The 71,123-nt window shown below is 41.2% G+C and overlaps 4 protein-coding genes and 4 non-coding genes across 8 annotated transcripts; 5 read left to right on the top strand and 3 right to left on the bottom strand.

Annotated features, from left to right (window-relative positions):
* The first annotated feature begins 930 nt into the window (after positions 1–930).
* trnae-uuc (transfer RNA glutamic acid (anticodon UUC)) lies at positions 931–1,002 on the top strand. Its single transcript has one exon. It is a non-coding gene; the product is annotated as a tRNA-Glu (tRNA).
* Positions 1,003–1,371: 369 nt separating this feature from the next.
* On the bottom strand, positions 1,372–1,443 carry trnag-ucc (transfer RNA glycine (anticodon UCC)). Its single transcript has one exon. It is a non-coding gene; the product is annotated as a tRNA-Gly (tRNA).
* Positions 1,444–3,487: 2,044 nt separating this feature from the next.
* On the bottom strand, positions 3,488–3,569 carry trnal-uag (transfer RNA leucine (anticodon UAG)). The gene has a single exon. It is a non-coding gene; the product is annotated as a tRNA-Leu (tRNA).
* A 263-nt stretch (positions 3,570–3,832) lies between these two features.
* On the top strand, positions 3,833–3,914 carry trnal-aag (transfer RNA leucine (anticodon AAG)). The gene has a single exon. It is a non-coding gene; the product is annotated as a tRNA-Leu (tRNA).
* A 25,585-nt stretch (positions 3,915–29,499) lies between these two features.
* Positions 29,500–40,750, top strand: parn (poly(A)-specific ribonuclease (deadenylation nuclease)). Its single transcript, XM_033983073.2, has 26 exons — positions 29,500–29,597; positions 30,689–30,766; positions 30,931–31,010; positions 31,489–31,556; positions 31,636–31,717; positions 32,252–32,312; positions 33,028–33,193; positions 33,874–33,936; positions 34,024–34,062; positions 34,399–34,441; positions 34,520–34,600; positions 35,100–35,156; positions 35,246–35,323; positions 35,893–35,936; positions 36,005–36,047; positions 36,157–36,232; positions 36,615–36,725; positions 37,242–37,311; positions 37,381–37,436; positions 38,020–38,106; positions 38,182–38,256; positions 38,448–38,625; positions 38,991–39,115; positions 39,597–39,654; positions 39,728–39,897; positions 40,116–40,750. The coding sequence occupies exons 1-26, from the start codon at positions 29,579–29,581 to the stop codon at positions 40,160–40,162; spliced, it is 2,055 nt and encodes a 684-aa protein (XP_033838964.1). The 5' UTR covers positions 29,500–29,578; the 3' UTR covers positions 40,163–40,750.
* Positions 40,751–41,742: 992 nt separating this feature from the next.
* Positions 41,743–56,755, bottom strand: LOC117372912 (RNA exonuclease 5-like). The gene is given in 20 exon segments (XM_033968812.2): positions 41,743–41,879; positions 42,036–42,127; positions 42,603–42,787; positions 43,663–44,101; positions 45,275–45,367; positions 46,346–46,466; positions 46,865–46,906; positions 46,908–46,969; positions 47,664–47,772; positions 48,183–48,277; positions 48,565–48,667; positions 49,200–49,294; positions 49,687–49,825; positions 50,663–50,778; positions 52,429–52,517; positions 52,767–52,874; positions 53,753–53,867; positions 54,738–54,864; positions 55,180–55,466; positions 56,692–56,755. Coding segments are annotated over 19 exon segments (2,457 nt in total). The 5' UTR covers positions 55,428–55,466; positions 56,692–56,755; the 3' UTR covers positions 41,743–41,800.
* Positions 56,756–57,038: 283 nt separating this feature from the next.
* Positions 57,039–65,008, top strand: eri2 (ERI1 exoribonuclease family member 2). Its single transcript, XM_055224323.1, has 9 exons — positions 57,039–57,229; positions 57,694–57,752; positions 57,840–57,920; positions 58,991–59,118; positions 59,520–59,682; positions 60,741–60,841; positions 61,395–61,476; positions 61,550–61,638; positions 62,973–65,008. Exons 1-9 carry the CDS (start codon positions 57,207–57,209, stop codon positions 64,128–64,130), a joined length of 1,884 nt encoding a protein of 627 aa, XP_055080298.1. The 5' UTR covers positions 57,039–57,206; the 3' UTR covers positions 64,131–65,008.
* A 559-nt stretch (positions 65,009–65,567) lies between these two features.
* thumpd1 (THUMP domain containing 1) lies at positions 65,568–70,876 on the top strand. The gene is made up of 5 exons (XM_033982645.2): positions 65,568–65,988; positions 67,247–67,421; positions 68,138–68,223; positions 68,764–68,926; positions 69,848–70,876. Exons 1-5 carry the CDS (start codon positions 65,785–65,787, stop codon positions 70,156–70,158), a joined length of 939 nt encoding a protein of 312 aa, XP_033838536.1. The 5' UTR covers positions 65,568–65,784; the 3' UTR covers positions 70,159–70,876.
* Positions 70,877–71,123: the final 247 nt, after the last annotated feature.

Here is a 71,123-nt window from a genome sequence, read left to right as displayed (position 1 = left end):
CCTAGGGTTCGATCGAACCCAGGTTAAGAACCACTGTGGTAGAAGCAAAAGCTCAACGATAACAAAATGACTGCCAAGTTGTCCAAGTTTAGCAGGAGAAGCCATTGCTGGCAGGATTCAAACGTGGGGGGAGGGGAAGGCCCCAAATGGATTCCAAGACCGTCGCCTTTACCTCTCGGCCAAAACAACAAAGAAGCAAGCCAGTATCAAGTCAGTGCACTCGACACTGAAGGGATTCTGATAACCCTTTGGCATAGTGATAACACAGCCACGTCAGTGACTTCAGTGTCTTCACATATAGACCTTACACTGTCATCACACAGTGATAACACAGCCACATTTCTCCTTTCATATCTATCTGGAGGGAGGAGCTTATTACACTGGAACTGTAAACATCTATTGTCTCCAGTTTCACCTGAAACTACCCTATTCAGCCCTTAATGACCCTGCTATTGTTCTCATTGTTCTGGGTCTGAGGATGCAGTTATATATGGGGGAAAGATGATGTCTAAGGCCCCCATTCCTGTTTAAGGAAGGATTCTCTTTCCTAACAAAAATAGCTTCTTTAAGTCCCGTCTCAAGCCATTTCTTTTCTCTGGCTAAGATCAGAACTTCACTATCTTCAAAGGAGTGGTTGGTGGCTTTGAGATGGAGATGTACGGCGCACTGGGGTCCAGAGGAACTACTCTGAATGGAGTAGACCACATTATCTAAGGCATAAGGCAGTGTGCCACCCGTAATCTGACCAGAGCTGAAGAAGCGGCTTGGATGAGCAGTGAAATGTCTTCACTCTTACAACGATTTGTCCATTTGGATCAGACCTGGACAACTGAGGGTCTACACAGGCAATGCTGCAGGTGTTCCTTAACTTCTGAAAACTCACTGAGCCTTGGCTTATGATGGAAACCGTTGTCTTTATACAGCAGAGTTTCCCATATGGTCTAGCGGTTAGGATTCCTGGTTTTCACCCAGGCGGCCCGGGTTCAACTCCCGGTATGGGAAAGTAGTAGCTGAAGGTGGCAAAAAAAATAATGTCTAGAAACAATAGATGGATACAGCTTCAGTGGTAGAGTGAATTTTTGCATATATGAGGTGCTCTAATCAATCCCCAGCATCTTCAAGGGCACAGTGTTGACAGCATAATCTGAAAATATAATAATATAATTTTAATGAGAGTCATAAAAGAAAACACTTTACAGCAAAGACTGGATTTGAACCCATGCCTCCAGAGAGAATGGAGCCTAAACCCAGCACCTTACATTACTGAGGTGCAAATTTGCTATGGAGGGCTATGGTTTGGAAGGAATGCATGCCACGCACACGTACGTGAAACACACTGAAAGCACCATTAGACAAACATAAAATGTACACTGCGACGGCCGGGAATCGAACCCGGGTCAACTGCTTGGAAGGCAGCTATGCTAACCACTATACCACCATCGCTAGCTGGGATTGAAAGCACGTAGAAAAGCCAGGAATCCTGTTAGATCATAAGGAATATGATGAAGGTGTTGTTTAACCTATTGGCTGCTTTACTAATCAAGTACAGTGATGTTGTGCACTACATTGAGGGAAATTGTGGTGATCTCTGTTTGGTCTTTCATAAGAAAAGAATTGGAGAACACAATTTGGTTTTATTTTTAACCTCACACACCTCATAAATGTACAAAAAGAAGGCGCTCATTGGCCGTGTCTCAATTCGCCAAATGCACGTTTTGAAGGGACCCTTCGAGGTACTCCTCAAAGTGTGGTTTCAAGCTTCCGGATCGAGATTGTGTCCTCCTCAGTGTAGCCGCCATCTTGCTGAAGTGGGACAGGCCTAAACCAGGGACCGCACTTCCACCGCTGTCTTTGAGCGTACGATACGTACGTTATTTTTAATGATTTATTATTTAATAGAAGAAAAGTCAAGATGTCGTCGTCACAGCTGTTTCTTTTTGTTTAGATTGAATATTAATAGGCAAATATAAGTTTCAAGGTGATTTTTTTTCTGAATCGTAGCTACTTCATAACTTTAACAAAATATCCCTTGTGAAAACGTAGTAACAGAGACAGAGGTAACGATATAATTTTTACATTCATTGTCTATAAACCAGAGAACACTGATTGGTTGTACATATAGTGGGATATTGCAGTTTAACATTCGGTATTTTGGCCAGTTGCTACACCACTTTAATAACAGTAGAGGGCACTGTTTCCCTTCTATGCCGTGCCAGTTCTTTTCATATTATTATTGTAAAGTATTTTCTAGCAGTGCAGAGCTACATCAAACTAGTATCTTGATTTACTAACACGAAGGTAAATGACACAGTGCCCAAGAGGGGCGCAGACGTATGGAATGTACCGGAACACATGAAGATTTTGTGCACGTCTCAGGACTCTCTTCTGTCCTTTCTGGAGAGGTCCGTTGCTTCATTGTTCACATTACCTGTGTGGAACTCATTAAACCTTCTGACTTTATGTTTCAGTCTCTTGGTCTTTGACGCTTACAATAGAAACGAACATTCTTACATTATTCTTATTGCAATAATAATTTCTCATGATAATAATGTCTTCTGTATTGTCTAGCAATAACTGCACATTCCTTTATTCCACTGTACCTCCCCTCCTTTTTAATCATCAAACACACGGCCTGTACTTATCATTATTCAGATTTAACAGTTTCATGTCACACTGTTGTAGATGAGGTAAACCAGTACGAACATTTGAATGTGTATTGCGCAGCGGACTCCATTTTCTTCTCTTTTTTGCGTAGTTGCGGTGCATGATGGGATATAGAAGTGCGTGAAGTGTGCACGGATGCACGCTTCGGCCACGTCCGATCTCCATGGAAACGGTGGAAAGGGGAGGGCAGGTTTGTGGGTGCATTCAGTAGGGTGGGTTGAAATGGGACAGCCCTTGTCGCGCCGGAAATTACGTAACCTGCCCTTCGACGCACACTTCCAATCGTGATCCTAAGGCCAGTTTGGCGAATTGGGACACGGCCAGTGTTGGCAGGATTCCAAACTGCACAGGGAAAGCCCCAATGGATGTCTTGTCCATCGCCTTAACCACTTGGCCACAAAAATTCTCATGCATGCAGTTCAAAAAGGAAACGGATGTAACCAAAAGCTCATTGATAAAATAACTTGTGCCAAGTTCTCCAACTTGAACTGGAGAAGCTGTTGCTGGCAGGATTCAAATCCTGGGACCCAAACGGATTTCAGACCTTACAGTAAGATCACACAGAGAGGTGACTCAGTGATCTCACAGTAACGTTGCAGTCACGTGGTGGTGTGGCCGAGTGGTCTAAAGTGCTGGATTAAGGCTCCAAGACGCAAAGATGTGCTGATTTCATTCCAGACAATCTTTTTGGACGCGTTTCCAATCAGTTAACCAAGTTGTTGTTGTCATTTCTAAAATGCATAGGGGATGTAGCTCAATGGTCTTGACTTGACTTGTGGATAGGAATAGTTTCAATGAGAGTCATAAAAAGAAACCCCTTTTATGGCAGTGGTGGGATTTGAACCCACGCCTCCAGAGAGACTGGAGCCTAAATCCAGCGCCTTAGACCACTCGGCCACACTACCCGGAAAGGAAAGAAAGACCAACCTGGGCAGACAGCCATCCACCAAAATGTCTCCACGATGTCTGCTAGATGCTTTGTTTAGAGCAGAAAAAGCATTCTCAGCTGTTATATAGACATACTGTCTCTGTTTTCAAAGAAGTACTTCCATTTGTGCCAAGTTCTCCAACTTGAACTGGAGAAGCTGTTGCTGGCAGGATTCAAACCTTGCAGTGAGATCACACAGAGAGGTGACTCAGTGATCTCACAGTAAAGCTGCTGTCATGTGGTAGTGTGGCCAAGTGGTCTAAGGCGCTGGATTAAGGCTCCAGTCTCTTCGGAGGTGTGGGTTCAAATCCCACCACTGCCAAGGTGCTGTCTGGTTTCCTCTCTGCTAAGCTTAACAAGGAAGCTGGGTGTTTATACAGTTTAAACTGGAGAAGCTCAAGCATTGTCATTGAGTATCCGGCCTCCTTTTTTCTTTTAGAAAGAAGACATTGGTTTATTGTACAAAAGAAAGCCTCTCGTTGTTGGCAGGATTCCAACCTGCGCGGGGAAACCCCAATGGATTTCTAGTCCATCGCCTTAACCACAGCAACTCGCTGATGTGACATAAGGGGCAATGTCGAAGGAAACTGATAGAAGCAAAAGCTCAACGATAACAAAATGACTGCCAAGTTGTCCAAGTTTAGCAGGAGAAGCTGTTGCTGGCAGGATTCGAACGTGGGGGGAGGGGAAGGCCCCAAATGGATTCCGTCGCCTTTACCTCTCGGCCAAAACAACAAAGAAGCAAGCCAGTATCAAGTCAGTGCACTCAACACTGAAGGGATTTTGATAACCCTTTGGCATAGTGATAACACAGCCACGTCAGTGACTTCAGTGTCTTCACATATAGACCTTACACTGTCATCACACAGTGATAACACAGCCACATTTCTCCCTTCATATCTATCTGGAGGGAGGGGCTAACTACACTGGAACTGTAAACATCTATTGTCTCCAGTTTCAGCTGAAACTACCCTATTCAGCCCTTAACGACCCTGCTATTGTTCTCATTGTTCTGGGTCTGAGGATAGAGTTATAGATGTGGGAAAGATGATTTCTAAGACCATAAATCCCTCTTACACATCATTTAAAGTCAATATCTCCCACCTTCAAACTCCTGAAACATGTTAATCTTCTATCTGTGTTGCTTTAAACTTACTATTTTCTCTGTATTGTTTTGTGTGTGTGTGTGTGGGTGTGTGTGTGTGTGTGTGTTTCATGTTTTTCTTTATCACACATTTACATGCACACAACCAGGCACACAGCTACACTTACACACAGATACACACACCCCCCCTTTCTATCGAATATCCATGTCAGCTTATGTCGCTAATCTAATATGTCTTCTCTAATATTTGCAACATGGAATATTAGGGGAATTGGCTCACAAATTAAAAAGAACAAAATATTTACTCATCTTGCCAAATTACAACCAGACATCTGTGTCCTACAGGAAGCACATCTTTCAAATGTACAAAATAATAAACTACTCGCAACACAATTTAACAAGCTTTTCTCTGCCAACTATAACACCAAACCAAGAAGTGTTTCTATGCTCATAAATAAAAACATCACATTCACTCACATCATCACTATAAAAGATCCAGAGGGAAGGTTTGTCATTATTAACATGTCGATAAATAACAACCAAGTCACGATTGCAAACATCTACGGTCCTAAATCTGATAACTCATCTTTTTTTTTATTTTCTTCTCATCAATTTCTATGATTTCAAACTGGCCAATTATAATCAGAGGAAATTTTAACACTGCAATTAATCCTACAATAGACAGAAGTAATGCAACCACCACCCGACTTTCACAGTCATCTGAAATGTCCTTGTTACGGCCCAGTCCTTATGTTCTTTCCATTTTATATTATTGGTCTTATGTTTTGTGTGTGTGTTCTTTTATTTCTTCCCTTTCTCCATGTAATCCTGACCGTGTGATCCCTAACTGCGGATTGGAGGACCATTTTCCGACCTGCCCAATCCTACAGCCACCTCCTCCATTTAAGGAGATTCAGCACACCTGCTCGGGGCTGCTGGCCTCTGTGGCCATTATGCTGTTTTGTATGTCTCTTGTTTGTCATGTTACTAATGTGGAAGTGTGTTTGAGACACTCATTTGTAGTTATGTAAATGTGTCTCTCGTTTTCTGTCACTATTGTGACTCTGTGTTTCCAAGACACTGACTATGTCAGTACTGACTCTGTTTGCCAATATTTTGTGATGTCATTGTAAAATTTGTTTCTTAGTGAAACTTGACTTTGTTACTCTTTTGTTTAAACTTTGCATGTTACCTTTTGTTTGAATATTTTAGATCCCTTTGGTTTAGCTTGCCTTTTACGTTAATGTTTGTTAAATTACCTCTTTATTTTTACCATTTTTCCATCTGGTTTTTGTTACTTCCCTGACCCTAGACAAGCTGGGTCACAACAATCCTGGTTCAAATCCCTCAACTCAATTTTAACAACGTTCTAGTGGAAAAATAAAACACAAGAAGGACTTGCTGCTCCAAGTTTCCATCCCAGTCCATCAGACAGCACCTGGCAAGATATAGAAGAAACAGTAAGTCACAACATCCCAGTTTCAGCTCTACCATTTCTTAATAAATACATTAAACACCATCCTTGTTTCAAAATGTCATCAATACCTTCTGCTTTGGCAACCAGCCATAAGATTACAATCTCTCCCTTGGCACTATCCATTTGGAATAACCCTCATCTACTAAAAAACAAAAAAAACATACACTTTCACTCATGGGCAGAGAGAGGCATCACACATCTACATCATATCTTTAAAGATAATACTCTGGTTTCATTCTCTCATCTGGTCCAGGAGTTTGGCATCAGAAGAACACAGTATGTAAAATATTTGCAAATAAAATCCCTAATTCAATCTTGAACTCTGACGTTTAAACACAAGTTAAAAACAAGCAGTACATATATGGACATTTAATGGAAAATTGAAGACTGAAGTTGCACATTGAAATTCACAACAACCTCATGATTCTGTTCACCTGTTTACCAATGCTGGAGACAGGTGACAGAATCACGATCTGCCTTCTGGACTGTCACATCCCACCATCCCCCTCCCTCTGCCTTTTGGGGGATACATCATCTTTAACCTATTAGACACCAAACTTTTACTCATAGTTATTTATGTAATGATTCATTTATTTTTTTTGTCCCTTTCCATCTTCTATTTTCCAGTGAACCTGCTTATGTGGTATAACATTGGTAGATTTATTTTTTTATTTATTTATTCATTTTTTAGTATCATTTTATTAACTTTGTTCATTTATCCTCTGCCAAATACTACATTGACACTCAAAAAATGTTACACACATCTCAGCTGTTCTCTTTTCTTTTATTAATTTACTTGTTGAATATTATTTTATTTGTCTATTTATTACTCTTTCTGTCTATCTTTTATTTTTTTTAAAATGGTTCTTTGCTCTTTATTTAATTCACAGTTTGTTTTGGGGTTTTTTTGTCTTTCCTCCTATAGACAGCGTATATTCCTCCTGTGGTACAGATATGGAAGTACAACCCTGTCGTCGTGGCAACTGAGGACCTCGCAGCATGGAGTCTGTTTGGAAAAGTTTGGCTTCTTTTCGTGTAAAGTTTGGATGGAGGGGCTGTACCAGTGTGAATGGATTAAGAGAGAGAAACTGCAGCTTTTTCATTTCACAGAATAATGAACAGGTACTGTACAGGTGCCTAAAACAGACCTAAAATAGAAGCAATATCGGCGACATGAATGACTTAAAAGGTTATTTTTATATTTCAATTGAATCATTTTGTAAGAGTGTGGGGCGCAAACCACACTAACCGACTTACTTCACCCACATTGCCTGGTCTGAAGATGCTGTGTGCATGAGTGTTGGTGGTGGTTGGAGGAGCTGATGGTGCAGCCTCGTTCCCATCACTCTGCTCTAGATCAGTAGTAGCTTATCTCCATTGAGTGTAGCCTGAATGAATAATGCAAGTTTGAGTGGTAGTAGTCACACTGATGCATCTATATCTTTGAACGTGTGGATGTGTTTTACCATCGTTATTTCTCCTGCGTCTGCGTTCGGAGCAGTTTGGAGCCGTGATGTCACACTTTTCTCCACAGGCTCTGAAAATGTCATGATATCACGCAAAGTCAAACTGTGTAAAGCGTGGCCGGGGGCAACGCAGACAGCTCCGTGTGTGTGTGTGTGTGTGTCAAGGACATCTGCTGCTGTTTGTCAGTACAGCCCGCGGCCATGGTCCTGTCCAATCAGCTGTCTCCTCTGGCACCTGGTCCTGTCCAATCAGCTCGCTCCTCTGGCACCTGCCGAGGACCTACATATCAAGCAGGGGGCATACCATACTTTTATCATCTGTTCATTTCTGGCAGTACCTTTTTCATGGTTATTTGGGAGATTTTTGCACCGGATGCTCTTCTTTGCTCGATCTGTCATATATTGTGGTTAAAGAGGGGGGTTTTACACTTCTATTTGGTACTAACAGCTAACGCATGACATATTTAGATCACCATGTTGTCTTTTATTTTTATATTCACTGTTTTTGTATAGTTATGGAGAATTGTCGTGTGGGAGCATGGGTGACGTAGGCTTGTGGGTGGAGTATTGCTTTATGAGAGAACAACATTATAACATGGTGAAAAGCTAAAAAAAAAAAAAAAAAAGATTCTGTAGAATAGTTGCTCTTTAACAGACATTCAAACATACTTCAATTTTCTTAGTAAGTTTGAGGCGATTAGAGCAAATCACTCTAGATGTATAATTTTGCGTATTACTGACATACATGTAGCACATATTGTATAAGTGTATAGTGCATTTTCATTTGATTTGATATTTTTATGCTTTTACGTGGAAATAATGCAAGACAAAACGCCAAAATTTTACCCAGAATCTAAATGTGAAAATTGTGGGTGGGACAGACATTGATTTGTATTAATTTGTTGTTGATCGGACAAAGCAGGACGATGTACTGAAGAGTGAAGCAGTTCAAATAAGGCTAGAACTATCGCATTCAGTGTGGGCCCAGAGCTGTCCAGAACGAGTTTGCTTAGCTGCGTGGAGATATTATTGGTTTTGCTTGAATGTTCCTCAATATGGAACATTTAACTTCTATTATTATTTTATTCTGCCATTTTGAGATGTTTTTATTTCTAAACAATATCTTGTCACGCGCTTGTCTTTATAGAGATAGTACTGCATAATAATACTACTACTACATAATAATACTGCATATAACGCTTTAACACGTCTACGGAGACAGACAAGAAGGTGATGGACCCTTTAGCAGAAAAGTTACATATCACATCTTTAAACTACAGATGCGCACTTAATGAAATTACAAGGTGAAACTGAGCATTTTGACCAGTTGAGGGCGAGTCTAAGGTTTATCATTATATCTGCTACAGTTTAAAATAACATGTTGCACAAGAGCTCTTGTCCACGTTTGCGTGTTTACCCACTAAAAACATCGTCCCGTTTAATCTTGTTGTGGTCCTATGATCCAGCCGCACACTTACCACACCAAAGGCCCAAATGATCCCCCTGTTTGAAGAGCTGAGTGAGCGCACCAGAGCTGACAGAGCCAAATCCAAATCATTTATTTGTCGATGTTTTCCTCGCGGAGCAACATCCCTGTGAAAGCCCTGTGGCATCTGCTCGGCGAAGCTCAGCACTTCCTGGGTTCAGCTCTGGGTGCGGTGCAGGAGGATTGGGAAGCGCCCTCAGTGCTGATACGACTCTACGGCTGACCTGCTGCGGAGAGTCAGGTTTGGTGCTTTATCCCCCCTCAGATGGAACCGTCCGGACAGCTGTCGATCTCTGTAAGGGATTTGTGTGATGTGACATTTCGTGAATGAGCCAGCTCTTTTGAACAGCTTATTGTTATTGGTTTTTTATAAGAAGCAAATCTTTTTCTTTCTAATTTCTATGCATTTTTATACTGATTATGGCTGAACCAACACAAGAGTCAGCACAGATGCAGAGCAGGCAACATGAATAGGAGCTTTGTGCGCAAAAAAAACATATTTAAGTTATTAAGTTAGTCAGTTTGAACCATTAAAAAAAATCTTAGCCTTGATTTATGACTCATGACTTATAACATTGGCTTCAGTCATACAAAGAAATAGTAAAAGAGCCAGTTTTTCGAAATGAACAGATCCAAAAATTTGAATCCCACAAAGTACAAATAGTACAAATGACTCAAATCACTTTACCTGCGATTTATTTTACTTATTTATTTGATAGGAGCAAGTCTGTGCCTTAAACGTGTAACATACTGCAACATTTATAGCCAAGGCTTATTTGCATGTCCACCCCCAGAAGAGCTTTTACAGAAGGCAAAAAACATGCACAAGGTTCACTTTATGATTTAACAATACACAAAGGGAAATGATTTATCGGGTTTATCAGCAATGACATGTCTGACTGCTCTTTAATACACGTAATGTAATCGCTGCAAAACCTGGCAATGGTATGTTCTAACAGGTTTCTGGTTATTTTATTTATTTAATCTGTCCATATGCTGCACTGTAGATGCGCCATAGTCCTAGCTACTTATTGTACAAATACTATAATAACTGATATTTATTCTTGCCCATATGCTGCACTGTTTATAGTCATATTCAGAGACACTTACTGTGCAGTTTTGCAGCCTTACAGCTTTACTCTGCTGGCACAGTGTTGTGTTAGATTTTATGTCTATTGTTACATCTTTACTGTTATTCATCTTGAATTTGATTGCATGTTCTTATTCCCCTGCTATTCCTGAACTTTGAGTTGCAACATTGTAATTTCCCCACTGTGGGACAAATAAAGGTTTTTCTTATCTTGTCTACCACCATGTGATGTTGTTGCTTTTCCTGATATGTTATTAGAACTGTAGTATCTATATAGATTTCTCCACGGAAACATGCAAGTAAAACCAAGTTACAGTACAGATCTGTGGAGAGTCGTGTCAGTTTACAGTAAGAATACATGTTTTCCACCTGTAATAAAATAAATTCTTTAGATACTGTCATGATCAATGCCTCTTTTTCCACCTCCCCACTCCCTCCTATGTCCAAGCCTGAAGCTGGGCGGAGATTTTTGGCTCCTCCCGTGCACACCTGGGGCTAATCACCAAACAACCACACCAGGACCTGACACCCAGCGCCAGATTGTCCGTGTATCTTTGAGGTACTCCCTGCTCGGCTCAGTTCATATTTTTTCACTTTTTGACTTTGCGAAACTGGATACTTTTGCTCCTCACCAGATCTTGCTCCTTGGACCTACTCTGCTCTCCTGTTTCTAACCCTGCTCTTCCCCACCGGTACTGTCTGCCCTGTCTCAGACCCTGCTCCTCACGCTCTCACCTTGGTCCACGGCACTCTCCCCGATTCACCATTTGATCTACCGTTGTTCTGCACTTCTGTTGTAAATAAAAACTTAAACTATTCCCAGATTTCTGTCTTTTTGGTCCCCCTTGTCCGTCGTTACGACAGATAAGTAATGTTGTCAGAAAATTAAATTAATTTCAAACTCAAATTTAATACTAAGGAGCAGACTTGATACTTGATACCAATACGGTACCATCATTTTCAACATTAAACTGTAGTACTTTCTTTTTTATTCCATGTGGCCTTATATCTGTGTAATCCCTCAGTTGTCCAGGTAGGTTCCATAGTGGATGTGTACTAGTCTATGTGTCTTATACTTGTTCTGATACAGCTCAAAATTATTCTAAAACTATTCAGAAAAGGTTAATTTCTGTCCTGTGAATGTCACTTTTTTAGTATTGATACCTGCTCAAATGAGGATGTAGTTTCGATATTAGTTTTAGTATCAATTAGTATCTGATTTTCAATACTTCTGACAACCCTACAGATACGTTTAAAGCCATGTTATCAAATATTCCAGGCAAAGCTATTACATCTCCATGGAGACACAGACACAGAACCTCCGATCAAAAAAGTTACATATTGCACCTTCAAACCACACAAGGTTAACTCAAAATACCTCTTCAAAGTGATCGATCCGTATAAGCCAACCCTTCCCACGTATCTTTGAGCAAACTTCACTCTGTGGTCTGTTTTGTCCTATTTCTGCTGGTCCAGTGAATCCGCCGCCTCAGCATTTCTATTCTGGGCTGCTCTTAATTACAGAGGCTTATCTGGCAACGGGCATTGTTCAAGAGACCCCCCTTATTACCACGCTCTCCGCAGCCCCCCAAACACTCATATATGTGGACATTACCAAATCCATACACCATGATGCGTATCTGTGTTCTCCTCTCTGCTCGTATTGTTCCTGAGTCGGAGACGAGGCATTGTTAGAGAATAACACGTGAAAACAGTATTGATTAAAGAGTGCAGATTGATCGCACTGTACAATGCTTATTAGAACAGTCTGAAACAAGTGCTGGTTAGCTGCGGGAGTGGGCTTAAAGGAGTCATGTCCTGTGAAATAGTGTTTGAGTAATCCTGTGTTATTACGACGTCTACATCGCCAAAGATCAAAATGCTCTGCTGTGGTAGTGTTAAATTTAACGGCTATTTTTAGTCTCAGTTGAACAGATTTACTCTACAATACACTGTACATTTACTTTAAAATACACTGTACATTTACTATAAAATACATTCTACGTTTACTCTACAATACACTGTACATTTACTCTAAAATACACTGTACATTTACTCTACAATACACTGTACATTTACTCTAAAATACACTGTACATTTACTCTACAATACACTGTACATTTACTCTACAATACACTGTACATTTTTACTCTAGAATACACTAGAATAACCGTAAATTGTTGATTTAATTTTTTTATATTTTTGTTTTACCTTTTGTTCAGTTGAGATTATCAGCAGAAAACGCTTTTGTGGACACTCAAAGCACTTTACTCTGCATTATACTTTCACTTCACACTTCAGTGGCTGTAAATTAGTATTGTAGCCACAGCTGGCCTGGGGCAGACTGACGGAAGCGAGGCTGCCAATCTGCGCCATCGGTGTGGGTGAAGTGTCTTGCTTAATGACACAAAAACAGTTTTTGCCATATCTGCTGGTGCAAGATGAAGCAGTTTTAATGAGGCTACAATTAGAAATACAGGGTTTGTGTGTAAACAATGACTGAATGAAACAAAACACAACTCCAGGTATGTTTTTATGAGGTAACAACATTATAACGTGGATCGGAAAACAGTGTAATGTAGATCTTTACATTTGAGACTTGACGACTTGACAAGCACGCTGACTTTTTGATTCTTGAACAATAAAACACTTTACCATGAGACACACATTTGCTCAAATACATGGAGAGAAATTGAGTACAGGCCTTTTAATAAATGTGATGATTTATTGTAAACATTTTACAATAAAGATATATTTAAAGATGCACTCTGTAACTTCTGGTGGGGAGTCTGACAACAGATTTTCTTCGTGGTTCCACAGTATGGCATTAAAAACCTAAACTTCATCCACAACCACGTTTCAAATAGAGCTGCGGCTCCTCTCCGCTCTCCTCGCGGCTCACAGCACCTCTTTGCTCTCCTCACGGCTCACGGCTTCTCTCTGCCCTCCCCATGACTCCTCTCTGCTCTCTTTACGGCTCACAGCTCCTCTCTGCTCTCCTCACGGCTCACGGCTCCTCTCTGCTCTCCTCACAGCTCACGGCTTCTCTCTGCTCTCCCCATGACTCCTCTCTGCTCTCTTTACGGCTCACAGCTCCTCTCTGCCCTCCCCACGACTCCTCTCTGCTCTCTTTACGGCTCACAGCTCCTCTTTGCTCTCCTCACGGCTCCTCTCTGCTCTCCCCATGGCTCACGGCTCCTCTCTGCTCTCCTCACGGCTCACGGCTCCTCTCTGCCCTCCCCACGACTCCTCTCTGCTCTCCCCATGGCTCACGGCTCCTCTCTGCTCTCCTCACGGCTCATGGCTCCTCTCTGCTCTCCCCATGGCTCACGGCTGCTCTCTGTGAGTAGTAGAGTTAAAGAAGACATATGTGTATAGAATTTAACACTGAAGTGACATTTCACTGTAACTGTAACATTTTTGTGTCTTCTTGCAGAAAAATGGCTACGTGACATTTTTGAACACTACATGTATGAATTATTTGAATAATCGCCAGTAACAGAGAAGTGGGTGAGGATAGGGGATGGGTGAAAACTGCAATTTTTTGAGTGCTCAAGCGACAAGCCTCAAATGCAGGACAATACAGGATTACTCAAACATGTATGAATTAATCAAAATACAGCTCCGAGCAAAGTAATGATGATGGAACACTGTTATGATATGGTTAAAAATTCATAATAGTCTTTTTAAAATAATATGTATGCGATGAAAATTTAAGTCCAAAGATGATTTAAGTGTTTTATAATACAGCACAAAAACATGTCCACTTGCTCATATCCTTTTTGTCTTTCTGAAAAGCCCAGAGTGATCATCACACAGAGCATATGTCCCAGGAGCATTGTTCTCATACAAACACTCCAGATACTCTTTTTCTCTGTGTATCTGTGTAGTAGATACGTGTGCAGGTGACGTTGGCTGTGTTGGTGACAGTGGTTCGCTCTGATGGTGGTAGCTCTCATTAAAATTCATATCTCAGTCTCCCTTTGGGGCATATCAGGAACAGCAGATGTCTGAGCTCCGCTGCCAACAGGCTACATCCTTCATATAGGCCCATACTATTCACTGTATTTTTTTGTTTTTCTTGCTACCCCTTGAATTATATACATTTTGGTTTAGCTGCTCAGCCTGCTGATTAAGTTAAAGGACCTGTGTCTGATTATTTGAGCAAAATGTGTCTCGTCCCAGTGCAGATATATTACATAAAATCTTCTTGAGGTCAAAATAAGTTCACTGTGTACTGTCTGTATTTATTGTAAATTGTTTTACTGTCTGAGAATTAGGATGTGTGTGTTAGCATGTGGGTCATTATTAGCTTTACCATAACATAAATCTCTGTGAGTTGTGAAAAGAGCAGTATACCACACTCCCTATAATATAATATCAGTCGTAACTGTCCAGGCTGCTACATTTCTGTCACATTCTCCTCCACGATGCAGCACCTCAGGGACCCTGTCCCTATGCATCTGTCATTTGTACCACATATGTGTGACCTGATGTACAGAACTATTTTATTTATTAATTTATTTCCTGGGCCCCAGAGGGAAGCATGCTGGGGAGCGTAGACCAGGGGGAGCAGTGTACATGTTTTTAGTTGTAGGGAAAACTGGAGCACAGGAAGAATATGCAAACGTCACACAGAAAGGCCCCATGCCACCTCAGAATCTAACCCGGGAACTTTTTGCTGTGAGGCGAGAGCACTAACAGCTGTGCCACTGTGCCTCCCTACAGCTACTGTCCCTGTAGGGAGACGGATCCTCTGCATTTGGACAGAGGCAGATGAAGTACTGAGTTTCTGTCATGATGTCAGTTTCCCTGTCCTCCCGTGCTCTCTCCCCCTCCCCTACCTGTGTGTCTGGAGCTGGGTGGAGTGCCTGACTCCTCCCGTGCACACCTGGGGTGCATCAGCCTAATCACCACCACCTGCTGCTGAGTACAAGAGGGCTTGGCAGTCTACACTCGGTGCCAGACCGTCCGCGTGTAAAACATTCCTGCCTCTACTCGCCCAGCTCCTGCCGCCACGTTCCAGTCCCGGTATCGCTTCCAGCTCGTCTTGTCTCCTGCTCGTCTCGTCTCCTGCTCGTCTCGTCTCCTGCTCGTCTCGTCTCCTGCTCGTCTCGTCTCCTGTCCGGTCCTGGTCTCTGGTTTGTCACCCGCTCCCCGCTCTGGTCTTCGTCTGATCCGCCTGCCCTGGTACCGCACCTGCTTCTATCCCCGTCCTGGTCCTGTCCTGCCCGCCTCTACCTGCACCGCACCCGCCTGACCCGTCTCCCGCTCCCCGGTTCCTGTACCTGCTCTTGTGACCTGTTTAAAGACTGCATTTTCACCGCTGTAAATAAACACTGTTAAAACTGCTCTGGTCTGCATCCTTTGGTCCTATCCGCACCGTTACGACAGAACGGTCTGGCCAGTATGGACCAAGCAGGCTCAGATCCGGACCAGATGCGCCGCCTCACGCACTCTCACCCCGAGGCGGTGCTGGGTCAGCACGAACAATCCATTCGAACTCTATTGGAGCTAAATCAGACATTGTCCCAGCAGGTGGCACAGCTTAACCACCAGGTGGCCGCGCTCCTCGTCACCCCGCCTGCTGCAGCTGGAGCGCCACCATGCCTCCCGGAGCCGAGAGGCACGGATCCGGAGCCGTATGCTGGACAACCTCACCTCTGTCGCGGATTCCTGTTCCAGTGCGAGTTCATGTTCCAGCAATGCCCTTCTCGTTTCAGCTCGGGGGCCACCAAGATCCGATATATATGTGGATTACTCCGGGGCAGAGCTCTCCAGTGGGCAGAGGCGCGCCTAATGAAGACGTCTGTGGATAGCCTGGATTTTAATGAATTTGTGTCCACGTTTAAGCTGGTGTTTGACCACCCGCACTACCAGGACAATGCTGCCTCCCGGTTATTGACTCTCAGCCAGGGCTCCAGGACGGTAGCGGATTATTCCATTGAATTCTGGACACATGCGGCGGAGCTGGACTGGACGGACAGCGCGCTGCGGGCTGTGTTTGTGCGGGGCCTGAACGAGACTTTGAAAGATGAATTGGTTTCCCGGGACGAACCCCCCGACCTGCGGACCCTCATCTCCCTCACTCACCGTATAGACAACCGCCTACGGGCTCGTCGCCGAGAGAGACGCCGGTCACCGGTCCCGCCGGAGCCACGCGCTGCCCCGCCCCCGCCGGATGAGCCCATGCAACTCGACAGGACCCTTGTGTCGACCGAGGAGCGTCAACGGAGGCGTCGTCTGGCCGGGGCTTGCCTCTACCGCGGTGAGCGCGGACATTATGTGGTCACTTGCCCAGTTCGGCCAAAAGGGGGGGCCCACCAGTAGCACTGGGAGTACTGGTGGGCGAGCAACACATCCTGGACTCTTCTAATAGACTGCGGCTCAGCGCCACCCTGTGCGTTCGCACAGAGACCTTATGCGTTTCCGCCCTTATCGACTCCGGGGCTGAGAGGGACTTTATTGATGCCCAAGTCGCGGAGCAGCTCGGGGTCTACCTGGAGCCCCTCGAACGCCCCTTAAATGCCCAGGGGCTCAATGGACGTTTTCTGGGGCACATCACTCACATCACAGAACCTGTCACCGTGATTCTGTCCGGCAACCACCAAGAGAACCGTCAGTTTCATGTCCTGTCCTCCTCCGCTTCTCCTCTGGTCCTTGGTTACCCCTGGCTACGCGCCCACAACCCTGTTTTCGATTGGGCCAGGGGCGGAGTTTCGGGCTGGAGTCCCGATTGCCACGCCAAGTGCCTTCGGTCCGCCCTCCCTCCGGCCGGGAGGTCCGTTCCTGTCGCTGATCCGTCCCCAGACACCCCCAATCTGTCCTCGGTGCCTGCTGAATATCACGACCTGGGGGAGGTTTTTAGCAAGAGCAAGGCCCTCTCTTTACCGCCCCACCGTCCATATGACTGCGCCATTGACCTCCTGCCGGGTGCCCCACTACCATCTAGCAGGCTATATAACCTGTCTAAACCTGAACGCGAGTCAATGGAGGACTATATCCGTGGGTCCCTGGCTGCCGGAATCATCCGCCCGTCCACTTCACCCGTGGGAGCGGGGTTCTTCTTTGTGGCTAAGAAGGACAAATCCCTGCGGCCTTGCATTGATTACCGGGGTCTGAACAATATAACCGTAAAGAATAAATACCCGCTTCCCTTACTGGACTCGGCATTTACGCCCCTCCACGGTGCGACCATCTTCTCAAAGTTGGATTTGCGGAATGCGTACCACCTGGTGCGCATCAGGGAGGGAGACGAATGGAAGACGGCCTTCAAGACACCCCTGGGACATTTCGAATACTTGGTTATGCCCTTCGGTCTCACCAACGCCCCTGCCGTATTCCAAGCCCTCATCAACGATGTGCTCCGTGATTTCCTTAACCGATTCGTCTTTGTTTACTTGGATGACATCTTGATTTTCTCGCGGTCCCCCCAGGAGCATCATCAGCACGTTCGCCAGGTTCTCCAGCGCCTCCTCGAGAATAAACTGTTCGTGAAAGCTGAGAAATGCGAGTTTCACGCAGAGGAGGTCAGCTTTTTGGGCTTCATTGTGGGGCGGGGCCAAGTAAGAGCTGACCCTGAAAAGATCCAGGCTGTCACTGAGTGGCCCGTTCCTACCAGCCGGAGACAGCTCCAGAGATTTATCGGCTTTGCCAATTTTTATAGACGTTTCATCCGGGATTTTAGTAGGGTTATCTCGCCCTTAACTAAACTCACCTCTCCTGCTTTGCCGTTTGCCTGGTCTCCTGAGGCGCAGACAGCCTTCGAGAAGCTTAAGAGACTATTTACCTCCGCTCCCATCCTGCACCAGCCCGACCCTTCACGGCAATTCATCGTGGAGGTCGACGCCTCCGACTCGGGAGTGGGGGCCGTGCTTTCGCAGAGGTTCGACCCCCACAACCGCCTCTGTCCCTGCGCCTTCTTTTCCCGGCGATTGTCCTCGGCCGAGGTCAATTATGATGTGGGGGATCGGGAGCTCCTTGCCGTAAAGCTGGCCTTGGAGGAGTGGCGCCACTGGCTCGAAGGGGCGGAGCAACCATTCATCGTCTGGACCGACCATAAAAACTTGGAGTACATCCAGTCCGCCAGGCGCCTCAATCCCCGTCAAGCTCGTTGGTCCCTCTTCTTCAGCCGCTTCAACTTTCTCCTCACCTACCGCCCCGGATCTCGGAACGTCAAACCAGATGCCCTCTCCCGCCAGTTCGCCCTGGAGGATAGCCCGGTCACCGCAGAAACAATTATCCCCTCCTCGTGTGTGGTGGCCGCGGTCCATTGGGATATCGAGGACACCGTCCGAGAGGCCCAGACCAACGACCCCGACCCAGGTAACGGCCCTCCAGATAAACTGTTTGTTCCCGATTCTGTCCGGTCTCAGGTGCTCCAGTGGATCCATGCCTCCCGTTTCGCCTGCCATCCTGGTGCCGGTCGCTCTCTCTCCCTCCTCAGGAGACGCTTCTGGTGGCCCACGATGGACACAGACACCCGGGCTTATGTCGCCGCCTGCCAGGTATGTGCTCGGGCCAAGGCCTCCCACTCACCCCCTTCTGGTCTCTTGCATCCTCTCCCAGTTCCTCGTCGCCCTTGGTCCCACATCGCCTTGGACTTCGTGACGGGCCTTCCCCCTTCCCAGGGGAACACGGTGGTTCTCACCATTGTGGACCGCTTCTCCAAGGCCGCCCATTTCGTTGCCCTGCCTAAGCTCCCCACAGCCAAAGAAACTGCCGACCAGCTGACCAGTCATGTCTTCCGACTCCACGGCATCCCGGTGGACATCGTGTCCGACAGAGGGACCCAATTCACCTCTCAGGTATGGCGGTCTTTCTGCGACAGTTTGGGGGCCACGGTTAGCCTCACGTCCGGGTTCCATCCACAATCTAATGGGCAGACGGAGCGGGCCAACCAAGACCTGGAGTCGGCCCTACGGTGCACAGCCTCCGCCAACCCCGCGACCTGGAGTACTCACCTACCCTGGATAGAGTACGCTCACAACTCCCTCGTGAGTTCCGCCACTGGTATGTCCCCCTTCGAGGCATCGCTGGGATATCAACCCCCTCTCTTTCCCACGGAGGAGAGGGACCTCGCCGTCCCGTCTGTTCAGCGCCATCTCCAGCGCTGTCGCCGGATCTGGAAGAAGGCCAGGGCGGCCCTTCTTCGGGCTGGAGCGCGCACTAAGGCGACGGCCGATCGCCACCGTGTCCCGGCGCCCGTATACCAACCTGGCCAGATGGTTTGGCTCTCCGCCAAGACGGTCCCGCTGAAGACGGACTCCCGTAAGCTGTCCCCCCGATTCCTGGGACCGTTTAAGATCATGAGGATCATAAATCCATCGGCGGTGCGCCTCCAGTTACCCCCGTCTCTCCGGATTCATCCGACCTTTCACGTCTCCCAGGTTAAACCAGTCCGGACCAGCGACCTGTGCCCTCCGGCCGATCCCCCACCGCCCGCCCGAGTCATTGACGGCCACCCGGCGTTCACCGTCCGCCGCCTGATTGACGTTCGTCGCCGTGGTAGGGGCCTCCAGTACCTCGTCGATTGGGAGGGTTACGGTCCGGAGGAGCGATCCTGGGTGCCCAGGGCACGCATTCTGGACCCCGACATGGTGAGAGACTTCCACCGCGCTCATCCTGACAAGCCTGGGGGTCCACCAGGAGGTGGACCTTAGGGGGGGGGTACTGTCATGATGTCAGTTTCCCTGTCCTCCCGTGCTCTCTCCCCCTCCCCTACCTGTGTGTCTGGAGCTGGGTGGAGTGCCTGACTCCTCCCGTGCACACCTGGGGTGCATCAGCCTAATCACCACCACCTGCTGCTGAGTACAAGAGGGCTTGGCAGTCTACACTCGGTGCCAGACCGTCCGCGTGTAAAACATTCCTGCCTCTACTCGCCCAGCTCCTGCCGCCACGTTCCAGTCCCGGTATCGCTTCCAGCTCGTCTTGTCTCCTGCTCGTCTCGTCTCCTGCTCGTCTCGTCTCCTGCTCGTCTCGTCTCCTGCTCGTCTCGTCTCCTGTCCGGTCCTGGTCTCTGGTTTGTCACCCGCTCCCCGCTCTGGTCTTCGTCTGATCCGCCTGCCCTGGTACCGCACCTGCTTCTATCCCCGTCCTGGTCCTGTCCTGCCCGCCTCTACCTGCACCGCACCCGCCTGACCCGTCTCCCGCTCCCCGGTTCCTGTACCTGCTCTTGTGACCTGTTTAAAGACTGCATTTTCACCGCTGTAAATAAACACTGTTAAAACTGCTCTGGTCTGCATCCTTTGGTCCTATCCGCACCGTTACGACAGTTTCACATGAAATCTCTACTTAAGTAAAAGTACCTGCTTAAAAGTGTAATTTGGAGTAAAAAAGCAAAAAGATTTTTGGTCAACAGAAGCAATTAAATTACATTAATTCCAACAATGAAAGTGCTAAACATAACACTCCTGAAGACTCCAGGTCAAAGCTTGAACCTCATTACAAACTTCCCCTGGGACAATCCGATACATCAACATCATATCATGTATTTACTTGTCTTAAAAATACTTTTTCTTTTCTTATTTCCGTTTTCTGGGCTACAGTCAGTTGCTACAGTACATGCACTTTCTATTTGTTTCCTAATGAAAATTAATTAAGTATTAATTAAGTAATAATTAATTAATTAAGTATTTTTCTAATAGTCTGAGACCTGCTGAAAAGGCTGAGGGTTTTATTATATTTAGCACATTCATAGTTGAGCAAACAGAAATACAAACAGCTACAAACATCACTTTAATACATCTCAAATGAAAAGTACAATAATGAAACCTGTTATCTCCATTTTGAAACTTGACACTTGAAAAAGTGTTTTTTTTTTCTTTTTGTTCCCCTTTTCGACAAATATTAGCAATGACAATAATGTACAGTGGATTTTAAAGGAGGAGACCCCAGGGAAGACCCAGGACAAGCTGGAGGGACTATGTCTCTCGCCTGGCCTGGGAACGCCTTGGGATCCACCTGGAAGAGCTGAAGAGCTGGAGGAACTGTGTGGACAGGGAAGTCTGGGCCTCCTGGTGAAACTGCTGCCTCCACGACCCAACCCTGGATAAAGTGGAGGAAAATGAATGGATGGGAAAGGATTATATTTTGACAACAGTAAACTGCATTTGGCTTTTTGAACTATTACTGTACTAAGAGTAAAACTACAAGCCTCCAATGACTTTTTCAAATGGCACTTATCTGTTGTTGCAAATTAACTCTTTGAAATACTTAAATTTTTTACTACATATTAGTGTTTTTGTTACTGTATCTGTACTTTTACTTAACCTTCCATCACTGTTTAAAACTATCACGATGGTCAACGGGACTGTAGAGATTTTGCTCGTTCCCAAAGTCAGCTTGTTAAGCGCTCGTGTAGCAGAGAGCCGCTGGGAGTCATCACTTAAAGGAGACGTATTATGCAGATTCCACTTTGAGGCTTTTAACCTTGGTGTAATGGCCTGGCTCATCATTAGCTTACTCACAGTTATATTTGAGTGATTCTAGTCCATGTCTGTACTTCTCAAATGTTGTTCTGCTTAACACAGGGTCCAGAGGCATGAGGCTACAACCACCTCTACGACTTCATGTGGATATAGTATAAATATAGATCCTTTAGTGATTAAAAGAGACACATTAGTGATTCTTTTACCCTCTGAAGTTCTGTTTAGAGCCACTGAGCAGGGGTAAAGTACTTGAGTAAAGTACTTGTTTAAAAATATACTTAAAGATTAAAAAGCTAAAGTACTTTGTGCAGGTTTTGAGATCTAATGAAGCTTCAAATATTGTGATTTTTATAAAGATTTGTGCTGAATTTTGTTCAACAGAAGCAATTGAATCATTTGGAGTTTTATTCTATGTATTTTTATTTGTATATTTTGTTTGCTCAAATTATGAATGTGTTAAAAATAAACCCTCAGTCTTTTCAACAGCTGTCACACAACAATAAGAAAGATTTACTTTTCAGTCCAGTGCAAAAATGTAGTGGAGGAGAAAGTAGAGATACCTGCTCTAAGATGTAGTCAAGTAAAAGAAAAAAGTATCCACAATCCAGTATCCAAATGTACTTAATTGAAGTACAGATACCTAAAATGTTTACTACAGTACTTTGCTACTTTTACTTCATAATCTTTGTTCCTCTGTATTCAAGACATCATTGCTCTAATCTCCCCCATGTTCACCTCCGCTGGTACACGCCCGCTGTGATAAACGCACTTCCTTCTCCACTTTTATTTTCTTAATCAGTAAAACTCGTAGGATTCAGCAGCATCAATTTAACAAATTTTTTTTTAATCTACTACTGTCAAGTGTGACGTGCAGCTGTCCATCAGCGGCGCTGACAGCTGCACGACTCTTTGTTGTGATGATGTTTACAGTGATGTACTGAAATGGCAGGTGGGAAATGACTCATTGGACACCGAAATGTCTCAACTCAGAATTCAACTGACTTCTATGAATATTGCGATTTAAAATGTGCAAATTATAACATAATGATGCATGAGTGTCATAGATTATAACTATAGAGCAGACACAAGCACAATCGGTCTGCTTTATGTGCGTGTGTGTACGTGTGTGTGTGGGGGGGGGGGGGTGTGGGGGTGTGTGGGTGTGTGTGGGGGGGGGGGGGGGGGTGGGTGGGTGTGTGTGTGTGGGGGGGGGGGGGGGGGTGTGTGTGTGTGTGTGTACTTTCTATATTATTGTTTAGAATAGCTGGCAGCCTTAGATATGGTGTATTTAAAGCTAATTTCATAACTGTTATCCAGCAACAATAATGTTAACAAGAGCCAAAATATGTCTAAATTACATAATAGTTATGATTAGAATAATATAAACTAATGAGAATATTTCAATTTTGTGTTTAAACTGCCAGAAAAATGCCTTCTTTGTGCGTAAATTGGCCCTGCATTTTGGAAGGAATTGACGACATAGTAGTGTAATAGCCTTGATATTTTTGATGTCATTGTCAATACCATGAGTATCTAGTTTCGATACTAGTTTTATTATCAATTAGTATCTGATTTTCGATACTTGAGACAACCCTATAACATAAGTAATAATCTGTCATATACACTTCACTCTCCATTTCTGTGTATTCTAACATGCCTCCTGCTCAGATTTACTTAAAAACATGAAATGTGATTGAGTAATAGTTGTTGTTTTTTTTAAGTAAACCCTATTGATTAGCACTACATATAAACAAACTACTTTCATCTGATAAGAAGTAACACAGCATTTACTCAGTGTTGTTCTGTGTGCGATCACTTAATGCAATACTTTAAAGTATCTCTGAAGTAAACAAGCTTAGTTTTCCCAAAGCAAAAAACACTGCATCAAAAATCTGTTTACAGCATTTATTAAAGAGGGGGTGTTATGCATAAATACTTTGTGGAGCTTTTTACCATAGTTTAACATTGTTCCCTCATCAAAAGCCTGCCTGAAGTGTTTTTAGATGTCATCCATGCCTGTTTTAGTATTTCAGAGATGTCTCCTGGGCCCTGTTTAAACCCTCCTTATGGTTAACGGTAAAATTTTGTGCAACCGAGCCGACGTCACCCGTGCTCCAAAGCGACAATTCTCCATAAATATACAAAACATGATACAAAACTTTACACGGCAACTTGACAAACCTGATGAGATGTGCAGTAGTTTCATTATCAGGATGCACGCTGATTGTGTTGTGATAGCGCTCTGAAGGGGGAGTATCTTAGTGTGGGGAGCAAAGAGAGGAGAGACCCAGAGTATTAAAAACGAAAGTGAAACTTATAAAACAATAAAAGGTAACATGGTGATCTAAAAATGTTACGTGTTAGCAGTTAATACCCCATAGAAGAAAAATATCCCCACTTTAAGGATTTTTAAAGGCCTACAATCCAAGATGACATAATATTTACATCCATTTGTACGTTCTGTTCACAGTATTTAATCCAAGGGGGAAAATTATCAAAAACGTCAGGTGATTTTTTTATGCACAAACTGCTTTAGTGCCTCCTGATGCCCAGCCCCTTCATACAGGTTAACCCCACGCAGAGAGAGGTCCATGAGCTCATGTGTCCACAGGAGGATACTCTAAACCTGGGACGAGGGGGAGGTGCCCACAGACACATGCCCAGGACAGAGCCACTCATATGGGACATATCTCAGAGGACCAGGGCCCCCCTCCGCTCACTGTTTCCAACAACATACAAACTCAGGAAACAGGCTACTGACAAACTCATCTATGCTCTAATGTTATTTACTCATAAATAACATCTGCAATACTTAAAGCCACAGTATGCAACTTTTTTGACAACTATTTAAAGGGCCCATATTATGCCATTTTGTAGCTTTTGTAAAGGAGACTGCCTCAGAATAGCCTACATAATAGAGTCAGGTTTGTGGAGATGCAAGCCCGATCTGAATAAAGTGTGAGTGAAATGTTTTTCAGTGCAATAAACACTTTAAGCTCCTCTGTTAAACAAAATTGACTCTTGTGAGCTCTAATGTTCTAATGTTGGTTCATTCTAATGTTGGTTCCTCATCACAAATGTACCTGGATTTGTTTTTTGTTTCATTCACACATTTAACACACAGACACTGCATATTTAGCCTGAGTTTTTCTCTCAAACAGAAAACACTCTGTTCCACCTTGTGATGTCATGTGGTGATACAGGAAGTGCTCCACTGTGTTTTTAAACTCTATACACCTTCACTAGAATCATTTGGATAATTTCACCCAAGGTTGAGTGACCCTGCAGTAGTTGTCAAGTTAACAGCTACTTTTACCTTTAGTGCAGTAGAGATTGGAAATCCCAGGGCTGAGATTGTCCAAATGATTCTAGTAAAGATGTATGGAATTTAAAAACATAATGGAGCACCTGCTGTATTACCTCATGACATCACAAGGTGGAACTGAGTGTTTTCAGTTTGAGAGAAGAAATCATCTTAAATATGCAGGTTTGTGTGTTAAACATGTGTGAATGAAACAAAACACAACTCCAGGTTTGTTTGTGATGAGGAAACAAAATAACATAGATCAGAAGCTGAAGTACTTCCTTCTATCCTTCTATCTTTACATTTGATCTTTCTCCATAGAGTGTATTGTAACAGCAGCACTTACTGACAAAACCAGACCACTGTGCGCTGTCTGTAGCTAATGACAAATATGTTATTGATCACAAACTCTGTAAAGGCTCTGGTCAAAAGCACCACTCACAATAACCAAAGGGTTTTTGACGGAGACTCGTTAAAGCTGAAGGTAACAGTTTGTACTTAAACAAAATGCAGAGACAAGTGAGGCATTTTGCTGCAGTTTAAACCCTCTTTGACTAACTTGTACAGGGTTAAAATTATGTAACCCTGATTTCATAGCCTAGACAATATAAGTGAGAGTTTACATCTTGCATTTGTTTGGCCCTGTTTTGCAACCATAGTTTAATTCTGGGGTAGGCTAAGTTTGGTCCTGTTCTAGTCCCGGTTTTGCCCTATTCTAGTCCAGGTTTAGTCCCAGGTTAATGTGGTGTAAATGTAGATGTCAACATGCACATGCTGCTATCCAAATGACAAAGAAGGATGTGTTTTTGTTTCTAAGGCAACACTGATGAAAAAAGACAGCCCCCTGGAGACACGATAAAACCCATTTTTAACATTCAAGCTCATGCGGAAACAACAAAACTGTCCAATTTGCATGAAAATGTTTTATTATTTAATCTAATCAACTTGTATCTATAGATTTATATGGAACATTGCTTTGTCAAAATGCATTTTCACTCATAGGGACATAAGGATCACGCTTTTAAAGTGGCGCCAACAGACACCCAACTTTACAATCTTGTATTTGAAGGATAGTACAGAAGGATTAGTTTATCTGATTCTATGACTGATTTATTCAAATTTCAACTTCAAGAAGATAAGTTAAATTTGAATTTTAGATCAATTTTTAATAAGATCTATTTTACTGAAATACTAAAATAAATCCAGAATCCCCCTTTTTGTATCAGTCAACAAAATGAAACTAGAACTTTAAACCTGGCTGTCCATTTTTCAGATTCGTATGTCCAAAATATGGTCATTTTTAGTCCATTTTTATGCCACTACAGGAAAAGGTTTAAACTAATATCTTTGTTTTTAAGACGAGACACTGCAGGTGAAAAGGACAAACTGCCCACAGGACGCAGAACGGTGCAGTGGATTTGATGATAGCTCTTTGCACATCATTGACTACAAACTGTCCTGAGTGTTGTCCCAATGGTGCCGCCTCTCTCTACTGAAGGACATACCCAGACTCGGGCAGTAACTGAATATGTGTACCAAAAATATGTATTCAGAATCTCAATTTTGAGTAACTGTATTCTGGTACAGTTACTTTTTCATTTGGCGGTATTCAGATTACAGTTGCAGAAGTCCATTGTTGTACCTGATGATGCAATTCTGGCTTCAAACTGCACTGTTTAGTAAAAAAAAAAAAAAAAAAAACAGACCGTACAGCTCTTGTGATGAGTCAGGTGTGATTTTTCTTTCTCTAATCAGTGATAAATAAATGCAGAACAAACTGAAACCAACTTGTTTTTTTTATTTTCTATTCTGTGTTTAATGTTTTTACATTATAATATACTGTAACTTGTGTAAAAGTAATTCAAGTATTCGGAGTACAGTACTGATTGGTTCATGTAACAGAATACATTACAGAAATACATTTTAATGCAGATATTCTGGAACTAAATACATTTCAGAGTATTCTTCCCATCGCTGGACATTATTGCCGTTGGCTTGGCAAAAGAAGCCAGTGTTTGGAAGTAACTTAATACCTGTACAGAAAATATATATTAGCAATACCAATTCTGAGTACCTGTGTTTCAGTAGTTACTTTCATTTGGTGGTATCACACACGGGCGCCTAAACTCTCTAGTGCTACACCATGTCTACATGCTCTGCTTAGCAAAAATGTTCAACAAAACTGATTAAAAAAAGGCTCCACTTTACATTTTGAAACATTTGTGTATGACCAGAGATTATATCTTTCAGATTACTTTAATGAATGTATGATGTGTGCACTGTAAACAACCAGCATATTCTATTGTTTTGACTGTAGTAGTGGGTCTGTAGTGAAGATAAAGGGAAAAGTACCACTGAAGTACATAAAGCCTGCCTGCAAATTGTAGCCCTTTTACTTTTGTACTTTATACCAGAGAGTAGGCCCAAATGTAACTGAGAACCTTTCCCAACTTTGTCAAAAAAAAAAAAAAAAAAAAAAAAAAAGTATGTATTCTGTAGTTTAGAGAATTAGCCTGTCGTGCAAATGGTACAATAGTTAAGTGAGGAAGAGGACTCACAGAGACTCCAATAGACATAGGAAGAGGAAACCCACACAGAGGAAGAGGAGACATACAGAGACTCAGGAAGAGACTACCCTCATAGAGGAAGAGGAGATCCACAGACGCAGAGGAAGAGGAAATCCACTGAGATCCAAATGGGAGACCCTCAGTGAAAATAAGTGATTATAGATATAGATAAGCTATAGATTGCTCAAACATGTGTGGCATCACCGAGGGTAATTTTGAGGTTTTAAGACCCAGGGGGATCACAGTCAAATGTACAAATTAAAGACACAGGTAAGGTTCTCAATTAAAATAAAGTGAAAAACAATTAAAACGATTTTATTTAAAAAGTTCTAAAACCAAAATGAAGATTCTTGGATGAAGCTGAAATAAAGTGAAGTTGGAGAAAAAACATTGAAAATTACATTTATAACAAAATTGAAGTAAAAAAAAAAAAAAAAAAAAAAAAAAAAAAATTGGAATATTACAGAAAAATCTCAAAGTTTAATAACTATCGCAAATAGGCCTAAGAATTAAAAATTAGCACAGTTTAAAATGATCAACAATACAAAATAAGCTAGCTGGGGCCGCCTGTGGTGAGCAGATCATGGAGGGTGTGTCCAGGGGTGTTCCCACATACTGACCTCAGTGGACACAGCAGACGGCACAGCAAATGAAAAGTGCAAAAAACGAACTTGTGATCCCAGTGCACTAAATCACATGCAGAGGTGGGAGAACCTCATCAATGTGCCTCACCCAACCACCAGGAGGCACCCAGCGTCACTGAAACAAACACAAAAATGTTCATTGTATGACCCAGTTTGGTTAAAACCTGCTTCCAAATAAACAATGGCCCAACAAAACAGGGAAACAAAACAAAAGCAAAACAAAAGCAAAACAGAAGCAAAACAGCAGGTTTAGTCTGCAAGGACAGAATCGAAGTGTTCAGAAGGCTCACCTTTATTTCTTACATTTTTAGGCCAACCAAACTTACCATCCTTTAATGACAACCAGGAACATCCAGCCCCGTTTAAAGAAATTTATTTTACTTTACAATTTGCTAAAATATTTTGTTATCATTTTGACCTGTGCCCACATCTGTGGCAGATCTACCTGGGGTTTGACTCCCACAGACCAAAAGCAGCACAGAACAGGACCAGTAATGGAAATATGCCATTTAAATTACCTGACAGCCCCACTACACATGCACGCGATCACTCCAAATACAACTTCAAGTGAGTAAATAGTGAGGGAAGACAAGTAGTACAGTAGTACAGCAGTATTTTTACTTGTAATTGAGTTGATCTATAGCTAAGTTACTGCACTTTAACATTGAAGGAAAGAAAAGAAAGGCTCATAACTGAACAGGTGAAAAGAACAGTGTTTCTGCTCCAGGCTCTATCCAAACTATGGACTGTGGCGTCCTCTGGTGGTTATATACAAATATTAAAAAGGTAAACTTGTCAAAAATGCCTGATTTATATCATTTGAAGAGGAGACGACTATTTTCAGTAATATATATATATATATATATATATATATATATATATATATATATATATATATATGTGTGTGTGTGTGTGTGTGTGTGTGTGTGTGTTTGTGTGTGTGTGTGTGTGGGGGGGGGGGGGGGGGGGGGGGGTGAACATGGTATTTACCTAATAAAATTGATAGATTGAGCATACATTTGAATTCTTTGTTACTGCAGTTAAAATGAATAATAAGATTTTTTTTCAGTTAAATATTGTTCTAATCGTTTCCAAAACTCCTTAAAGGGTGCACATTCATAAAAGGTAGAATTATAGTATTATTTCATTATAATTTTTGAGATGAGTAAGTTAGTATTATAAATATGTCAGATTTTCCATTGCATTTGTCAATAATACAATAATTAAAGGTAATAACCCAGATTGCGCCCCAGAATAAAAGACCTTCAGTCCTGTGTCCCACGTGAACCTGACGCAGCACGTGACAGATCCACCCCGGAAGTGTTCTTAAAGGTAACGGGGCTAGTGCTAGTTAGCATCAGCAACATCATCAGGACGTGAGGAGGCAGCGCACCGGCTGATCTTTGTGCTGCTGCGGGATGGAGCTGACACGCAGGAGTGAGTATGACAGTGCACACTCTGTCCTCTGCAGCTCCAAGCACCGGACACATTGTTGTTTGTGTAAACGTGTGCAATAGTGTGTTTTTCAGGCTAAAGAGTGGGGTTAGCTGTTAGCTTTAGCACATAGAACACGCCGACGCGGTCTGGACAGGTTTAATGTTTCCCAATGCTTCACAACACAATTTAAAATTCTTTCTCACGCTGTTCGTTAGCAATCAAATATTATATTCATTAATGCATATGGGGAAAGAAAATGCCTCGTACACAAGAATGTATTATTGAAATGGGTGTACATTTACTGTAGCTAACGAAATCGACAATTAAAAAAATAAATAAAAATTCTCCTAATAAATCATCTTTGACATTATGTATGAGATCTATAGAAGTTCAGATTGTTAGAATTGTTTTTTAGTTGATTTACTGCACTTAAGTGTCTTTTCTTGTTGTTCATTTGTAATTGAGTTAATATTTAAAAATTTAAGAAAAAAAAAAGAGTCCAACTAAAATGGTAATTTAAATTCCTTTGCAACATAATGGCTCCAAAATATCTGAATTTGACTTTTCTGTAAATATGCTTTAAATGAGTTTGGCTGGTTTGTCTTTTTTTGTTTAAGTGGCTGTGGTTACACGCACACTCAAAACCTGCTTAAAGATCCTATATTATTCTAAATTAACTCTTGACAACTTTAAGCCTGTTACTGCTTCAAAAACATACCTGGAATTGTGTTTTATTTCATTCACACATGTTTGAGTATTAGTCTACAGCTGTCTACATCTCCCAATGCTCAAAATGCTGTGTTTCACCTTGTGATGTTGTAGCTTTCAAGTTAACGGCTTCCTTTTAGCTTTAGTTCTGTAGAGATTGAACTCAGCCTTAATATGCAGGTTTGCATATTTAAGCATGTGTGAATGAAACAAAACACAAGTCCAGGTATGTTTGTGATGATGAAATGACATTATTACATAGATCAGTAAACGGCATACTATGGGCCATTTTAATATGAACATTTTGGAGATTATAATCAGATTGGCCTTCAGATACACACCACAATGTCTAGGCTGATGTTTGATGAACTGTGTGTTTTCAGATTTTAAGGAGAGCTTGGACACGGTGTATGAGGCCATAGAAGAGGCAGATTTCCTGGCCATCGATGGGGAATTTTCAGGTCCTTACAGATTTTTATTTGAAAATGTCCTTTACTAGTTGCTGAGTTGCTGATAGGATAAGTAGTTTAGTCTATTAATCATTAATAATAAAAAAACTGATCTGAAGGTTTGAATCCTGCTCTCTTGGTAGCGTAGTCATTGACCACTCCTCTTCTGTGTGTAGGCATCAGTGATGGTCCAAATGTGAGTGCGCTGACCAATGGACTGGACACGCCTGAGGAGCGTTACGCTAAGCTCAAAAAGGTATGAGCACCCCACCCCATCAGTGGTGTTGTCACGATATTAAAACTGCAACTGCATTTTGATACTAAGGAATAGACCCGATACTCTGTCTAAAGAGTGTTTGTACTCATTTTGATACCACAATGATACAATGTATTATTTTCAACTTATTTTTATTTTTCCATGTGGCCTTATATCTTTAAGTCGTTCAGGTAGGTTCTATAGTGGCCCATGGGCGTATAGTAGTTTATGTGGTCTTATACTTGTTCTGACACAGCTCATGATCATTCTTAAGCGATTTAGGAAAAGGTTCATTCCTGCCCTGTGAATGTGGCTTTATAGTATCAATACTTGCTTAAATGAGCATCTAGTTGCGATACTAGTTTTGGTATTAATAAGTATCAGTTTTTTGATCTTTTTAATTTTTCTATAATTTTTGACAACCCTACATACCAGACTACTGTGGTTTGTTGCAAAACATGTGCTTTCTCTTTTCCAGCATTCTATGGACTTCCTGCTGTTTCAGTTTGGGCTATGTACTTTCAAATATGATCAGTCACAATCTAAGTGAGTTAATAAATGCAATGCAAAACACATGCTTCAAAAATATGTTACTACATCCAATACTGTTCTATGTCTTCTCCAGGTACATCACAAAGCCATTTAATTTTTATATATTCCCCAAGCCCTTCAACAGATCCTCTCCAGACATAAAGTTCATCTGTCAGGTGAGCTCATCTTTGTTCACACATGTATGGAGTTGAGTGTGGTGTTACTTCTGCGTCCATCAGCTGAATGAAAACCATGAATATGTTTACAATTTCCTCTTTTTTAGTAACTACACATCTCACATTAAAGACCTTTTTTAAATGACTGCAATATAACAAGGTTATAAACTTGGATCTATGTTTAGAACTGTGGCAGCCTAACTTAGAATGTGTACAAGGGAGGTTGAGGTAAAAATCTAAGCTAGTGTTAGTGTTGACTGGCATTTACTGAGATATACACATAATGCGATATTTTGAAGTGTGAAATAGTGGCATGAATCCGTTTCAGTTTTATTGTTCATCATCTATATTTACTTCAGCAATGACACAAAAACCTTAAAGTATATTTAAACCACAAAAACTATTCAACATCCACAATATTGTTAAAAAATCATGAGCTGCAATAAACAGCAGAGTTGGACCCGGAAGTGACAACATCACTTAACTGCTCTCTGCATGCATATAAATAACTGACCCATCTGTTTCTCACTACAGAGTTCCAGTATAGACTTCTTGGCCAGTCAGGGTTTTGACTTTAATAAAGTCTTCTGCCATGGTGCGTATGGGCTCATTCTTTTCTATTGATAATCAGTGTTTGGTTACCACTAGGGATGTAACGATATCTAAATCTCTGTGCGATATTTTCACATTTGAGCAATCCTTAATTGCTGCTCTGTATTTACTTAGTTCTCCAATTTTATTTTCTTAATTGGTGATACACGTGGGATTCGACAGCCTCGCATAGTCATTGTGGTACAAATGAAGAAAAATTCACTCCTTGCTAGTGTGAAGTGCAGCTTTCCATAGGAGTGGCCAACTTTGTTGTGACGTTTACCATGTCATCGGCTCCCAGTGGAAACCGTGAAAGTCAGCGTACTCGTTTAAGTCGTTTTGGTTGAATAATATGCTTTAAAATGTAAATTATGCAATGCAAATTATAACATAATTATCCACAGTGTCATAGATTAGAACTATAGAGCAGACACAACCACAATATGTCCTCTTTAAGATTTAAAAGTGCTTAATAAGTTATTTATTCATGTAGTCTGCACTGAAACAGAGCAAAGAAACATGGTCTACGTAGTTCCCCTTGTTTTGCCGTTGCTGCACCAAAATAATGAATATCAGCAAAGAGGCTTGTAATTCGATTATATATTGTGATGGCCCATAGGATAATGAAATATTTTGGTTATTGTTGCATCCCTAGTAAGTTACCAGCTCATGCAAATGCTGATAAATGTTTGGTTTCTAAGTCTGATTTTGTCTTGCAGGAATCCCCTACCTGAACCAGGAGGAGGAGGTGCAACTGAGGGAGCAGACAGAGGAGAGGAGGAACCAGCACGCCAACGGTGTGGGGACACCATCTTTCATCTCCCCCTCCTCCAAGAGCTCCGCCCATGTGCCCGACGAGCACAAGGACTTTATTAACAGAGTGGTGTAAGTGACTCTGACTTTAACTACAGCTCTAGCAGCTGTGAGGTCATGTAAGATCCTCTGTGTAATGTCAGTCACTACAGTTGTATGCACGCCTGGAAAACCATACAACTGGCCTAGTGGTGGTGAGGTGTTGTGTTATTGGGATCTTTGACATTCAGGTCACACACTGAAGGTCTGCATGTACTCTGGACTAGGCTGTTGCATGCAGCAGGTATCAATTTAGATTGGCAGACTAGGAGAGACATTCAACTGCATGAGGTAAGCAAGAGCCAGGCAAATATTAGACATGTGTTTGGATGTCCCACTCATTTTGGATCAGTAGTTATGCAACCACATTATGTTATGTGAAAGTGAAATTTTGAATGTATGGTCTATTTGTACTGCAGACTCATAGCGATTAACTTGTGACGCAGTTCTTCTTTTCTGAAAATCAAATGCTCAATTTGAATGACATGTCACTTCACTGTATCCAGCAAAAGTATAGCTATAATTCCTAATAAACACAACTATCATACACATAACCACAAAGTTTTAGTGCTAATGGTAAATTACTAAAAGTACCTGAACTTCTTGCAGCCCAGGTTCAGGTCAGACAACTCTTGTCTCAGTTTAGTCCACTCTGATTTCTCTACCTGCAGTTTCTGTCCTGCTGTAGACTGAGTTTAACCTGTGTTTTTCAGACAAAAGGTGGAGGCCCTCCTCAGTAACTCAGACAAGTCTCTGGACCTGGACCCGTGCACAGGGTAAGTCCTATGTCCCCCTTTACTAGTTTTAGTTGAATCTTATTTTTTCTTTAAGAATTTGAGATGTACTGTTTTACTCTTCCCCAGGTTCCAGCGAAAGCTCGTATACCAGACCCTGAACTGGAAGTGAGTGCTGCACAGGAATTTAGAGCTGTCAATGGATAATTTTATTTTTTTTAATTGAGATGAATCACATTTAACTTTTTTAAAGGAACATTTTAATAACATATATAGGTTTTTAGAGCAGTGGTGGAGAGCACCACAACCTGCAGAATGGGAGCCAGCAGAGCCCAGAGCTATGGCTTTTAAAGCACATCAGTATTGCACACCGCTTTTTTACAAATTTTACAAAATTGTAGCTGTTAACACAATAATGGTGTGATAAAATTGACAGCCCTAATAGAATTATTATAGAATTATTGACATTGTTGAAAATGGCCACTAACCTGCTGCTGTGTGTAGATTTCCTAAAGGGATTCATATAGAGACCGTGGAAACCGAAAAGGTAAGTCCTGTCCAAACACTTTACCAAGCCCATCATCACAACTGGTATTTTATAGAGGAGCTCACTGCTGTTTTACAGAAGGAGCGCTTCATCCAAGTGAGTAAAGTGGACGAGGAGGAGCGGAAGAGACGAGAGCAGCAGAAGGTGGAGAAGGAGCAGGTGAGACTCTGCTCCAAACACACTGGAGGTCACTGAGTGTCATTAGGGCTGGGAGCACGCACCCAAGTTTATGTTGGATAGACTCCCACCTGGGATCTCGAATGAACAAAAGATGAAGGGTAACAGTTACCGCTTCATGACATAAGAAATGAACAGAGACTAATGATGCAGGGTTTCTCAATCTACATCTCCAAAGCTCAAAATGCTAAGTGTGAATGAAACAAAATACAACTCTGGGCATGTTTTTGAGGAGCGAAGAACCTTATAACATGGCTTAAAGCTCACAAGGGTAAATTTTGTGTAATATACATAGCACATTTTAAGAGCCTCCTATGACAGACTGGACAGTTTTAGTTTAAAACCCATGCACAGTGCAGTAATGGCATATGCGAACTCCCCGGTCCTGACCTAAAAGCAGCTGGTTTCGTTACTCTTTCACTTGTGCACAGAGCCTTTGTATCACACTTGCATGAATTCAATACATCTCATCTGTTGTTAGGAGGAGTTGAATGATGCAGTGGGCTTCTCCAGAGTGATCCATGCCATCTCTAAATCTGTGAGTGACCAACTATTCCTCCAGCTCTATAATAAAAATGATAATATAGTAATGTGTTTCCTGTTCTAATGTGGCGTGTACTGTGTCAGGGCAAATTGGTGGTGGGACACAACATGCTGCTGGACGTCATGCACACTATTCACCAGTTCTACTGCCCCCTGCCTGAGGTATGGCCTCTTATTATACTATGAAGTATTTGTACCTTAAGATCATAGACTGTATATATAAATGGACATGGCAAACCTGCTGGCTGCCTCGTTCCAAATAGGAAGTGATCATGGGCGCTCTTCAGGCTCATTGACTCTTAACGTTTGTTAAGAGTCACCCGCTCAACGTGATCCTGGAGTTTTTATTTTGTAACTTTGTCCATATCTTGATGTACGGGCAGACGAATCAGGTGCCGCCTTTCTCCGAGGTCGCTACTGCTAGGGTTTGTCGAACATGTTGGTGTGTTGCTTGGCGCCCACTCCCTGTGAAACCAGCAGTGCAGGTGCGAAGTGCAAGGCTGTTGACGTTACCCTCAACAGCCTCGCTCTAGATTGGTTCTTTGGTTGCTATGATACTCGCAGTCAGGAGCAGATTTGGAGCAGAGTTCAATATCTGGAATTCTAAATGCTAGCCTCAATGAGCTTCATTTGACTGGAGCTGAACGCTGTGGGTGACATCACACTCACTCAGTCCACTTCTTTATACAGTCTAATATACTATTGTAACACATGTCCCACTGTGTGTTCAGGATCTGCAGGAGTTTAAGGAGGTCACCATGTGTGTGTTTCCCAGGTAACTGAAGAAATTTGAGACATCACAGTTTCACAGTGATGTTTTGTTTAATGCATTCTCTCTGTTAGACTTTTAGACACAAAGCTGATGTCTTCAACTCAGCCTTTTAAGGTAAGGGAACAAGGTTTGTTTGTTTGTTTGTTTGTTTGTTTTGTTTTTTTCAGAATCTGTTTTGTGGCATTTGCACATTCAGTCCTCTTACCAGTCCTGTGTGTTTTAGGAGCTGATCACAAACACATCACTGGCAGAGCTGGAGAAACAGCTGAAGGAGAGCCCCTTCAAATGTCCACAAGTTGGTCAGTCCACACCATCTGTCCTCATGGCTTTAAAATGAACTAGTTCTGTTTTGAGGTAGAGCGCCTTTAAACAGTTTCTAAGTCCCTAAGGCATTCTTGGCGTTGTTCTTGTTGCTTTTATTAGCAAGCCATAAGCTTTACTGTGATGGCAATTTTCTGCTCTGGCCTCTGAAAGTTTAGAAAAGTGCTAAAGGCCCACTTCATGGCTCACGGAAGAAAAAAACACTTTATAATTAGATGCAGACAATTCTTATTTTGACCCGGAGAGCTGCTTATACAGTGTATCTGTACTGGGGCAAGACACATTACCAGATTTTATTCAAGTAATAAAGTTTATAGTCCCTCAAAGACTCCTCTGACCCTCTGTCCTGTCCTCCATCAGTAACAGCAGATGGCTTCCCCAGCTACGACACAGCCCAGGAGCAGCTGCACGAAGCAGGCTACGACGCCTACATCACTGGTCTCTGCTTCATCTCCATGGCCAACTACCTGGGTACCACACATGATATTTTATGTATTTTACATCTTGATATACGCAATCTTTGTGTAGTAGGCCACAATCACAATGGAGATGTGCAAATATCAGTGTTGTTCTGATACCATTTGTTTGGGATTCAATACCTTTACTTGACTTTGGTGTATTTCCCAATACCACTCCGATACCACATAGTCTGAAGAAGTGTGTGTGAACAAGATCCAAAAGTGAATTAAATGGAACTAAGTCTAGTGCGCACTGGGGTTGGTCACCAACATGTGAAAACAACCTCAGACTCTTAGTCTTTTAGTCAACTCCATTGGTTGATTATTAAATTTGTATAAATTCTTGATAATTTGTTTTTGTCACGATCTCCAACCCCTACTTACAGTGTTGTTTTTAAAAAAAAAAATCAAAGTTTGGCAGGTCTTTTTGCAGTCATATTTACTAATTGAATGTAGCTAATATTCAGAGTGAAGGATGGTGGTCACTCAGATCTTTCCATTATAACTGTGTGGTGTGTGTTGATTTTAGGCTCATTCCTGACGCCCCCTAAAGGCCACATTTCTGCTCGCTCCAAACTCATAGAGCCCTTCTACAATAAGTAAGACATGATCCAAGTGTTCTCTGTGAAGGTGAACAATTTTCCAGCATTGGCTTTGTTTGTGTGCAGACTGTTCCTCATGAGGATCATTGACATTCCCTACCTCAACATGACTGGACCAGACTGTAAGTGGCATATACACACATTACACACATGTCTGAGCACAGGAGAGACGCTTTAGTCACAAAAAGCACTTCGTAAAAAGGTGGTGTCATGTTGGTCTGCTTACCTGAAGGGATGATGTACAACTGTCCAAAATGTTTCAGCCATTTTAAGTTCTAAAGAGAAGTAACCAAGATTAAAACCAGTTTAAATATACTTGGATTGATGTATTAGTTCGCTAATACCTTAACTTAAAGGAACAGTATGTAACTTTCTGGAAAGTTAAAACTGTACTTCGGAACATGTCCATGGAAACAAGCAGGAGTCCGGTTAGTGAGATACAAACCCACTCAAAAGTAAGGAAGTGTGTTTTTCAGTGCAATATTTTATTGGGCAAAATGTTAGATACTGTGGCTTTAAGCCAAGTTGTCAGCTGATGTGAGGGCGGCGCTCTGTACTGAACAGTGGAAACTGACCTAAAGTGGAGAGAATTATAAATTTAACTACATTTTGGCCAATAAGCGCCTTGTTTTCAAACATGGTATGCACAGCCAGATTAATGAAAACTGTATAAAATGTGTTTAACAGTGTAGTGTTTTTGTGCAGTACAACCCAAGAGAGACCACGTCCTGTACGTGACCTTCCCAAAGGAGTGGAAGACCAGCGACCTCTACCAGCTCTTCAGTGCCTTCGGTAAGTCCACATGTTTGCCTCATGTACTTCCTGTGTGTACTTGTATGTATGATGGTGTGTAACCTGTGCTCTTAGGGAACATCCAGGTGTCATGGATCGACGACACCTCTGCCTTTGTGTCTCTGAGCCAGACAGACCAGGTGCAGATAGGTGAGTCATGTCTAATGTTCTATCCTCTACCCCTCGATCTGTAAAGTGCACAAAGTTGATCTAATAAAGGGTTTCCTTTATTCTACATTTTAGTCCCAACTTCACACATGAACCATGTGTTATATAATTTCAAACTGCTCTGAACATAAGCTGGTTCTTTGTACTGTCTGAAACTCTTTGGTTTGGTGCAGCGATGAACACGAGCCGCTACGCTGAGAGCTACAGGATCCAGACGTATGCAGAGTACGTCCAGGCCAAACAGCAGGAGAAGGACAAACAGAAGCAGAGTCAGGGCCACGGCTCCTGGGGAGACGGCTGGACCAAGAGCCACTACCCCTCCAGCACCACCTCTACCTTTTCATATGCACGGTGGGTTTGTATGGTCTCTGATGACCAGAATTGTGTTCATGGAGACAGATGCTTTAATGGTTTTCTCACAATGTGGAATGCAAATCTTGAATCATTTTAATTTAAAATATTTGATCTTGGTCAGTCTTTAGTTCATTTAGGCACATGTTTTTGTAGGTGGAGCATTTCCATCTGGTCTTTACACTTCTTTTAGAATTGCACCATGAGGAGTGCATCTGTCCAGTGCAGCTTTATTACAGCAAAAACCATCCAAGTGTGACGTTTTAAAAGCTTGTGTTTGACACATAAACGTACAACAAAGGGTTGTAGTACAGACCCTAGGACACAGAACACTTTAGAACAGCTTTGCTCTATGGTCTTGACAGGGCTCTGAGGAAGCGCAGTATGAGCCCGGTGCAGCCTGAGCAGGCTGGAGCCCAGGGAGCATCAGACGGCTGGGCTCACTATTCCTATGCTGAGGTGGCTGGGGGAAAGAAGCTGAAGACTGATGGTGAGTGTAAACTGCACTGTTTAGGGGCAAAGGGGGCCAGAGGGGCTTTGCCTCACTGCAGTCACTTGGGTGGAGTGAAGCACAAGTCTCATAAAGGGACCCATCAAGCGCCTGTGTATGTAACACATAAAGGGAAAGCTGTATCCCTCTTATTCTCTGCTTTTGGGAGGTGTGGTCTGATAAGACAGAGCTTTATTCCTCTTTATATTTGCCAAATACAATCCAGGCGGGATTTGAACTTTGTGCAGAGCTTGTTCCCACTTCTAATGAGTGTAGATCAGACAGAGGATCATCAGAGGCCACAACTACACGGCTTTGCTCTTTGTGAAGCTGAGGCCATTTGTCTGTGCTCCAAAGGGTTCAGATAGATTCAGTTTGAAATGGGGAAAGTCTGACTGATGAAGTTGGAGTCATTAGACCCATGCAGACCGACTGTCTGTGGCTTTGCTGCATCTGTTTCTACACTGTTCTGTCATTTCAGGAGAGTCCAACTCTGAGGCTGTTGAAAGCACCACCACAGAAGGCTGGTTAAAGACAGGGTAAGTCTCTGCTCATGTGTCCTCCATATGTGGAACTCAGGTGGAGCTCAGTCTGACAACATCTGTGCTGTAGAGACATGTCTGAGTCCTCCGGCTCCAGCCCGGACCAGAGTCAGGGTCCAGACCAGGATCCGAGCCAAGAGCAGAGCAGTCCAGAGACCGTGGACACGGAGGGCACAGGCGGCTGGCAACAAGCCTCCGGAGCACACAAGAAGGGACACAAGCACAAGAAGAAGAATGCAGGTGAGGGTTTTTGGGAGGTACAATGCTATATTTGGTATATTTCCGTTCCCTTTGAAAATTAGATGCTACATTTAAAGGCCTATTCATCATGAATGAATGATCATGGATTAATTGCACACAATACATGGTCCATCTCCGATATTCACTCAATGACTTTTTAGCCTGTGTTTCCAACTGACCCTGTTTGACCTCTCCTGACTCTGTGTTGTGCCCCCCAGGAGCAGCGTCCTCGTCTGCGCTCTTCGAGGTGCCTGAGGTGTGGTAGCAGCAGCAACAACAGCAGCACACGGAGTGACCTGAGCCCCTACATCAGCTCAATCAGCCCGGACCTCCTCCCTCAGAGCTCACAGTCCCAGGACCCTGTGTGAGGCCGGACACTCTGAAGCCATAGCAGCCCCACAGCAGCCGCCATAGTGAGGTGAAGAGCAGGCCTCCTCTTCTGCCCCGGGGTGACTGCGGCTCGTACTGTAGTGAGAGTGAGTTTGTGCATGTGAGAGCAGTCTGTTTAGTGAATGTGACATAGTGCAGCTGGTAGCTCCTAGTTTACAAAGTCAGGGTCATTCAGTCTTTTTAACCTCATCCCTTTTAAATGCCCCTGCCCTCTGTTCCACTTTTATCAGACTAATGTGAGCGCAGCAGTGAAATGAATATTTATTGGTGGTATTACGAAATGTCTTTGAAATGTTGTTTTTGTACAAATTTGTTTTGTTTAAATGTTTTGTAATGTCCTTCTGCAGCACTGTCTAATGTTCTAATGTATGCTGTGTGTAAAGACACACTTTTTGTATCAAATGTTTAAAAATTCTTAAATATATCCTTGTAAAGGGACAGAATTAAAGAATGTTTCTTAGTACTTGTGCTGGTGTAGTCTTTACATGCGCCATATCTCAAAATGCTTTTACTCTTACAATCTTTATATGGGGTCAATGTTAAAGAGGGTATTTTACATCTATGGGGGTATTAACAACTACCACATAACATATTCATATCATTAGATCACCATGTTAGTTTGTTTTGAAAATGCTGTGTTTGAAAACATGTTGAGTTTCACTTTATCATGATTTTTGCATTTATGGAGAATTGTGTGGAGGTACAGATGATGCAAAAGTACTTCAGTACTAGTAACCTAGATCAAAGGAGAATAAAAATCCACTTTGACGGCCCTCTGAATCTCCTGCAGAGTGAGGAGCAGTGTCACACAAAAACACCCTAAATGAACCTAAACTTTTAGCTTGTCATCAGTCTGGTCACTGCTCTCTTCTGTAGAACTGTGGACAGCTTTTGACAGACTGTACGAGATTTGGACTAAAATAGCAACAGAACAAAAGAATTACAGACACACCGAGTTAAGCAAAAATGTTTTCAGTAAATAAATATATTCAGGATTAAAAAGCATTTCATAGTATTTTCAATATCCCTGACAGTGGGGCTCTATATAGTTCTTTAGTGGCTCATATCACCTCACAGTACTCTGGGTCATTTTGTCTTATAAAATGGATTCTTGACAAAGGGCCCATATTACACTATTTTCTGATCTGTTATGTCTGTGTAATCCCTCAGTCGTCCAGGTCTGATCCATAGTAAAAGCCAAAAGTATAGATATAAGGCAGTGTCCACCAGTAATCTGACCAGAACCATCCTGCTTGAAAGCGTCCTCTGCATTTGCCCCATCCCACAGTGTCTCTGGGTTAAACCTGTTCGGATTAGCCAGCGGCCACAGTCCAGCACCCTGGCACTCATTCACTCAGGAACTGCCCCTGGGATCATCTTGTTTACTCTTTAGCTAGTGTGTGCTTAAGGTTGATGGGCAGAGCATTCAAAACATGCAAACATCAGACAGAAAAGTCCCACATGGTCCAGTAATCGAACCCAGGACCTTCTGGCTATGAGGTGAAATGATCCACTACTTTGTCACTATTTGGTCTTCCCAGGAGGCGTTCTTGATCTCCACAAAGCACAGTCCTGGTGCATCCTGGTTTCCCCTGAGAGAGAAGATACAGTGCATAAGTACAAGTACACAAGTAGAAGTAGAAAAATACAAGTACAAACGTAGAAGTAGAAAAGTGGATGTACACAAGTAGAACTGCATAAATAGAAGTAGCTCTCACAGTTTCCCAGAGTGTGGTCAAGCAACTCACCTCAGGACCACCACAGACAGTGTCCCCTCTGGTAGACACCGGAACAGTTTACCGAGACGCCGGTCCAGTTTCCTCAACCTCTGAGCCATCGTCTGAGATCAAACACAAGAGGGCGCTGTGTCAGGTACATAATACAGTCAGGGACCATAGAATGAAGCAGGAGTAGGGAGGGGGTGAGATATTGTTAGTTACATTTAATCCAGTGCTTTTTTTTAAAATTGTACTTTTCAGACCCTCATACTGTAACTCATACTGTGACTTTTGCAACAGTACTCTTACTTGAGTAAAAGATATGGTTCCTCTTCCCAGTATGAGTTAGTTTACAAGTGACAAAAGCTTTATGCTGACAATATGAAATGATTTGAACATTTGTTTCTTGCAGCGCGCCTTCAGATAGTTTTAGCTTGCCTCATTTTTGATGTTGCGTCCTGATAGTTACTCTTTAACTTTTACTCTTACTTGAGTCATTTCATGGACCACTCTTTTGTATTTTAATGGTACTCTTACTATAGTGCAATTTTTAGCTACTCAAATACTCAAAATTTATTGCACTAAATGAGAACATACTAGACATATGAGTGCGCCATTGGTCCTCTCCTGGTCCACAGTGTCCCCCTGTGCGTCCACAGTGTCCCTGCTGACAGGTGCAGACAGGTGCAGGGGTGTGAGGGCAGGGCACAGCAGGAGGTTGAGTTGGAGGAGGTCTTGGGAAGCACTGAGGGCTGCCCGTCTGCTGTCTGCACTCACAAACTCTGCACAAACATGTACATCTCATTTAGAACAAATAAATACAGTTAAGGTTTTGGTCTGGCGCTTTTACTTTGTAAAAGCTTTTTATCTTAATTCAAACTACTTCACTTTTCAGTGTCTGCAAATATCATTCTAGTGCCCTCTGCTGGTATTTTGTTCACAGTGCAGGATGTCTTTCGGCCTTTTCTTATAATGTAAACTGTGGATTACCCACTGAGATATCTGAAATGTACACCTCTTGTGTTAAGTCTCTGCTGAAGTGAAAACTAACTCAAAATGTAATATACTAATAGATTGTGTCCTAGAATTTCTATTGATGTAAAGAGAGGTGACAGTTACATTATATTGCAAAATATGAATATATAATAGGAATAACAAAGGAGTTCACTGTACAGGAGTTGTTTGTCAGAAGAACTTGTGTTTAAAAAGGGGGTATTTTACTTCTATGAGGTATTAACTGCTAACACAGAACATGTTTAGATCAATATTACCTTTTATTGTTTTGAAAATTAAATATATTTGACATATTAACATGTTCTGTGTTTGTTTTTAATGCTCTGAGTCTCATTGCATCAGGTTTGTGAAGTTGTAGTGTATTGTTTTATATTCTGCTTCTTTATATTTATGAAAAATAGCTCTGTGGGTGCATGTGTGACATAGGCTTTGGGGCTGAGTATTGCACAGAATCTTACAGCTAGGACTAGACAGCAAGGAGGGCCGAGGAGAGTCCGCTAGATTACTCAAGCATGCATGGTAAAAAGCTCAAAACACTTGATTTTGCATAATACCACCCTTTAATAAAAGTGTACATTTGTGATACTATTGTGGAATCAAAATTTGTACATTGAGTATTTCATGAAAACGTATGAAGACTCACCAATATAAGCATGTGTGGCTCCTTCTGTGTGTGCTGGTGTGATTATCCTGACCACTGGACCAAAGCAGCTGAATGTGTCCAGGAGTGTGTCTTCCCCGAGTGTCCTTCGCCCGTTCACTTGCACTGGGACGCCTCTGCCTCCTCCATGGGCATCTCTGTGGTTGTTTTCCTCTGTGTACCCGCTCTTGTGTGTGGAAGCCTGGAGGAGCAGCCTGGGTACATGTGTAGGTTTCTGGGCGTCTCCATGGGCGTGTCTGTGGTCGTCTCCGTGGGTGTCCTCCCCTGCGTGCCCCCTCATGTGCGTGGCAGCCTGCAGTAGCAGTGTGAGTGCTGGGCAGATACTGGACATGTAGAGCAGGCGTCGGGTCATGGGGTCAGACTGAAGAGCCTCCAGGGTAACGTCCACGTCTAGACTGGACTCACTCAATGGTCTCTGCACCTGCCATGGGACACAACCAAGGAGAGAGTTTTAAACATAAACAGATCGACTCTTCGTACAACAAAAAAATGGACTGATAAAGTATAAGTGCATATGTAGGAGTACATAAGTAGAACTACACTGGTAAGAGTACAAACGCAGAATTATACAAGTAGAAGTATACAAGTATGAGCGCACAAGTAGAAGTACAAAAGTAGAAGTTCAAAAGTAGAAGTACAAAAACTTCAAAATAGAAGTACAAAAGTAGACGTACAAAAGTAGAAGTACATTAGTAGAAGTACACAAGTAGAAGGACAAAAGTAGAAGTACAAAAGTAGACGTACAAAAGTAGAAGTACACAAGTAGAAGTACACAAGTAGAAGTACAAAATTAGAAGTTCAAAAGTAGAAGTACAAAAGTAGTACACAAGTAGAAGTACAAAAGTAGAAGTACAAAAGTAGTACACAAGTAGAAGTACACAAACAGAAGTATATTAGTAGAAGCACATCAGTAGAAGTACAAAAGCAGAAGTAGATTAGTAGAAGTACACAAGTAGACGTCGCAGTGGCTTATTTACACTAACAGCAAAAATGACTAAGACTAGACTATGATATTGCCACAATATTCATTTGACAGTACCGGTACCAGTATTCATTATTGTGATTTTGAGGAGATGCTGAACAGAGCTAAACTACTTTTTCCACCAAAGCCTTGACAAGCCTTTGGTGCTATATTACTCTCGTATTCTAAATAATTAAGATAGAAAAGGTCTAACAGGTATCTCTTCATACTGTCTGCATTGAAATGGAACAAAAGAAAATGGTCTATGTAGTTCCCTCTGTTGTTTTAGCTGCTCCTACAACAACACAATGCATTTAAGCAGAGAAACTTGTAATTCCATATATTGTGACAGCCCACGATATTATTGTGAGACCTTTGGTGATATGATATCACAATATTTCGGTTACTGTTACATCCCTAGTCTGCAGCGCATAAACCATGTCCCCAGCAAGCAACCACAAAGCCACTACTGCATGATGTCATCTGATGTTCTACTCTAACACAAGTGCTCCTCTGTGCAGCTCCATATATATTCACCAGGCTCATTCAGCAGTGGCACACATCATGACAGAATGTGATGTCATGTCTGGCCCTTTGCAGATTAGTGTGGTGTGCAGAGCCTACATTCAGTACCTTGACACAGTGTCCGTGCAGTGAGAGGCCGTTCAGAGTGGACAGAGCCAGAAGAGCCCCCTCAGGCAGAGCAAACTGGACCTCTGCATGTACCTGGAACAGAGACAATGATGAAGGCTCTGAGCTCACAAAAGTCAGAGTACATCCTACCAGGCCAATATTAAAGGTGCTATATTACCCAAAACTGACTCTTGTGAGCTTTACGCCATGTTAGAATGTTGTTACCTCATCAAAAACTTACAAGGCGTTGTTTTTGATTTCATTCACACATGTTAAATAATTATGTATGTCTGTCAACATCTCCTTTACCTTCAGTTCAGTAGAGATGGACAATCATCCAAATGATTCTAGTGAAGGTGTATGGAGTTTAAAAGCACACTGTAGCACTTCCTGTATTACCAAATGACATCACAAGGTAGAACAGAGTGTTTTCTGGTCGAGAGAAGAACTCAGGCTAAATATGCAGAGTTTGTGCGTTAAAAATGTGTGAATGAAACAACTCAGGGTCTGTTTGTGATGAGGAAACAACAGTATAACATAGATCAGAAAACAGTGTAATATGGGCCCTTTAAACAAAAAAATGAGGCATTTTAATATTCCAATATTTTGGGATGATTCTGATAACAATTATCTGTAGATGTTTTTTGCAATCCCTCACACAGGTGCTAAAATGTGCACTTCTTGGTTAAGGCACAAATTATTCCATAAAAAGTGAATGGAGTGTAAAATGAAGCACAACTGCAAAAGGGCTTTTTTGTTTTTAGTTTTGTCCTTTTTCAGTTTTATAAAGCAGATTTTTAGCTTTTAAAAATTATTGACAATATACTTATATCTATTAATTTTGCATTTCTTCACAATTATTAAAGCTGAGGTACACACACATTTTGGGTTTTCCTCCAAAGACTACATTGTCTGCAGCTAATAAGCATTTTAATTCTTATACACGTAAGAGGTACGAAGTAAGAGCACTCTGACTGGCTGTGCTTGGGCGATCCACCTCAGTATCACTTTATAGAGATTTTAGGGAATGTGAAAGTGACATAATAAAGTGTCAATACATTTTAAGCATACCCTGACCGCAGTGTGTATGATCCTGACAGAGCGCAGGGACCCGCAACAGGAAAACACGCGCCTCACATCTTCTTCTGATGAGTGAGGAGGGAGGGGCCCTGCGAAGACCACGCACATGTCCCTAAGAGGAGAACAGGCCTGGGGACAGAGGACAAGCTGTCAGCCGATGTTACCATGATTATGATGGGAAAGTATCATTACTTTTTCAACATCTATTTTATGTCCACTGACAGATTACCATAGCATTTTATTGTGTAGAAGTTTGACCTTTGTAGTTATAGTAAAAACATCAAATTTAGCTTGGCTTTGCTTTAAATGTTCCAGACTATGACATTAAACTTAAACTATGACATTAAACTTAAACTATATACATTTTAATGCTCATCTTGTTTGCTTTTATGTTTCTGATTTTGGAGTAGCCAAATAATTACATTTAATATATATTTTGTTACTGTTTTGTAATGATTATACTGTGACATATGCACGTGATGATTTGTGAAATGTCCTGCCAGTCCTGACCTTAGATGTGAGTACAGTAGCCTGAGCGCCCCCTGTCTGTCCAGAGGAGAATTGAATCACAGAGAAGGAGGGACACTTGGGCTGGTCTCTGAAAGCCTGCAGCACCTGGACACAGGAGGTTACACAAATGGGAGCTTCTCAAACTGAGTTGTTAATACTGTGGGTATGTGGACGTCTTCTGGAGTATTTAATCTGATTTATATATATATATGGTAATAATTAACAAAGAACTGACAAAGATCTGTAATGTTTTATAGCAACCTTTCTGTGATATCTTAAAATTAATAGCATTATGGAAGCCATCAAATGTCAGTAGATATTATATTATAAGGGAACATCCAAAAAGCTAAAAATGGGCTGTGATCTTGAAGCAGAATATTGATCCATAACACTTGAAAAATATCTCCTCAAAGATGGACACAAAATAAAGGTTTTGATTGCTCCCAGACTCCAGAATCCCATTACAGATGAGTTTGTGTGCACATCAAAAGAAATTACTGATGTTTTTTTTTCTCATTTAACTTAAGGGCAATGTAGAAAACAATGCAAAAAAATACCCAAATCTGTATTTTCTCATAAAAGTGATAAATAAAAACACTAATTTCTTCTTGTTGGCTGCACTAGGACAAAATAATCACATATCGGGTTGTTTTTCACACCTTTTCACACATTTTAAACCCAACCCATTTTAAACTCTTATCATTTGCAACTCAACAAATCTCTAGTCATTTTGTGCAACCTCTGACCCCCACCATATCATCATAACATATCCATATTCCGTACATAGGCTTACTCTCACCTGTCTGTCAGAGCTGAGCCATATCTGCTTGGACAGGTGCAGGCAGACGTCCGAGCGCCTCCCAAAGAAGGCCACTGAACGCCCACAGGTGTGCAACACATCTGCAAACCTGAAACACAGGGGGCAAGACTTTAGTAAACATCAGGGATATAACCATACTGTTTTATAGACGTAATGGTAAGCTCTCAGGTCAAAATACATCGTTTTGTTCACTTTGTTTTCTAGTTTTATGTTCTTAATTGTGATCCATAGGAGGGGCTGAGAGCAGGTGGCACTTTGTTGTGATGACATTTACGGCGACGTCAGCACCACAGTTTTATAAAGTCATTTTAGCTGAATATTGTGATTTAAAATGTCCACATTATACCACAGTGACCCACAGGTGTCACAGATCATAACTATAGAGCAGACACAAGCATAGTAGCTCTTCTTTAACAGTTTACTTAGATATATCAGTTGATAATGGGATAACAAAACCTTCACGCCATCTTGCCTAAGTGTACACTGTCTGTGCGTTACCGTGAGCTGGTGTGTTCAGCAGCTGTAGGGGGAGTGCTCTCTGGTTCTTCTGTCAGTGTGATTCCCCATAACTCCTCCTGGTGCTCCTCCACGATCTGACACAGACACAGACACACAAGAATCTAAGCACGTTTTGCATTATCCACCTTTACAATCATGGTCAATTCATATATTAAGCTTCAGTTGGTATATATGTATGTAAATTCATTCATTAGATTTAGTGTTTTGTTCTGGCTCTAGTGGGGAATTAAGTCTGGAGTCGACAAAAAAAATTTGACTCTAACAGATGCTTAGTACAGGATTTTAAGCTTTAAAAAGGACTAAACACATCTGCTTAATGTTCCTGGCTGAAGTTAATGTGATTGGTGAGAGCAGGCGTTACCTTGAGGGGTCCATTGGAGATAAAGTACTGTGCCAGCTCCAGTGCAGCGGCAGCGTCCTCACAGGGGTCATGACCTCTCATGTCCTCAGTCTGGATCTGCTTCCTGTGCAGTACCACACACACCTGAGCTCAGACACTACTGTTTCATATGGGCTTGTAAGGACAAATGAGGATTCAAACTGCACACGATAAACATTAGCATCTGCTTGGGACATAAAAAATACACTACAGTAGGTATGGATGCACCAAGCTATCTTTTTCTTCAAATATCAAATCGATACTTTGGCTTTTGGTGTCTGTCATTAGCCAATATCAAGCAACTGAAAAGGGCATTTTATTTCCACCAAAACACAGTTAACTTACTATAAAATATATCCAATTGTGTTATTCATCCAGCAATTAACTACTGAGCATCTTTGCATAAAAAGTTCAAACATTATGAAACACTCTAGTCTTAGTGTCTAGAAGAAATATCATGGAACACTCAATACAGCAAATTTTCTAGGATCGGCGCCAATATTCAATACCAGTATCTATATTGGCGCATCCCTGATAGTAAGGTTTGATGAAGCAGATAAAAGTCTAAATTACACAGAGTAGAGCTAAATCTAAGCGTAAACAGAGACAGTACTCACTGCAGCAGAGTCTGGGCCAGCACCTTGAGCTTAAACCTCTGTCCAAACTCTCTCCTGTAGAGCAGTGACGTGTCGATCACGTGAGGGTGGACCATCTGACACAACAGTCACATATTTAAGCAATACTTATTACACTACGCAGGTTGCATAGGGAACTGTTTTTAAGTCCATAAATCAGTTCTGCTGTCAGCTGTCTCCATTCTTAATAACTGCACTCTTTTATTAGCATGTCAGAAAAAGTTTTTTTTCTAATGTAACTCCCTCCACTACCGGTAGATGACATCCTAACCCCAGTTCCAAGTATTGTAGAAACACTGTAGTTTACTGTGTCTATTATTTTAAGTTCTAAAACTCAAGAAAAGGTACATGGTTAAAGGCCAATAGCAATACAAGTAATGCATAATGTGTTCTTTAAAGGAGATGTACTGAGCTTTTGTGGCTCTTTAAACAGGTATATTCTACTTTGTGTCTGACACTATGGTCTGACCTTGAGAGCCCGGAGGTCGTTCTCCAGTGAGTGTCCCACCAGCACCGCGTCTCTGGGCAGGAGGGACTTGAGTCTGGCCTGGACCTGACTCAGGGTGGTCTGCACTGGCTTCAACATCTGGCGTGTCACCCCGGAGAACCTGGACAAACCACAGTAGACTGAGGACAACTGCACAAACTACAAACATACATACTGTATGTATGTGTATATGTGTATATGTGTGTGAGTATGAGTGCGTGTGTGTGCGTGCGTGTCTGTAGGGCTGCAAAAATCATCACAGCTGAATCAAAATTTAAATGGATGCAATTAGATAATTGCAAACACGTTTTTTTAAAAGTCTCTTTAAACCTGTTATGTTAGACTGTTATCTCTTTAAAAATATATCTGGTGTTGTGTTTCATTCACACATTTGTTTGAGTAATCCTTTATTATTAGCCTTTCTAGAAGTTTTTCAACTCTCAAAACTCAATAACTTTTTGTATTGAAAAAAAATTACAAAAAGCTTCCCACTTTTGCAAAGTAGCTATACACATGATAACCAGCTTTCATTTATTGAATGTTGATATTGTGATTATCATGACAGGCCTAGTCACATTCATACACTTGTGTACACAAACACTTGGGGTGAGGTGGGTTAAGTGTCTTGCCCAAGGAGACAACAACAGCATTCATCTGTGGGAGCTGGAATCACAGCGCCACCCTGTAGATCAGTGGACAAACACTCAAACAAACACTGAGCTGCTGTCACTCCTGATCTGTACAAACATGTTCTGAAATGTGATTCTTGTATTAGTTTGTCAGTTCAGATTTCAGTCTTTTTGTCAATTCTTCTGGGCGTGTTTAAATGTGAACTTTGAAGCGCATTATTAAAACATAAATCACTAATCTAATCACAATGCTTGTCAGAAACACCTCAATTTGATGTTTTTCTCCAAATCATTCAGTGTTGCATGTATGTCAATGTGTGAGTATTTACTGTGTGAGGTAGCTGCGGATCTTGTTTTGGGGTTTGACCAGCTCGTCCAGGACACAGGCTCCAGAGCTGTCCACCAGGGAGACACGGGTCAGCTCGCTCCCCTTGTCTGTGAGACACTGTCAGGACATCAGCACAAGTATTAGCGTTTACCAGTCACAGGGGAGACGATGGTGGGTCCTAGAGTTATCAAAAGTATCGAAAATCAGATACTAATTGATAATAAAACTAGTATCAAAAGTAGATACACTTTTATATCAAGTATCAATACTAAAATAATCAAATTCACAGGACAGAAGTGAACTTTTCGTGAATAGCTTTACAAAGATCTTGAGCTGTATCAGAACAAGTATAAGACACATAGACTAGTTTACACCCATGGACCACTATGGAACCTACCTGGACGACTGAGGGATTACACAGATATAAGGCCACATGGTAACATAAAAGTAAATACTATGACTTAATGTTGTAAAATAAACACATTAAATCATAGTACTTTTTTAAAATTATCATCGTGGTATCAGAATCGGTATTAAGTATCAAGTCTATTCCTTAGTTTGTAGTAGTGTCCTAAACATACAGCAGAAGTGATAAGTGGCATTTGAATTCCATATGGATCACTTGTGCCGCCATAGTCTCAAAATAAACCAGTTTTCTCTTTCTCAACATCCAGAGGGAATCATGTGTTGTTTTTCTAATATTTAAGAATAATTTTAATACACACTTACTTACACACTAGGGCTGTAGGCGCCTAAACATATGTCCTGCTGATCGATTAGACGACTAAAAAGGGGGATTGGCAAAAGCTCTCAAAACTATTACATATCTGTGTATCTGATCCAAACTGCACTCACAAGACTACACCTGCAGGGGGAGTTCATGCAAAAACAACTATTTATACAGAGAAGTACTAAAACTGTATTTATATGGAAAAAAATGCTGATTAAGCTACTGAATCACTACATACCTTCGTGTTGCTGCTGATGCCCCATATTTTTATCTAAATAAAGTCATTACTTGACTATTAAAGATTTTGGTAAACTAAGACTCCATCAATCGATTAATCGAATACACTAATAAAGACTACAGCCCTAACACACAAAGATCAGTATTTTACATTTTGGTATCGATCTAAAATGACTATTAGTAGAAGTGGCTCCATTAACTTCCTGTTCAAAACCATAGAATTGATTTTCATTGGCCTCTTTTGCCAGAGTATCATTTGTGAAGCTCATAAAAGAAGTTAGCAAACAGAATCAGGGTTCCCACACGCAGCTTGAAATCAGGACTTTTCCAGGACATTTTTTATTAGGTAATCGCATCGTCTACAACTACGTAACCCTATTTTTTTTTTTTTTATAGTTTTTAAATAAAGATGTAGTGTAAGGCTATACCCAGACACAATTCATATGAATTAAATTCACATATGAACATATATTATATTGTCTTTGCCTTGTGGTGTCACCATATTGTTGATGTAGACATACGCCTAGATCACCACATATATTTTCTTGTGGTCAAATTCAAATTAGATAGAAGTAGTAGTAAACAAAAAATACTTCATGGACAGAAAATATATTTTCCAGGACACTCAGGCTTTTTTCTCATTTTCCATGTATTTTCCATGTCTAGAAAACAAACCAATCATTTTCAAGGTTTTCCAGGATGCATGGGAAACCTGAGAATATACAGGGTACCTCCAAATATTGGGTTGATGCCTAAATTCTGGCATGAACTGTGTTTTAGTATAAAGAACCAGACGGTACCATCTCACAGTCGAGGCCGAAGAGCGGGCTGCTGTCAGTCACCTCAGGGTCAGAGTCTGTGCTCACAAAATCTTCACAGCCCGGACTTCCTGCAAAATACACATACTGTTCATACACTGGAACCTGCAAATAACAGAGGAGGTGGACTAGCTAAAAATGTAGCTAATCGTCTAATCGTCCCCTCTACTCTCCTTGGCCTCTCCACTACCACTTCCAGTGTCCAGATCATGGGGGAAGACATCTAAACATCATCTAACTGCCCACAGCCTTCATCGCAATGCTGGTGTGTGTGTGTGCATGTGTGTGCATGTGTGTGCATGTATGTGTGTGTGTGATACCTATGAGGGGGAAGTTCCTCTTGCTCATCTCTGCTGAACTCAGGAGGTACGCTGTCAGCCCCCTCCTCTCTGTGCCAAACTCACGGATGACTGGGTGACAACTCAGACCTTCACAAACATGTGGAAGTGGGACGTCAGAGGGCCATTCACATACATATTATACACGAAAGCACAAAAGTTTGTCCTTATTATCAGTAAACCTGAAATGTGTAAGAATGAAATACACAAGAAGTTCAGTTCAAGTTGTTAACTTCTCAGTTTTACCTTTTTTTTATTTATTTACTTTATAAATATAATAATTTACTTTATTTACTTTTTTTATTTGAAACGAACTGAGGTCACTGTTATAGAACAAACATTGCAATGATAACGTTATAGCCTTAGGGGCAGCCCTTACATTTACTATTTTGAGCGGGAAATTACACATTAGAATATTCTCACTAGGGTTGTTAACAAATCCATCAAATGCTAATACATACTTAAAGCCACAGTATGTCACTTTTTAGCCAAATAAAAGCATGTTTCTCCATTTTGGTTGTTTTTATGGGACTGAAAAACTGAGAAAAACATGTATCATTCAACTCCTTAGTCAGAGGGCTTATATGTCCACAAAGGAGAATGGCTTCCTCCTGCTTGTTTCCATGGAAATGTTCTTACTTTGACTATAATGTTCCATGGTATGGCACAAAACATAACTATCTCTGTGAAGAATTTTCCAGAGTATGGTTTTAACTTATATTTCAATGGAATCATGCAGGTGATGGGCTAGTGCTAGGAAGTTACATACTGTACCTTTAAAGTAACTGGCATCAGTTCTTTTGTCTAAAATGGTATCTAAACCATTTATTTAGTATCAAAATAGAGATTGAACTTTCTGTATTGTGAACATGTATTTTCAGAGCTGCAATCACAAAAGTAAAAGGTCAAATATTATACTTATATGACTTATTTATGGGTATATAAACATGCATGATCCATATGATTACTTGTATGTAAGTGAGGGCTCTTCTGTTTCTTCAGTGGAGGATGGTAGACTGCTGGCACTTCTGAGCTGAAGATCTCAGACACCAGGTTTGTGGAGGAGCAGTTTAAAGTCACCCTCTAAAACAGGAAGACACAGCAGACAAAAAAACTGAACAGTGATGACATATACTAAACATTGTGTGGGAGAGAGCTGGTGGAGAATGGCTGCAACCGTGGGGCTCTGTTCAAGTTGAAAATGACCTGTATATATAACACTATAACAATAACTGCACCATATCTACTAGAGAATGTCATCTTTCCTTGTACAATGTAAAGTAAGGTACACTTTATTGTATGGTTTTATATTTCTTATTTCCATGGAATCATGCAGGTAATGTGTTACCGCCAGGGAGTTACATACTGTACCTTTAAAGTAACTGGTATCAAAACTGAAAAACATCACATCAAGGGACAACATTTCTGAATAGTTTTAGAATGACACTGAACACAGCTAGTATCTGATCACAATGTAATATAAGAAAGTACTATTATTTTGTGATTAACTTATATTCTGTCTAAAATGAGTGTTTAATATCCTCATTGTGGCACTAATACTGGTATGAGTGTCCAAGCCTTTTCTTTAGTATCATAATAGAGATTGAACTTTTTGTATTGTGAAAAAGTATTCTCAGAGATATACAATTACAAGTATAAAAGGACAAATATTATACTTATACTTATTTATGGGTATATAAAATCTGTCCTCTATATGTGGGACCCATCTCCAGATCTTGACCTAGTCTTGGTCATGACTACCGTAGCTGGAGGATTTAACCTATTATACATTTTTTACATTCATAGACCAATTACCTCTAAAGCTATTCACATAATCCCAGTTTCCTTCTTCCTCAGCCTCTCCATCTCCTCCTCCTCACCAGTCCGGGGGTCAAAGTTCTCGCATAAGCCCATGTTTTAAGTCCTTCAGGGTTAAGAGCAGTCAGTACTTACAGTGTTGTACTTGGTGCGCAGGTTGGGCAGTGACAGGTAATGTTCATAGAAGTTCCTCTGACTCACATGGTCCACAACAACCACACAGACCGCCTTCAGCCTCTTCTGTCTGCGCAGGCCATACCAGCTGAGGGAGGTATACACAAATGCATCACATTGTACATTCAGCTACGTCAACCTTATCCTATGCTCCACTGACCCTCTCCTCTACATCCACTGCTCCATCTGACCATCCCCTCTGAGCCATCTGACCCTTGCTTCCTGTAGAATGTATTTGAGCAGTTAATATTTCAGTTTTCTTCAAGTGATAATGCTCCTGGACTTTCACAAAAAGTACATTTGTATATCTAGTTGTAGCATTTTGATAGAATAATTGAAATAAGATACTTTTTATCCACATAACCCTAACAGATTAAATATATAAAATAGTCACATAAGTTACCTGGGCCTCCTGAGCTGCCCTGGTGCCTTGCCCAGAGCAGAGTAGTGCAGTAGCTCCAGCAGCTGCTCCTCACTGATGGGCATCTGAAGGTGCTCTGCGTTCACAGTGAACCGAGCAGGACGCGGCGTGTGGCCATTTTGTCTGACCTCTACGCTGTCTGGATCAGGCTTCCGTCTTTTGGGCCCATTGTCCTCAGCTATGTCTTCAGCATTTCTTTTACTGCAGTGTGGGGTTTGAACAGTATCCATGTCCAAATAAGTAATTATTGTGAATTATCAAAGGGCTACCTGAAAAAAAAATCCATAAATTTATATTAGACTACATCAGACTTTTTTAGGATTACAAGTATACTTTGTCTCCATGGAGATGTTTTGCTTGACTTGGAAACTTGATACTGTGGATGTCTATCTCCATGGAGACAAGCAGGAGGCAGTTTACAAGTCAGATCTATGGAGAGGCAACTTTTCCAATCGTAATTATGCATGTTTTCATGGTATTTTAGCAATACAACAAAGATATTTGAATAAATGCAAGACAGATAGGTCTAAAGACATACTCTGGAACATTCTAGGCATAGCAATAACATCTACAGGGAATTGACATTAGCGTCCCCTCTACCAATAATTATTATTATATTATATTACACATATAATTGTGTTTTACAGTTAACTGCTTAAGCACTAGTTAACGCATTGATTGATTAAAGGGCCCATGTTACGCTGTTCTCTCATCTATGTTAATGTTTCCTCATCACAATCATACCTGGAGTTGTGTTTTTTCACTCACACAAGTTCTTAGTTACTTCTTTCAAACAGATAACACTCTGTTCCATCTTGTGATGTCATGTACATCCAGGAAGTGCTCCACTGTGTTTTTAAACTCCACACACCTTCACTAGAATCAGTTGGATAATTTTAGCCCTGGAATTGCCAGTCTCTATTGACCTAAAGGTAAAAGGAGCTGTTAACTTGAAAACGACTGCTTCATGACATCACAAGGTGGAACAGAGCATTTAAAAAGCCTAATAATGCATCCACACTCAAACATGTGAATGAAACAAAACACAACAACATTCCAACACGACTAAAATCTCACATAAGTCAAGTTTGCATAATAAAGCACCTTTACACGAAGTCTAAACTGGGATTACAACAGTATTGAACCTGTTCTAAACCAGGACTGAACCAGGTCTGAAGCAGAAGAACTATATTTGGTCTAACAGATCTAAATCAGTTCAAAATCAAGACTAAACCTTGTCTACAGCAGGACAGAATATTAAAGTTCAAAATTAATCCCCAGATACAAACAGTAGTGTTTGTACCACAATCTGAGACCCACGATTGTAGAATATGACATTTATAAAGTTGTAGTAAAGACAGATAACCCATTCATAATCATCTATCCACAAGCTCTTTCAGGAAGTTCTGTGACTACAACCTCCTAACATTACATCTAACTTAGACCATCTGTAACATATTTACACACTCTAAATAGTTTAAACATAAAAAATACCACAAATCCAGCGAGTATTTCTGCTTCTTTCCCAAGTTACCGGCTCGTGTAGCTGAACACATGGCTCTGCTAAACATCTGAAGCCTGTACATGAAACTCCCGTCAGTTATCAACGTACTTCCGGTTAACAAATATTTTTTGTTTGTTTGTTTTTTCAGTTTTAGACAACTGCAGTTCATATATTAAGTAATTTTAATACATATTTTCATCGATCACATTTTTTCCGTAAATAAGCTTTATATTTCTTTTCAATTTATTTTAACAAACTTGTATCTAACTGCTTTTATTTTGAAAACCCTAACGGCGTTTTCACTTTGTTTACGTTACCTACAGATCCATTTCCGTTTATCACTGATCGATGAAACCACACGGTGTTCGTTTTGTTCAGACTGGCAGACAGAATGCATAGATCGTAGCAAACTATTTTAAAATCCAGCGCGGGTTTGCTCGTGAAGGATGAATGAACCGCTTCTAATGGTGTTGTTTTTGTCCGTTGCTTATAACGTGGGTCAGATATGGCTACAAAGCGATTAGCTAAGTATGTCCCGTTTTGCTCATCCGTGCTTTTGCTACATTTTTAGCTAGCATACAAACAACAACATGGATCTATTACAATATCAAAACAAACTACAAACCTCTACACCATGGAACTATATAATAAGATTTTATTATACTTAAATACTCATGTTCATGAAATGGTCAATTGATACTTTGCAACTGATGTAATGCCATCATGGGGGTGTGATGCTAACTGTAGGAACTGCTCTGTCTGAAGCTCTGTTACTCACATTACACTTTAATCTGTCATATATGCTGACCGTGTGCAACCAGGAAGTAAAATGATAAACTAAAATTACAAAATTAGAAAAGACTAGGCAATTTTTGTAAAATCTTAAATTTTATTATGTTCACTATGTCTTAGAGAAATGAGTAGTCTAACCTGACATGTGCACTTTTACCTTCCTCTTATCTGTGTTGCTTTCTGCTTTGTTTTCATCTCAGAGAACTGGGTTTACTGAGGCAACGCAGCAACTCCTCTGGCTCCAAGAAACTGGTGTCAAGTGAGTGAACTATTTTATTTTACTACATAAATAATGCTGAAGTTCATAAACACTGTTGGTTTTTTTATTATTATTATTACATTGCAGATCAGGTTTTTGCCTACATCATCGTCATAGATTTTGAGTCCACGTGTTGGAAGGAGAAGAACAACTATGGCCAAGAAATCAGTAGGTGTAGACAGGGCTTTCTACTAAAGCCAAGTGAACATCAGGCCAGTGGCGTCCAAACATTATTAAGATGTGTAGGCACACATCACTGTTGCTAGGCTACTGCAGTGAACACAGAAAACGAGACAAAGCCTGCACACTTTCTCTCAAACTGCACTGAATAGATGCAGTTTGGGAGTAGGTGTGCACGCTTTGTCTTGTTTTCTATGTCCAAACTTTATTCACACACAAAGCCAGGAGAAAGCTGGCAGTCATTCGGTCACATTGGTGCATTTTACGTGATTGACTGTGGGATCACACATGTATTCAGATCAATGTAATGGCAAGTCTAGGATAGGATGCTAACCAAAGCAGGTGTGTCCAAATGCAGCCCTCAGACCAGTTTTTGTTGGTCCTCATGCCTCCTGCTGTATTGGCCCAAATGATCATAGGTTGTACTTTATACTCCGAATTGAAATATTTAAAATATGGAGCTCAACAGTGACCACCCACTCCGGTTTCAGAAGTACATTTTCTATTCATTTTCCCATAGATTTACTGAAAAATTCAGATATTAAGAGTTCACAGAGGCTAAGCAGCTACGTGCTAACTAATACCCATAACGCAGTTGTTTTAAATCCAAAGAGCACATTCAACACATTAGTTACCACATAGCTGATTAGCCCTGAGCTATCAGACCTATTTATGTAGTTATTTTCTGAAAGACTATGGGAAAAATGAATGGGGAATTTACACAGTTGAACCCCATAAGCTCAATAACACAGATCACATTGTAATACAGATTAATGTCACAAGCTTTGTTAAAGGTAAGGCAGCTCTGTAAAGGTGTGTAAAATGCACCAATCTGAATGACCAACTGTAGTGACCCTCCACTACAAATATCTTTCAATATGTCTCCTTCAATGAAAAAGATTTGAACACCCCTGAAATAAGGCATTCCTTGACACTGTTTGGCTTGTTTGATTGTTTGCATGGTTCTCTGATATATATATTTATTCACATTGGTGCATGTATTTAGTGAATAAACCTCATCATACTTGTCCATTTCTTTCTTCTTGTCCTGTATCCAGTTGAGTTCCCTGCGGTGCTGCTGAACACCTCCACAGGGGAGGTGGAGTCTGAGTTCCACTCTTATGTCCAGCCTCAGGAACATCCCGTTCTGTCAGAGTTCTGCACTGAGCTCACGGGCATCACACAGGTATGTCTATGGTGAAGTCTCTCCAAAGACCAGTGGTGTGATCTACAAACTGACTTGGATTTAAGAGCAATCTAAGCTCATTATGAACTGTGGTATCAGGTGATTTCAGGATTTCACTACTAGACAAATATATATATAGATATAAGGCCACATGGTAATATAAAAGACGTAATAAGATTTAATGTTGAAAATCACATTCTGTTGTTTAAATGAAAAGTGTTATTATTATCATCATGGTACCAAAATCTGTATTGAGCATCAAATCTATTCCTTGGTATCAAAATCAAGTTTGAAATTTTTTCATTCTGACAGCACTAGTATGGGGTGGTGATAAAATGTATTAGGCCTAACCTCGGCACTCAGCTTGTGTATACCATGTTCTTTCTGGTCTTGTCCTCCAGAATCAGGTGGAGGCTGGGGTTCCTCTTCAGATCTGCCTGTCCCGCTTCAATCGCTGGCTCCAGAGGCTGCAGCATCAGAAGGGCCTTGTGTTTTCACAGAGACAGCACAGCACTGCTCAGCCCATAGAGGCTCCTAAACTCTGCACTTTCCTCACATGGTCAGGTAAGAAGTGGTCTTTTTGTGATTAGAGAAAAAATAAATACTTAATCCTCAAAGTAGCCACCCTTTGCTTTGCCGTCATGGCTGCAAACACTTGACCTTCTTTCAATGAGCTTTATGATGAAATCTCCTGAGATGATTTCCACTTCACAGCTATGAAGGGTCAAGAAATACCAAAAGTGCAAACCAGGATTCGAAGTAAAGGGTGGCTATTTTTAAGTTTGTTTTTTTTTATTTTGAGTTATTTTGAGTACATTTTTTGTGTACTACATTCCATATGTGTCCATTCATAGTTTTGATGCTTCAATGAGAATCTACAATGTGAATGTACGATAGAATTAAAAGAGTTATATGAGTTATATGGAATATTAGCTTAACAGGGACTAACTAACTTAGATGCTTTGTATTTAAGCTTTTTGATAGTTAGAAGCAGTTAACTTGTTGCTGTGACAATAGTCAGGTTGCTATTGTTATTTCATTGGAGATGGATATATTCATTAGCACTACAGCTAACCACTATTTTAGTAGTTGCCTAGTCGTGCATTTATTGTACATTGAGATTTGTTAAACACATTTTACAATACATTTTTTTTAAACTGTGACTGAAGGCTAAAAGGAAAATATTTATAGATAGTGTTTGTCGACTGATCTGAAGTTTGGGGGTTCAAATCCCGCTCCCTCAGATGAACGCTGTCGTTCACCACTAGTTCATGTGTGTGTACACTGGTGTATGAATGTGTGTGTGAATGGATGAGTGGTTCTTTGATGTAAAGTGCTTTGAGTGCCTTGAAGGTGGAAAAATGCTAAAAAATATATAACCATTTACCAACGTCTATTATTTATTTATTTTTTATTTTTTTTGACATTTAGATTATATAATTCTGTTCTCTTAAAACATATCTTGGCCTGTGTTTTACAGTCTGTATAGTCCAGGTAACAATTCCAACTAACAAAATACAACTATAATTATTTTAAGTACTAATCATTATTTTGATTCATCATTGGAGCCCTAACATTTATGGACATGGCCGACAGTATCTGAAGTGCAGAGTGTGTTTCAGACTGGGACCTGGGTGTGTGTCTGCTCTATGAATGTAAACGCAAACAGATCAACAAGCCCTCGGTGCTCAACAGCTGGATCGACCTGAGGAGCACCTACAGGGTGAGCCCACAATTTGTTTAAGATTGTACTAAAAGTCTGGCCCAGTTGTTCCTATTTTTTCTGGTTGAGTTATAGTTTTACTTCCTGGTTGGACACAGCCAGAAAATGACATGTAGAGGTAATGTCATAATTGTTACCAAGCAAGGGCCAAACTACACAATATTTATGATTAGACTAGCACAAATACTGCCAGAAAAAAATTGTTCCTTGCATGAAAATTGGATTCGGTGGAATTTTTTATGCTGATGAGTAGTACGCGGGAGTAGAGGGACCCACCCATAGAGATGGAGAACAGATCAGAAATTCTATGGTGGAATTCTACTGTTGGTGTAAAATTTTAGATTTCGTGGTTTATGGTTAATATCTCTGTAATTACTGGGCCTATCTGCATGCAACAAAAACTAGCAAAAAGTTCAACATCCTCCCAAAGACAGTGAGCCTCCCATAGAGTTACCTAGACCCTTCCCTCCATCTGAAACCATGACATTATCATATTCTAGATCATGAATGCAGCCTGTTAATTCTCACTCATCCTGGTGTTTGTGTCCCTCAGCTCTTTTACAACAGAAAACCCAAAGGTCTGAACGGAGCGCTGCAGGATTTGGGAATACAGTTTGAAGGCCGGGAACACTCAGGTTTGGAAATCCTTCTTCCCCTGAATATTGTATTTGACATGAGCAGATACTGAGTTAAAGTGTCCCTCCTCAGGGCTGGATGATGCTCGGAACACTGCACAGTTAGCTGCACGTATGATGAGGGAGGGCTGTGTGCTGAGGGTCACCCGCAGTCTAGACCGGGTGAGTGCTCTGGGAATAAAGACCACATAATGCTGCAGAGGGATCCACCAGAGGGAACCCTACCTATCCACATGTGCTCCAAATGCTGTCTCTGATTTTACTGTGTTTTAATAAATATTTATTCTTTTATCTTTTAATGCTATCGTACATTCTTAGTTCTCCACGTACAAATCAAATTGTGTTGGGGCAAAACAGGGTAGAGAGAGGAAAGCCTTTGACAGATTTTCATAAGATTGCTCTCTTGCTCTTGATCTTTTTAAGTAATTATCTAATAACTAAAAACCTATGCCTTCAGCAAATGAAATCATAATGAAAGACTGCTAATATCAGCAGGATTATTATGGGATACCTCAACATACTATTTCACTTTTTTAATCTTTTCTTGCAAATATATAAACTGCTAAATCAATTTTATATTTTAGTTATCTTAAAGGTGCACTATGTATTTCTATGTAACTTTTCTGTCAAAAGGTCTGCTACATGCTTATCCCCATGGAGATTTTATAGTTTTGCCAAAAATTTTCCTCAGTATGGCATTACACTACTAACTATGCTAACTATTGATATAGGTCAGTGATGGCACCAGGCCAAGTCACAGGTCAGTTCTGTGAAGAGATAACCCATGTTTTATTTAGGAAAAAAACACCTGTAATAGAATAAATGTAGATTTAAGTTTAATGCCATATGGTGGAATATTCCAGGCAATGCATAACATCTTGAATATAAGGAGGGGGCGGGCCCTTCACTAGAAAAGTTACAAAGTGCACCTTTAATGTTTTAACATATATTTTTCTAAAATCCTGCTTTTTGAACGATCAGTCATTGGAGGAGATGTATTGATGAATTTTAGATGTTAAGTAAAACTGAAATTGTGTTGTTGTACCAGACAACCAAAGTCAAATATTGAATCAAACTAGCTTTGAATGTGAAAATGTGAAATATTTCATTTTAAACAGTTTGGTGTGGTCTAAAGTTATTCCACTTTCCTTATGTATTCTGATCATCCTAATTATCCACAGTGATGGGTTTATAAGCACTTTTCACAACTTTCAGAGACCAAAGCAGAGTTATGCCATCACATGAAGCTAACAATAACTAACATGCTAACACATACGTCCTGATTCTGTATAATTAGATGCAGACAGTACACAACAGACTTATTTTGACCTCAAGAGCTGCTTATACAATGCATCTTTTCAGGGGCAAGACAAATTTAGTTCAAATACTTGGGAGTACAGAGCCTTTAACAGATGATCACAAGATGTAGGCATGATTATCAATTAATTCAATTTGTCTTCTAGCAACACTGATTGAATTTAATCTCCTCTCTTCAGATGCCAATGACTAACCTCAAAGCACCATCTGAACCCAAGACACCAGCTAAACAGAATGAAGTAAAGGACCAAGGAACAGCCACCACCAAACTCTCTTCCACCAGCTTTCTCAAACCAGGCTTAGACCATCCAAACTCCACTGTGAACCCAAGCTCAGTTCAAAGTCTAGTCTCACCGAAGACGCTCCTCAATGGAACAACTGTATTAAGAGAACCATGTCAGTCAACCAGAACCTCACCAAACCTGTCTGCAATCACTGTTAATATGCCTTCACACAGTTTAACCCCCAATACAGCAGGCTGCGTCCAATTTCTACCCCATTCACAACCTTTTATCACGGAGGGTTCTTTTGAGGAGCTAGTGGTGGAGAGTGAGGAGAGATGCGGTTCCTATGACGATGTGGTTTTGGACTCGGACGTTTCAGAATTTGAAAGGTCAAGCTATTCTTCAGATGAATCGGTCTATGTGTCAAAACCAATTATTAATACAACTGCAAGCATTAGCAAAAATAAACAAAATGCTAATCAGGAAGGTGGTTTGAAGCCAGAACTTGAGACATGTTTTGCTGTGCCGAAACCTGTAAGCAAACCCAAACTTAGCCATTGTCCATCAGAGAAAGGTCAGATGCCCTACAGCCTCCTAAACAAATCTGACACCAGTTTTAGATTAGCTAATTTGTCCAAGGCACAAGTTTTGGTCTCGAATACTCCAACTGTTCTTAAGCCTAAAACTACACAATCTTTCTCCATCTACACAGACTCAGATGATCCCGACTCCTCAACATCACGTCCTTCTTTCTCCAAAAGTGTCCTATCAAACTTGTCCGTCAACAGCTCCTTGAACAGAACCTGGGTTGGGGGGATGAGAAAAGGAGAGAGTCGGATCACCTCTCCACTGTGTGCATGTGGGCGCAGGGCTAAGAGGCAGACAGTGTCAAACGGAGGGCCTAACCAAGGGAGGGCCTTCTTCTGTTGCCCCAGGAGACGATCTAGCGGCAGGGACAGAGCGCCGAGCGGGTGTGGCTTTTTTAAATGGGAGTCGGCAGTGCTTAAAAACAGTAGTGTGGGGACAGCAGCTGTACAAAAATCGGTCTCTGTGTGTTACATGAACACTACAGTGAGCGGTCGGCAGCACAACAGTTTGAGGAAGAGCTTTTGAATAATGATATGGTGCTGGTGTAAGGGTAAAGAGCATAAAGAAATAAGCAGTGTCAAAGGTGTGATTGCTGGTTCAAAAGCACAGATCACGTGTGTCTTTGGGCAAAACAATTTCCACATTTCTCATTTGCAACATGAAGAGCACAGGGTGTATTTGTCAGTTTTACCTTTAGTAACATATTTATCAAGTCAAATTATTAAATCAAAATGGACAGAAAAAGTTACAGTTTAGTTTTTACATATTTTTTCCCCTTTGTTCACCCAACTTGATGATCCTATCAGGCTCGGGTCTACAGGGGTGCAAAAGGGTGCATTGCAACCTCAGTTAAAAATGTTTGCACCTTCAAAATAATGCTGCTTAATGGAAGTGTATTATGTTTTCCCCCCATTTGAATCTCAAATGCACCCTCGGTCAGTTCGGGCTGTAGTTGGGTCTACATACCTGGTCATGTCATATATACATAGGTTTACATAGGTATTCAATGAGAGGGGACCATTTCATATTAAAAAAGTCACTCAATGATAATCATAACTTTTTGTAATGGCTTCTTACTTTGGTCAATATTTTAGGCACGGTTTATAAGGATCCCTAATTATGTGAGTAAGATATCAAGCTTGACTTCAAATTGTAATATAAAGGAAACGTCATATGGAATGTGTCTTATTGTGTATAGTGTAAACTATTATTTAATAATGGTATTAATCTGTTTTGTCCATGTCTTTTGCTTCTGTGTGTATATTTTGAGTAGTAATAATTGCGACATGTGAGTATTCTATTTTAAAACATCTTTGGCCGTGGTTACATGTGCACTCAAAAGCTGATTACAGTAATATCAGGTTTTTGGACTATTAAGATTATTAAAATGACATGTGCACAGCTAAACCATGTGATGTCTTTCTCATCATGGTCCCTCTGATCACTCACATCAGATTTTGCAATTTACGTTTAAGTAATCTTAAAGGTCCAGAAAACACATGATAATCAGATTTTGGTGTGCACATGAACAAGGCCAATTTCAGGATAAGTAGGTTAAGCAGCCTAAAAGATCTGCTTCTTCATAATGGGTTCTCTGACTTAAACTAAAGTCCTTGTAAATTAAGTAAGTATTGTACTACACTCTGATAGTAAGTGTATCACATTGTAATGTCCTACACTATATATATTCGTTATTCTTTATACAGTCTATGGGCAATATACAGAAAAAAATAAATGTAAAAAATTGAGTCATAACCAATATACAAATTTGATACAGATTTTATCATTTCTGTCACCCCTGACTGAAAATGACTAAACTGTTTTTTATGTCGCACTCTCACGTGGCAGATGTCCAAAAATATATGTATGTGGCTAAATTAACCCTTAAATATAACTAATTCTGTGGCTGTGACTAAAACGCGCACATGACAGATTGAGGTAGTTTGACCCTCAGCCGCTGCCGTACTCAGAGCCAATGTTGTTGTAAAACTCGTTCATCTCCAAACCTCCAGAGCGCACGTGGAGCTGCTTAGAGCGCACACTTTTACGCATTTCCACAACATCCACGACTATCTATAACCAAACCTCCGTGCTCGCTGTAAGTACGAAGAAGAACCGCGCAGGGAAAAGCTTCAGTAGCCCGCGGTGGTGCTAGCTCTTTCGGCGGCTTCTTCGCGGCATGTCAGGCGGGCAGAGCGAGTCCAGGAAGCGGGGCAAGAAGCGCTATGGGGGCGGCCAGGGCAAGCGCTGGAGGGGATCCCGGGAGCTGGAGGTGGGCATGCAGGGCGTCCTCATCACCTGCAACATGAACGAGAGGAAGTGCACGAGCGAGGCCTTCAACCTGCTCAGCGAGTACGCGGACGTGCTCTACGGCCCCGAGAAGGTCAGCGCGAGCCCCACGGACATCAGGCTGCTCACCCTGTCTGTCCATGCAGTGTTTCAGTAGACTAGTCTCCATACAAGGTTATAAGCAAAAGGGATTTTCTATTTAAAGATGCACTGTGTAACTTTTTCGCCTCCATGGAGATGTATTGCTTTGCCTAGACAGGGCTCCACCGTATGGCATTAAAATCAGTCTACCATTTATTCAAATACTGGTGTTATTCTTGCTGGGAAGTGTCTTAAAAATGTGCGTTCTTACTGTGGATGTGGGGTAGCCTTTTAACAGATCTAGCCTGTAACTTTGCCCGGTGGACTCAGTTGATGTATCCATGGAGATGCCTGGCAAACCAATAACATATGTCTAAATGTCTGTGTCTGATCTACAGTCTTCCAGGTTTGATCCAAAAGCCAAAGTTAAATCTGCAAACAACTTAAGATAGAAACTGGTTCACCCAAAGGACAAAACCCTGAGTCATAAATAAAGTAATGTGGTCTACTCCATTCAGTGTAGTAAAGAGTGCAGTGAGCGTTACATTGGAGAAACTAAACAGCTGCTCTATAAGAGAATGTACCAAGACCATTGCGAGAGCTCCTCTGGACCCCAGTCTGCCGTACATTGCCATCTCAAAGACACTAATTAATCCTTTGAAGATAGTGAAGTTCAGATCTTAACCAGAGAAAAGAAATGGTTTGAGAGAAGAGTTAAAGAAGGATTTTTTGTTAGGAAAGACAATCCTTCCTTGAACAGGAATGGGGGCCTTAGACACCACCCATCTTCCATCTATAACTCCATCCTCAGACCCAAAGCAAACGAAGGAAACAAAAAGAGAACAATAGAACTACCCAGTAGAGTCCATTAAGCCTGAAATAGCTGTTTACAGTTTCAATGTAGTTAGCTCCTCCCTTCAGACAGATATAAGGCCATGTCCACCAGCAACTGACCAGAACTGAAGAAGCAGCTTGGATGGGCAGCGAAACGTCTTCACTCTAACAACATTTTGTCCAGTTGACTTTGGCTTTTATGATACATCTACATGGAGACAAGCAGGGAGCAGACTCCCCCCTGAAAAGTTACACAGTTCACCTTTAAAGAGGGGGTATTAGTTTTCTACCATGTTATGATGTCATTTAAAACATGCCTGAAGAGATTTTAGATGTTATAATGCATTTTTGAGAATGTTTTTTTCTCTCCTGAGCCCTAAATCTCACAATTTCTTTCTAAAACCCTTAACCTCTGATGTCCTTTCTCTTTGTGTTAGCTCCAGTCCACAGAGGGCAGCAGTGAGGAGGAAGAGGAAGAAGATGAGGATGTTGAAGCGGCGCTGAAGAGGGAGGTGGAGCAGCTCAAAGGTGCCCAGGTCAAACAGCAGAGACGTTTTCAGGCCCTGGAGAGTGGAGCCAACAACGTCATCTTCATCAAGACTCACAACCTAGGTCAGACTCACAAGCAGGATCAGGGCTGTGTTATAAGATAAGATAAGATATGCCTTTATTAGTCCCACAGTGGGGAAATTCCAGTAGCTTATTCTATTTTAATGAATATTTTGTTAAAGGGCCCATATTGTACTTTTTTTTAATACACATACCTGGAGTTGTGTTTTGTTTCATTCACACGTTTAACACACAAATCCTGCATATTTAGGCTGCAGTCTTCTCTCAGACAGAAAACACTCTGTTCCTCCTTGTGATGTCACCATGTGGTAATACAGGAAGTGCTCCACTGTGTTTTTAAGCTCCATACACCTTTACTAGAAAATCTGGATAATTTCAGACTGAACTAAAGGTAAAAGGTAATTGTTAACTTGAGAACTATCACAGCATGACATCACAAGGTGGAACAGAGCATTTTGAGCTTTGGAGATGTAGACAGGCTAATAATAAAGGGTTACTCAAACGTGTGAATCAAACAAGACACAACTTTGGGTGTGTTTTTGATGAGATAATAACATTCTAACATAGCTTGAAGCTCACAAATTTGCTTAATATAGGACATGACATGTTTTAACGGTAACTTGCGTCTTCTGGTGCGATATGTCTTATCAACTGTTATTCCTAGTTCTTGTGATATACAGATTGTAGCATTTATTGTGCAGCTAAAAATTAACCACTGTAGTTTGATCCATTTGCTGAAAAATAATTGTCTCTTGTAGAATCTGACAAATTGGTCCACCACATCCTCTCTGACCTCCACACCACCAAAAAGAAGAAGTCTCGTGTGATCCTCCGAATGCTGCCAGTAAGTCAGAACTTTTTTTTTGTCAATACATTATTGACTTAAAGCAGACCTATTTGGCAAAATTGCCTTTAATCGAGCTTTTAACCCTGTTATAGTTATTTCCCATTTATCCTCTCGATGCTGTATTTGGAGTGATTTGTGCAGGCTTGAACAATCTTTTGATTACCTATTTTCAAGATGTCATATTGCTGATCATCTCCCATTTTCATCGTTCTCGGTACACGCCCACTTCTCTGTAGGATTTAGCAGTGTTGTATCGTCACTTTGGTACAAATGGAAAAAAATCCTCTCTAGCATGATCTGGAGGTATCCATTGAAGGGACCGACTCTTTGGTGTGATGACGTTTACAGTGATATCAGCTCCCATTGTGCACTGCAGTTTTTTAACACAGATGTCAGCAGACCTGTTTCTATTTTAAAAGTCGTTTTGATATTGCAATTTAAAATGTCCAAATTATAACATAATGATCCACGGGTGTCATAGATTACTATATGACACCTGAGCAGACCCAGTACAATAAGTCCTCTTTAACTGTGCAGGTGACCGGAACGTGCAAGGCATTCCAAGAGGACATGTTAAAGTTCCTGAGCACGTTCCTGGAGCCCTGGTTCAAAACACCCAACGCTGCGTCCTACCAGATTGTCTTCAAAGCTCGAAACAGCAGCCACAACAAGAGGGAGGACATCATCAAGGCCATTGCAGGTAAATCAAATTCACATTTTAACATAATAAAAACTTGTATTAGTTTAGTTCATTTTTGAATGGTTATTTGGCCTGTATAGGGAAGGACCTGCAACCTGCTTGTCGCCATGGAGATGTTAGTGCTTTGCTTAAATTGTTCCACAGTATGGCATTAAAGTATCCATCTTGCATTTATTATTCTTTATTATCTATTATTCTTGCATTTATTCAATTACCATTTTTTTTTATTGCCAAAGAGAGACCTTGAAAAGCAGATATTCTGAGTGTGATCGTAGTCGCCTCTGTACAGACTTGACCTGTGATTTGGTGATGGCGCTCTGAAGGGGGGGTGATTTAACAATGCGAGTAAAGGCAGGGGAGACTCAAAAGCGTCAAAAACGAAACTAAAACTTATAAAACATGTTAATACATTGTTTTTGGCGAATATAGCATTTTCAAAACCATAAAAGTTAATACATTGATCTAAATATGTTATGTCTTATTAGATGTTTTAGCAGGAAATGCCCCCTTTTTTAAAAATGTGGAAAAACTGAACTAGGTCAGTTTAAAAGGTTTTAAGTGGTCCAAAGTTATTCCTCATTTACCTTATGCATTCGGAGTATCCTAATTATTCACCGCAATGAGTTTATAAGCACTTTTCACAACTTTCAGAGACCAGTGCAGCGTTTTGCCTGACGTTAAAGCTAACAACAACTAGCATGCTAACACGCACTCATCAGACAATAACAATAATAAACTTTTTTACTGGGGCAAGACAAGGTTTTGCTCAAATCTATGGAGGAAAAATCTTTGGTACAGGCCTTTTAATGCAATAGGAATCTTATTATTACACTATTCCCACACTGTTACATTAATGCGGAAAAAACAAACCATAGTATATGCAAATGACACTTACAAATGGTCTGTCGTTGTCTCTCACAGGTCTGGTGGGGAAGCTCAACCCGAAGAACAAGGTGGACCTGACCAGCCCCGAGCTCACCATCATCGTGGAGGTCATCAAAGCAGTGTGCTGCGTCAGCGTGGTCAGGGACTACACACTGTTCAGGAAGTACAACGTCCAGGAGGTGGTCAAGGAGGACACTGCCAAACCCGAGGAGACAAAGGAGGGGGAGACAAAGGAAGAGTCAAAAAAGGAGAAGAACTCAGATGGCACAGAGCATCCGGAGGGCGAGGACACAGCGGAGAACAGGCACAGCACAGACGAGCACACAGGCACGGCTGAGGGAGAGTGACTGAATCTTAAGGGGAGACACTACAAGCAACTATGTTAACAAAAACAAACAAGAAATGTAAACCTGTCTCCATGTTTGTGTTTTGAATGTCCCAAATGTGATTAATTCTGGCTGTTTTTTACACATAAAATGCCTTATTTTTATATGAAAACATTACACAGTTCAAAAACGTGTGATACATTTGTTTCTTATTTTTTATCTGAGTAAACTACATAAGAAGATTCAAAATTATCTCTAAATTGAACATTTTGTTCCTATTTGCTTGCAGTGTCTCACCTTAAGAGTGTTTTTTTAGTTTATTTAAAATAGTGTGAATGAAGCGTTTGTGTTTTAGATTAACTGAATGCACAATAGAATCAGCAGCTACTCCTCCTAGTGGTCAACAATAGAATAGCAGGAAATGGGAGGTCAGCATTTTTGTATTAATTCAGCTCAGTTTCAATAACAGATTTTGGATGTTCACTTATTTTGCTGTTTTAGAAAACATTAAGTAATTAAGTTTGTTTTGTTCAAATGGATTTGTTTCAGATAGTGTCATTCAAAGTAACTACAGTCAATGGAATAATCATTTCAGTTGTATTTTTTCATGCAAATAATTATGATTTACTTTTATTTTTTTATGACAGCCTTAGCATTCTCCACCTGTTTCCTGACATGGTCAAATGGGTCAGATTAAATCCATACAATAATAAAAATGTCCACAGCCCCACAAATAAGCAATGTACTGTTTCTAAACCTGTTTGTTTTCTTAGTTTACGTCACATGAGTTGTTTCAGTGGTAGCGTTGGGACTAGTGTTATGAAACTAAAATTTCAAACTCTATTTCGATATTAAGTACTAGACTCAGTACTCAATACCAATTCTGATGGCACAATGACAATTAAAAACACTCTTTATTAGGACAATAGAATGTGCTTTTCAACATTAAATAGTAGTACTTTATTTTATATCACCATGTGGCCTTG

The sequence above is a fragment of the Periophthalmus magnuspinnatus genome, chromosome 1, assembly GCF_009829125.3.
Source record: "Periophthalmus magnuspinnatus isolate fPerMag1 chromosome 1, fPerMag1.2.pri, whole genome shotgun sequence".
In the NCBI taxonomy this organism is placed as follows: Eukaryota; Metazoa; Chordata; class Actinopteri; order Gobiiformes; family Gobiidae; genus Periophthalmus; species Periophthalmus magnuspinnatus.
This window is presented reverse-complemented; position numbering and strand designations above follow the sequence as displayed.

Coding starts and splice junctions, on each gene's coding strand:
- parn (XM_033983073.2), top strand. Junction 32,313..33,027: donor TAATAAAGTCTTCTGCCATG/GTGCGTATGGGC, acceptor TTTGTCTTGCAG/GAATCCCCTACCTGAACCAG. Junction 34,063..34,398: donor TACCAGACCCTGAACTGGAA/GTGAGTGCTGCA, acceptor TGCTGTGTGTAG/ATTTCCTAAAGGGATTCATA.
- eri2 (XM_055224323.1), top strand. CDS start 57,207: ATGGCTACAAAGCGATTAGCTAA. Junction 57,753..57,839: donor CTCCAAGAAACTGGTGTCAA/GTGAGTGAACTA, acceptor ATTACATTGCAG/ATCAGGTTTTTGCCTACATC. Junction 57,921..58,990: donor CAACTATGGCCAAGAAATCA/GTAGGTGTAGAC, acceptor TCCTGTATCCAG/TTGAGTTCCCTGCGGTGCTG.
- thumpd1 (XM_033982645.2), top strand. CDS start 65,785: ATGTCAGGCGGGCAGAGCGAGTCCAGGAAGCGGGGCAAGAAGCGCTAT. Junction 67,422..68,137: donor CATCAAGACTCACAACCTAG/GTCAGACTCACA, acceptor TGTCTCTTGTAG/AATCTGACAAATTGGTCCAC. Junction 68,927..69,847: donor CATCATCAAGGCCATTGCAG/GTAAATCAAATT, acceptor TGTCTCTCACAG/GTCTGGTGGGGAAGCTCAAC.